Source organism: Arachis ipaensis, chromosome B8, assembly GCF_059453495.1.
Source record: "Arachis ipaensis isolate K30076 ecotype BB chromosome B8, ASM5945349v1, whole genome shotgun sequence".
Lineage (NCBI taxonomy): Eukaryota > Viridiplantae > Streptophyta > Magnoliopsida > Fabales > Fabaceae > Arachis > Arachis ipaensis.
Genome location: NC_142443.1, coordinates 51,555,415 through 51,627,503, shown reverse-complemented (window position 1 = coordinate 51,627,503; position 72,089 = coordinate 51,555,415). Strand labels below are relative to the sequence as shown.

Genomic DNA, 72,089 nt, shown 5'->3' with positions numbered 1-72,089 from the left:
TGTCTCATTCACCAGATCACAGAAATTAAATTGCATGAACCCTTGTGCTAAGAATATGATGGAATTGACTAACACACACATGTGGGGGAGGGACCATCATTGAATCATTTGCACTTCATCATTTTTGTGGAAACAGAGATCTTCCATGTGTGCACATGGTTGAGAACATGCTTAACACTTAATCTTCTTTTATATGTTCATCTCTAATCATAGTCATATGGAACATGAACAGTGATTGGAGGGAAAAAAATTATTAAGGGGGGAGATTTGATCATTGTTAATTGAATATAGAGCATAATTTTATTTGTTGCTTAATCAGTAAAAAGAATTGGTATATTTAATTTACTTAAACAATGTTTTAGTTTAAGTTATGTAGATTCAAATGATGAATAAAATTAATTAAATTATTTTGTTAGTCTTTATAATTTTTTAATTGAATTCTTATACCAATTTTAAATTTGTAATTAGATCTTTTTTAATCGTAAATATTATAAAAATATTTTTATCATTAATTAAATCTTCATTTTAAGATTTGAAAATAAAATTTTTAAAAAATAAAATCTATAATTTTCCTTCATAAAATATTTAAAATGTGAAACAAAATAAAAATGGCATGGGATGTTAATAATTAATTTAAAAGACGAGAATTATTTGTTTCTTTTAAATAAAAAAGTTAAATACAACCTTAACTTTCAATATATGGTTGATGTCTTATAGTATATATTAATGATTTATGACGATTTAGCTTGATGAAATAATTCAACAATATATATATATATATGATTATTTATTCTTCATGGCTAATTTTTTGTGCTATTTTCGGGTAATACTTTATATATTTTGCCTGCACCAAATTCATTCATATAAAATATGCTTAATTATCAAGTAATTAAACATGGCTAGGGAAGGACCTAACAATGAATTTGAATTATGATCGCGATTAGGGTTTGATTCACATGTACATGGATCAAGGCAATTCTAGCAATTTTGAGCACTTATGATAATTACCGGAAAAAGTAAAAGGTACTAGTTAACCTTCAATTTAGGTATACTAATTAAACTAGACCTATTTTCAAATGCACTTTTTTTTTTTTAAGTTCTTCTTACTATGCAGATATTTCAGGACTCATGGTTTTCTTTTCTTTTCTTTTTCTCCGCCTTTCTAGAAAAAACACATCACTTTCAATCCCCTTTTTTAAATAATAAAAATTATAACAACGCATCCCGCACTTGATTATCCTCAAAAATTTAGTTCAACAAAAGTTTCCTTTAATTGGGTGCGGCTAAGCATAGTTTAATCCAAAAGCAAGAAGTAGTTTAGTTCCCTCCAATAAATATTTTTATAATTTCTCCAATCACATATTTTAAAGATGGTCTTTTTAACTTTATTTATGTCAAAAGATTCATCATTTCACTCTTTTTCTCCTCTTGAGAATCTTAAAAAAAAAAAAAAAAACACAAAAAAATATTAACGACATACGAATTAGTTGTCTCTACCAACTAAATGATAATGATCATGTTTCGGACACAATAATAAAGAGGTTAGTACAAATTTTTTTACTAATTTAAAAAATTTTATATTAGATTAAAAATATTAGTAATAGTCGTGATTTAAAATTATTGATTAAAGTTAAATTTAAAATAATTTAAAACATGTCGAGATATTATTGTTACGGATCCGGCCCACGGATCTCACATCCAGAACGGTCTCCGAACTCGGTTACCAGGGTCCGACCTCTTTCGCCCTTTCAGAAGGCCCGGAACCAGCCCACTAGAGCTCCTAACCAACTTTCGAATTCAAACGTCTCTCTTATCTTAGCCAAATAAGATAAGATAAGATAAGATAATTCAAACGTCTCCCTTATCTTAGCCAAATAAGATAAGATAAGATATTCACCATCACCTATAAATAGAGGACCCAGGTCCCTCCAAGTATTCATTCATTCCTCACACCTTCTACCTCTTAGATCCATTCTGACTTGAGCTTCGGAGTGTCTTTGCAGGTACTACCCCCCATTGCTCCAGGCAAGTGATCCGGCATCTGCCTCAACCCGCAAGTTCTCGATCCATCTCTCAACCCGTACCAGAGACATCTTGTACATTGGCGCCGTCTGTGGGGACTTTGCAACGTTGTGGCGGCATGGTGAATAACCCAGAAGAGCAATCATCAAACTCAGATTTCTTGCGTGTAACTGAGAGCAAAAAGGAATAATGTTTCCTTAACTTGCATCACCTTTGCATGTTTATGCATCCTTTCGCCCTACTCCAACGGCGAAATCCCAAAGGAATAATGTTTCCTTAACTTGCATCACTTTGCATGTTTATGCATCCTTTCGCCCTACTCCAACGGCGAAATCCCAAAGGAATAATGTTTCCTTAACTTGCATCACCTTTGCAGGTTTATGCACCCTTTCGCCCTACTCCAACGGCGAAATCCCAAAGGAATAATGTTTCCTTAACTTGCATCACCTTTGCAGGGATAACACACCTTCGCCCTACTCCAACGGCGAAATCCCAAAGGAATAATGTTTCCTTAACTTGCATCACCTTTGCATGTTTACGCACCCTTTTGCCCTACTCCAACGGCGAAATCCCAAAGGAATAATGTTTCCTTAACTTACATCATCTTTGCAGCGATAACACACCTTCGCCCTATTCCAACGGCGAAATCCCAAAGGAACAATGTTACTTGCAATTACCTTCTTAGTGATAACACTCTTTATGCACCCTCGCCCTACTCCAACGGTGAAATTCCAAATCCTCTGAGCCCAAAGTCTCGCCTCCCTTTAGTGGGACACCTCCACCTCTTGGACCCTCTCATTCACCACTCCCTCATCCGTCTCTCCAAGCGCCATGGCCCCATCTTCTCCCTCTACTTCGGCTCCATGCCCACCGAGGTTGCTTCTTCTTTTGAACTCTTCAAGCTCTTCCTCCAAACCCACGAGGTCACCTCTTTCAACACTAGGTTCCAAACCTCTGTCATCCGCCGCCTCACCTGTGACAACCCTGTCGCCATGACATCATGAACGACCTCCTTAAATGCTACCACCGTGGCCAAGCTCAGACCTCTCAGGAGCCAATAGATCAAGAAAGTTCTCAAGGTTCTTGCACAGATACGGGGGACAGCCAAATCGTGGCGGCATGACGGAGAACCTCGAGGAGCAATCCTCCACCCGACACCCCAACTCAAACCCACAAAGCCCAACTCCCGAACTCCAAGATAACACTCCTCCCATCCATGGGAGGATAATAAACGCGGCACATCGCCAACCAACCCCAACCCAGCAACAACCAAGAGAGGACAATCGTTCTTCCACTGAAGCCCGGCCACCCGATGGCCTGGGAGAGAAGGCGGTCCAGATAATCCAAGAGTTGTGCCTCAGGGTGCAAAACCTCAAAGGCCGAGTCACACCCAAAGAACGGTACCACCCGGAGCATACAAGCCAAGCGACCTCCAGGACCTAATCTCATCGCGATACCAGGAACACCAGGCCCCCTGAGCAACAACACTGCAAACAGCACGATCGCAGCGTTTTCCTAGACCCGAAACACCAACGCGGAGAAGACGACCGACGGCACCATCGGGAGGCCAAACGAGCAGGAAACATGCACGTGATAATGGAAGCCATCCCATTCACAGAAAAATCCTTGAGAGCCAAACTCCTGAAGGACTTCAACAAGCCCACTAACATGAAATAGGACGGGACCAACGATCCCTGGGAACACTTAACGGCCTTCGAGGCCAGGATGAACTTGGAAGGAGCCGCCAACATGATCCGGTGTAAGGCCTTCTCGATAACCTTAGCTGGCCCTGCGATCAAATGGTTCAATGCCCTCCCCAACGGATCCATAACTGGCTTCCACGATATCTCACGGAAGTTCATGGCCCAATTCACCACCAGAATCACCAAAGCTAAACACCCCATCAGCTTATTAGGGGTCACACAGAAACAAGACGAATCCACATGAAAATACCTGAACCGCTTCAATGATGAATGCCTAACGATTGATGGACTCACGGATTCCGTCGTAAGCCTCTGTTTAACCAACGGGCTCATGAACGAAGACTTCCGCAAACACCTCACCACCAAGCCAGTATGGACCATGCATGAGATCCAAAACGTCGCCAGAGACTACATAAACGAGGAGGAGGTCAGCCAGGTCGTCGCCGCCAATAAACGGCAACACGGCAACACCCCACACGGCAACCCGAATCCCCGCCATAATCCGATGCCCAGAGAAAGTCAAAGAGACCAACCCAAACAAACCAACACAAACCGACCACCCAAGATCGGGAAATTCTCGAACTACACCCCCTGACAGCCTCGATTACCAAGATATACCACCAGATAGCGGATCGGGGTATTATCCCGAAAGCCCGACAACTCAGAGAAAGAACGGGCGGCAACAAGACCCTTTACTGCGACTACCACTGAGGTTACAGGCACAGGACACAAGACTGTCTCGACCTTAAAGACGCCCTCAAACAAGCTATAAGAGACGGCAAACTCCCAGAGTTCGCCAAAATCATCAGAGAACCAAAACGCGCGAAAAAAGACAGGTCACCTGAGAGGAAAGGACGCAACCTGAGAACACAAAAATAACCTCCCAGGGAAAGTCCAGAAGATGACCCGGCCATAGTAGTAAATGTCATCACGGGCAAGGATGTGTCAAGCAAGTCAAGATCAACACTAAAAAAGGACCTCAAAGTCTTGGCCGTCAGAGATCAAGCCCCAGCTACCACAGCCGACAAAACGATAACTTTCTTGCCCGAGGATTGCCAGCACAGCACCTCGGCCGAAGACGCACCTTTCGTCATCTCGGCGAAAATCGGAACAGGACTAGTTCAGAGAATACTGGTGGACACCGGCGCAGACTCCAACATCCTCTTCCGAGGTGCCTTCGACAAGCTCGGGCTCCGCAACGAAAATCTCCAAACACACCGCAACGGTGTCACGGGACTCGGAGACAACTTCCTCAAGCCAGACGGTTCCATCATTCTTCCCCTTACCAAAGGGACGGAAAGCCAGAGGAAGACAATCCTATCCGAGTTCGTGGTCCTCAAGAACTCCACCGCTTATAACGTCATCCTCGGAAGGAAAACAAGCAACGACCTCTCCGCCGTCATCTTTACCAAATACCTTCTAATGAAGTTCACGGCAGAAGATGGCTCCGTCGGAACCATCCACGGAGACCGGAAAACCGCGGTAGAATACGACAACATCAGCCTAGCCCTACGCAAGAGATTCCGAGACGCAGTAGTAATCTTCCTTTCCGATCTCGATGCACACCAAAATCCACGCAGAACCATGGGAGAAAACGACAAAGAAGCAAAGTAGGGCCTTGCAGACAAGGTCAGGAGTATAGCACACCTACGTGAGCTAGTCTTAAAATAGAGAATAAGCCTAAGGTACAATGGCAGCACGGTACGACGAGACTTCGGACCAGGAGACCTCATCTTATGACAAACAACATCGGTCTACCCACTCCCAATAAAACGGATATCCAATAATAAAACTGATATCCAAATAAGTAAACGGCTACCCGGGAATCGATCAGCCCGAAGCCAATAAAACGGATATCCAAATAACAAAACGGGTATCCAAATAACAAAAATAGCGGCCCGGGGATCGATCATTCCGAGGCCAATAAAACGGATATCCAAATAATAAAACGGATATCCAAATAAGTAAACGGCTACCCGGGAATCGATCACCCCGAGGCCAACAAAATGGATATCCAAATAATAAAACGGATATCCAAATAAGTAAACGGCTACCCGGGAATCGATCACCCCGAGGCCAACAAAATGGATATCCAAATAATAAAACGGATATCCAAATAAGTAAACGGCTACCCGGGAATCGATCACCTCGAGGCCAACAAAACGGATATCCAAATAATAAACCGGATATCCAAATAAGCAAACGGCTACCCGGAAATCGATCACCCCGAAGCCAATAAAATGGATATCCAAATAATAAAACGGATATCCAAATAAGTAAACGGCTACCCGGGAATCGATCACCCCGAGGCCAACAAAATGGATATCCAAATAATAAAACGGATATCCAAATAAGTAAACGACTACCCGGGAATCGATCACCTCGAGGCCAACAAAACGGATATCCAAATAAGTAAACGACTACCCGGAAATCGATCACCCCGAAGCCAATAAAATGGATATCCAAATAATAAAACGGATATCCAAATAAGTAAATGGCTACCCGGGAATCGATCACCTCGAGGCCAACAAAACGGATATCCAAATAAGTAAACGACTACCCGGAAATCGATCACGCCGAAGCCAATAAAATGGATATCCAAATAATAAAACAGATATCCAAATAAGTAAATGGCTACCCGGGAATCGATCACCCCGAGGCCAAAAAAACGGATATCCAAATAATAAACCGGATATCCAAATAAGCAAACGGCTACCCGGGAATCGATCACCCCGAAGCCAATAAAATGGATATCCAAATAATAAAACGGATATCCAAATAAGTAAACGGCTACCCGGGAATCGATCACCCCGAGGCCAACAAAACGGATATCCAAATAATAAACCGGATATCCAAATAAGCAAACGGCTACCCGGGAATCGATCACCCCGAAGCCAATAAAACGGATATCCAAATAATAAAATGGATATCCAAATAAGTAAATGGCTACCCGGGAATCGATCACCTGAGGCCAATAAAACGGATATCCAAATAACAAAACGGATATCCAAATAACAAAAATAGTGACTCGTGAATCGATCACCCGCAAAGCCAACAAAACGGGAATCCAAATAAGCTAAATAAACAAAGTCTTGAAATCGGCCCACCAAGAGGCCTAAAATAAGTTCACAATAACGGCCCAAAAAAGGCCACACAAAACAAGCATGAGCTGACGGTCTTCCAATTCGCGGAAATCCATATTGACCAACATCCTACCAATTGGTACATGATGACGTCACGCCTTTTTCAGGCCCCTCACAGTCTCCCGAACTACAGAGAATCAGACTCTCCAATGACTTAGCATTGAGACCAAGAAAGTATACTCTCATGCTCCGTGGGCAACTGTTCCAGACCCGATCTCCGGGCCCTTTTTCGGAACGGTCATCAAACCCGGCATGTGATGAGACGCCCAAACAACGCGCTCCTGGCCTAACCATGAAACGGCTAGGAACTCCCCAAATCCTCGACCGCGATCGGGAAAACCAAAAAACGATCTCCTTGCCAAACCACAATGGTGAGGAAAATGTTTCTCCAGCGATGAGACCGAGCACCCTCACTCTCTCGCTCCGGGGGCAACTGTTACGGATCCGGCCCACGGATCCTACACCCAGAACGGTCCCCGAAATCGGTTACCAGGGTCCGACCCCCTTCGCCCTTCCAGAAGGCCCGGAACCAGCCCATTAGAGCTCCTAACCAACTTTCGAATTCAAACGTCTCTCTTATCTTAGCCAAATAAGATAAGATAAGATAATTCAAACGTCTCCCTTATCTTAGCCAAATAAGATAAGATAAGATATTCACCATCACCTATAAATAGAGGACCCAGGTCCCTCCAAGTATTCATTCATTCCTCACACCTTCTACCTCTTAGATCCATTCTGACTTGAGCGTCGGAGTGTCTTTGCAGGTACCACCCCCCATTGCTCCAGGCAAGTGATCCGACATCTGCCTCAACCCGCAAGTTCTCGATCCATCTCTCAACCCGTACCAGAGACATCTTGTACAATTATTATTTTCTCAAAATTTAGTGACGCATTTATACTTATGGAAAAGTATAGGGTACCAACATATTATCTGCCAACTTCTGCCAACTTTTATTTATAATTGTGTTTCATGGAAGTGTGTTCGTGGATGTGTCTAATAATTAATATATTTTAAATACATATATAAAAAAACATATCTAGAAAAATATATCTATAAAGACACTTCTATTAAACACAGTTATAAAAAAGACATTTTTATTAGACACATCTACTAACACACTTCCATGAAACACAATTATAAATAAGAGTTGGCAGAAGTTGGCAGATATATTGTTGGTAACGTAGCGGAACCATATACTTATATATCCCTTGTGATGATTAGGTGCATAACCTAAGAATATTGCCATTTCAAATTAATAATAATTGAACTTATTTGCATTTGAAGGTTGCGTGGAAGAAAAATATGCACAACTAAAAATTCTAAAAAAAGTAAAATTAGGGATATGATTATGGAGCAATTGAAAAGAAATCTTATTAGAAATAGTTAAAGAAATGAAGACTATTAATCAAATAAGTTACTAATAAAAATGCATCATCCTAATGATTAATGGAATTGAAGAACAAGCAAGCATAGCCAAACCTACTTCAACAATGTGTTTATGCTTGTGTTTTGTCCTTTCATTTTATTGATGAATATATGGACAAGAAATTCTATGTAAAATGTCGTTGTTAGTTAAATAATATAATTGGTAAAACATTGAGATATCTCTCTCGATGCTTGTTTCTGTCTAGCATGTTTCTGCCGATCGTCCGAAATCTCTTGTCATCATTGTTGATTACGCTAAGCATCAATTTCATATCATTCTAGATATCAACCTATATTCTCCTCCTCACATTTGTTCCTTCACTGTCCAGTTATGGCATGTCCAAGCTTCTGCTCCAACTTCGGCAGCCAGACACCAGCATCAGTGCTTCAGCAACCAGATCCTACATTAGTGTCGACGTTAGCAACTCAGCGTCTTCCTACAACATTAACGTTTTTTTAAATTCCCTGCATCTGCTCTGGCGTCCTTCAATGACTTCAATTTTGTTCAGATTTAGTGTTCTTTAACTCTGTTATACTTTAAAATTTGTTAATTTTTTATTTAAATTTCTATTTATCTTTTAAAATATTCTGTCAAAGATTTCTAATATGTATAAAATATGTTCTGGTATAAACTTGTGATTGTGAATTCTGATCTTTCTTTTGCCATATGTTGTAATTTTGAAAAAAATATAATCTGATAGTGGAAGAAATTTGAAGGTGAATGTATAATTTGAGCCATGGATTGAGACTAAGATCTTGATACCATGAAAAATATTTATGCTACTAAGAAAAGAAAATGAATTGAGAATGTAGGGAGAATAGAAGTGTAATTAGTTATGCATAGAATTGTGCTAATGCAACAAGATGAGATACAAAAAGTGTGAATGTTAATATATATAGCATAGGACACTAACTACCTAATGCTATATTAGGCAAGTGGCAACGGTTTCTTAACAGAATCCGTTGGAGTAACTAAATCAGTTATTTTTTTACCACTTTTGCATAATTGGATCATTTTGTATCTAGAAGCTACTAAGTTATACCACCTTGTCAGGTTCAACAATTACTGGTTTAAACTTGATAAGTCTCTTATTAGCCACTTTACTGAGAGGACATGCATGTATGTATGTATGCAATTTCGAGTTAAGATACAACGAATTACATAAATTATATTTAAAGCAAGATGTACATATATCACTGCAATATTTTGGGTCTATGGCCATGATTTTTTTTTGTCATAGCAAAAAACTGTGACCATAGACTCTTGGTTTATAGTCACGATTTTTTATCGTAACAAAAAAATTTATGGTCACGGTTTTTTAAAAAAAGGTGACTATAGAGTACCTATGGTCACAATTTTATAAAAAATATGACCTAAAAAGGTCCATGGTCATAGTTTTGGGGGTGACCTAAAGGGGTCTATGGTCACAATTTTGGGGGATGACCTAAAGGGGTCTATGGTCACGATTTTGAAGAGTGACCTAAAAGGGTCTACGATCACGGTTTTGAAAAATGACCTAAAGGTATCTATGGTCACGGTTTTGGGAGTGACCTAAAAGGGTGACCTAAAAAGGGTCAATAGTGCACCAAATGATACTGGTGCACGAAAGTGACTCCGCCAATATTCGCACAGATAGACCGGCAAGTGCACCGGGTCGTCCAAGTAATACCTCAGATGAGTGAGGGTCGATCCCACGGAGATTGTTGGTTTGAACAAGCAATGGCTACCTTGTAGATCTTAGTCAGGCAGAGAGAAAATATAGTTGTTGTGAAAAATGCATAAAAAAGAATAAAAATAGAATTACTTAATTGGTGTGAAATCAATGATAAGAGAACGGTTGAGGCTTCGGAGATGCTTCCTCATTCTGGATCCACTTTTCTCACTGTCTACAACTTCTGATGATTCATTCCATGGCAGGCTGTACGTGATTAACACCAGGTTAGTGGTCATTAATCTCCTCTGCTTCAGATCAAACGCTAGGTCAGTGGTCATCCAATCTGAATGGGGGTGAAGCTCCAGCAGTCCATTCCCTTGGTGATCCTACTCAAAGCACCACAGACAAGGTCGGATCTTCCGGATCAGAGAATGCTACTTCCTGATTCTAGCCTATACCACGAAGGCCCTAATTGTCCCGTACCTCAGCTGAACTGATGTCTCCAAGTCCCCAACGAAGTCATGGACTAGCTGTCTAAGAGATGTATAGTCAAGCTTGTGGTTCAGTACTATCCCGTCAAGGACTCGTAAGAACCCATATAGAATAGGGATGACGGTCAAGTTACACTCTCAATTCATTAGGATGAAGAACGAAGATACATCTTAGAATAGAATCAAGCATATATTGAAATAGAACAATGATATTATTAATCCATAAAAGTCAGCAGAGCTCCTAACCTTAACCTAGGAGGTTAGTGACTCATACTTTACAGAAAAAGTAATGAAAGGTTCGAATGAGCAAAGATCAAAAGTCCTGAATAAGGGTGATCCTTGTTCTATATATACTAATCTGATAAGAATTACAGAAAATAAGATAAACTAGTCTTGTAGTGCGAAAATTTACTTTCCGAGCCCACTTGGTGAGTGTTTGGGCTGAGCTTGAGTGAAGCCACGAGTTGGTACTCCCTCTAGGGCGTTGGACACCAGCTTTGGACTCCTTTTTGGGCGTTGGATGCCTGCTGCTCCCTTTTGGGCGTCCAATGCTAGGAATGGAATAGGTAGTTGGCGTTGAACACCGGTTTTGGGCCTTCATTTCCAGAGCAAAGTATAGAATATTATATATTTCTGGAAAGCCCTGAATGTTAGCTTTTCAAAGCCATTGAGAGCGCACCATTTGGACTTCTATAGCTCCAGAAATGCTCCTTCGAGTGCATGGAGGTTAGAATCTGATAGCATCTGTAGTCCTTTTTCTGTCTTTGAATCAGACTTTTCCAAAGCTCCTCAATTTCAGTTAGAAAATACCTGAAATCATCATAAAACACACAAACTCAAAGTAGAATCCAAAAATATGAATTTTTCACTAAAACCTATGAAAATATAATAAAACTTAAACAAAACATAACAAAAATTATATAAAAATGATGTCAAAAAGCGTATAAAATATCCGCTCATCAGATGCGCAGCAAAATATTCCTCCTTCATTTGGATCAAGTCATATACTAAAAGATTTGGAAGTAAGTATTGTACAAATTAATAGTTAAATTAATAGTGGCTGATTGTTGTTGATTTATTGGCCTTAATCTAACCTACTATAGAATCTAGTTTGTTAGAAGAAGCTTGCTTGTTCTTGTTGTACTTAGTATGTACTAGACTACTATAGTAGTTAATTATAGAAGTTTGATGTTGGCATGTCTTCTTCAAATAAGAAACTCATTAATGATGGTATGCTTAGAGCGTTGGTTCTGGAGTTCAAATAGAGTGAGACACAGGTGCATTAGTTGATTTATTAAACTTTTTTACCCCTTCATTGTCATTAGAATTTTTTTACGGGCACCTTTCTATTGTTGATTGACTTGTTAATATAGTCCCCTCTAATGTTGATTGACTTATTAAACCTGTGTCACATATTCATTACTCAACTGTACTGTGCCATCGAAAGCATTTCTTCTCCGTTCTAATATGTTTATTTCTTTTGCTAGCAGGAGGGCATGATGTGAAGAAAATATTATTTTTCATATAAATATGAGATGGAATGGGTCTCATATATACTTTAGTCATCTAAATATAATATGTTCATGTCTTTTGTACTTTTTTTGAGAGACTTTACCCGATATTACATGTAATAGATAAATTAGTAAATTACACCCTATTTTGATTTGTGTTGTTTGGACTAAAAATACATCTAACTTATAATGTAAATTTTAGGATTTAGATTTCTTGAATTTTTCCTTTTTAGACTGATTTTGTGATTATCATAATTTTAGTATGTGATTATGCTTTTAAAAAAAATAAATCTCAAAAAATAGAGTAAGTTATGGTCATGCTAAAACCGTGACCATACATAAGGCTATGGTCGTGGTTTTTCAAAAGGGTGACCATAGAGTAAGCTATAGTCACAGTTTTAAAATAGGGTGACCATAGATAAGCTATGGTCACGCTAAAAATCATGACCATGTTTTTCGAAAGGGTGATGATGCATGGGCATCTTTAGTAGTTTTTCTTGTTAATTATCCTAATTAAGTTAGTGGTTTCTCTCTAAATCCCTTGTGTTTTAGTCAATATACTTTGTGTGCTTTGTGTTCTATGTTTTGTAGGAAATTACTGAAAGAACACTAACAAGAATAGAGAGGAAGGAAGAAAAGCAGAGGAGGCCATGGCAACACTCACTCCATACATGGCGTGCCACGCTATTCTCATGTGTCATGCCAATCAAGAGATCAACTTCCAGGGAGCAAGGGCATACCACGCCCAACACTCAAAGTGGCATGCCTTCGTGTCCACCAAGCACCCAGCCAAGGGCGTGCCACGCCCATCCTCCCCCTTCCACATGCCTTTGATGGAGCAAGAGAGGTGGCGTGCCACACCAATCTTTGGCATGGCACGCTGGGCCAAGTCCCAGGAGCAAGCAAGGAAGATCAAGAAGCAGGCCTGTGATGGTGCCCCAAGAGTGTATTGGTAAAGATTTCCTTTAATAAAATCGCGTTGCAAGTATAGCTCTACCAACAACAATCCTCGGGTATCAAATTTAGAAGAGGGATTTGGTTGTCACAAGTTCAACCCCAATAGAAATAACCGAAGTATTCAAACCTCGGGTCATCTCACAAGGAATCGGCAAACATATGCTTCAACATTGGTTAGAAATCCGGGGTTGTGAGTTATGAGCATGAAAATAAACGGAAATCTTAACAAGCAAGTAATCTTAAACTGCAAGAAACTAATTCAATTAACTAGGCAAGATATGAGCAATTTCAATGAACAAGTAACATCCCACTTAATTCTATTCTAAACCAAACAAGTAACTATAACTAAGACAAATAATTGAGAAATTTGGTTTTCAAATATGAATAATAAAGGCAACTCTTGGCTAGGCATGGGAATTGGGGTCACCATCCTTGTCTAATAACCATATTTTGACAATTATGAGGAACCAAGCTCATTAAGTCTACTTCCAAAAGTCTTAAGTACGTAATATCTACTCCTAGACTTGAAGTACGTCAAATGGCTTTGATCACATCAACCCATAAGTCTCAACCTACCTACTAATTAGATTAATAGTGGGTTGGCGTCAATGAGTATCAAATTGATCACCAAGGGTTCTCAAATCACCAATTCATTAAGACCCAATGACTAAAGTTTACCCAATTCCCTTGGCCTAGGCCAAGAGTGGAGAAGACTACTCCATAATCAAAGTAAACAATTCATCGAATACATGGTAAGCATTAACAAAAGACACGTTCAAAATAGCAATTAAATTGAAATCTACAAGTACCCACTAACAATTATCAACATACAATCATCCAAACAACAAAATTAAACATAGAAATCATCAATGCAACATCAACAAGTCAAGATTCACAACATTCATGAAATGGGTATAAAATGACAATTAACAAGGATTCATAAAACTATCACTAGATATAAGCAAAATTGTAACAAGGAATTCAAATTGAACAATTAAAACTAGTAATTAACAAGATCCAATTCACAATCCAACAAGGGAAGATCAAATTAAAACTAGATCTAGAGAGGAACAATGGTTTCTCTCTCTAGAATCACCAAAGAACCAAAACTAGCTAAAATTGAGTCTTAGTGTAAAATGATTGATCCCCCCTTTTCCCCTAGCATCCTTGGGTCTTTTCCATGCAGAAACAGCTTGAAATTGGGCCTGATGAGCCTCAGAAATCGCCAGGCACGATTTCCTTTAATGAGGTCACGTGCAGCTCCCCACACGTGCGCGCCAATTGCTTTTGCGATCCACGCGTGCACGCCAAGTGCGCATGCGCGTCGATAGGAATCTTCTGATCCGCGCGAATGCGTCCATTCTTGCGCGCCGCTTCCAGCCACCTCATCCACGCGTGCGCATGGAGTGTTTGGGCGCGCCACTGCTGCTCCTCCCAAGATTTCAATTCTTCATGTTCCTCCCTTTTTGTACATACTTTCTTCCTTTATTCTAGGTCATTCCTACCTTATAATTCCTGAAATTACTCAACAAATACATCACGGCATCGAATGGTAACAGAAGAGGATTAAAATATGGCAATTTTAAGGAAAAATAAGCATGTTTTCCATCATGGAGCAATGTTGGGAAGTGAACACAAAACTATGCATTTCTTGCGAATAAGTGTGAGAAATATTGATAAAACCCCCAAAATAAGCACAAGATAAACCACAAAATCGGGGTTTATCAGCCTGCCACACCCTCCCAATGGCGTGCCATGCCAAGACCAAGCAACTTCCAGGGACCAATCCAAGCAGTGGCGTGCCACGTCCTCCCTAAGTGGCATGCCTTCGACCCCTCCTCCATCAATGGGTGTCCAACGCCATCCACCAAGTGGCACGCCTTTGACATCCTCTAAACTAGGGCGTGCCATGCCACACCATGAAGTACCATGCTAGGCCAAAATCTAATGAACCTCCATGGAAGCCACCATAAAGGCATGTAACGCCATTCCCAGCAAGTGCCACACCAAGTCCAACAAGGCTTCCAAGTGCCACACCCATGCCTCAGTTCTTTTGGCCAAGCTCCAATGACCACCAAAGCACCTTGGTGTGCCACTCTACTCCCACCAAGTGGTACGCCAACTCTCCAAGCCCAAGACCAATTGCAAGGCCCATGATTTCAACTCCAAGCAAGTAGCTGCCAAGTCTTGAATTTCAATAACAAAGAGAAGATCACTTGAGAGATTAATTGGGAAAGATTTTATTTGATTCTATTTTTGAATTTGAAAAGTAGGTTTAGTGTAGAATATAAATAAGTCCAAAGAGTTTTTCACCGAACACTTTAGGTTTTCTCTGATTTTGAATCCTTATTTTTGTTTCTGCACAAGGAGTCATTAATCTCCTCTGTTAAGGTTAGGAGCTCTATTGATTCTGAAGGACTAATGTTATTATTTTTCTACTTTTGATTAATGCATTGTTGTTTTTCTTAAGAAGTAAGTTTTGTTCTTCATCTTAATGGTTGGAATGTACTGAAAAATAATTCTAATATGATTTGAATTCTGTTATTACCTTGGAAAAGTTGATTACTGGAATTAAGCTTGAACTTCTTCTCATAATTTTTAAAATTTTTAAAACTAGTTTTGATAAGTGACATAAAATTAACTAGGATTAATCTTTAAGAATTGTGTGGCATTAAATAAAAAATTGTTCTTGACCTCTTATCATAACAAATTGATCATGGAATTGACAGTTTACTATATTAAGAGAAATTGAATCACCAAGGGACTGGAGTTTGATTAACTATGATTTGTCAAAGATACATCTGTGCATGATCAAAGTGGATAGCAAGAAGTGTTTTTCCTGAAGCTTAAACATCTCCAAAGCCTTAACGTTTTTATTCATACCACTTTTCTTAATCATTCATAACTGCTTTCTTTTAAATTCTTTGTTTTTGACATTCAATATCTCTCAAACAAGTTTTCAATCAGTCTAATTAGAATAGTTAATTAACCATTGCTTGCTCAGTCTATTAATTCTCATGGGAACAATATTCACTCACTGTGGTATTACTTGATACAATTCGGTGCATGTGTCGAGTAGTTTTACGACCATCATATTTTTGGCACCGTTGCCGTAGATTAATTGAGATTGACAACAAACTAGTTAATTGATTCTCTAAATTAGACTTTTTTTTCTTTTTTCTTCTCACCTCACTTGGAATTTTCTTCTCTGTGACGTTAGAAATTTCAATTTTTGTTGTTGTCTGTGTGTTTATGCAAAGCAATAAGGACAAGGAACCTCTCCAGTTAGATCCTAAAATAGAACTAACCCTCTGGCGATTGAGAAAGCAATTTAGAAACCAGAAGGAAGTATAAGAAGAGGAAAATAAAAGAAAAATCATTTGATTATCTCTAATTTCTACTGAATTAGTATTTATTTGAAAATAAATTTACAAGTTGATAATAGAATGGTATTATAAAGATAATTATTTTGTATTTAATTTAGTTTTAAATTGTTATTTTATCTTTTTATTTTTTTAAAAAATATTACTACAGTACGTTAACCCTAAAATTCCTAATTTCATTACACAATAAAAACTCTAATTTAAAAACAACTCACACTAATCCTAACCCCTTCACCTAGCCACCACCCCTCACCCTAACATAACACAAACACACTCCACCCACACACACGTCCGGACCAGCAGAGAAGAGAAGAGAGGAAATGGAGACAGTGTCGGTGAAAAGGGACGCCGCTGTCCTTATCGAACCATCACAGAGGGAGAGAGATGCACATGAGAGAGACGAGCTCGCGAAGAGAGAGAGATCGACGGAAGAAGGCGCTCCAAAGAAGAAGTTGCGTCCTGCGTTGCCGTGCTCGTCACTGAAGATCCATCGCCGCAAAGTTGTTGCCATCATCGAGCCTAAGACGGAGAAGAGAAAGCGCGAGTGAGAGGAGGAGTTGTTCATCATCGCGTCTGCTGATGCGAGCTCGTGATTGGGACCACTACTATCACTGCTGCTGAAGCTCTGTTGGCATCGCCGCATCCACGTCGTCTCCGGATGGGGTCGCTGCTGCCTGAAGAGAGATAGGATGAGCAAAATGAAAACTGAGAGGAGAGGCACTTTCTAGAGGAGGAGAAAATCCCGCCGTCATGCCTGGCTGCTAAAACACAACCAGAGCTACTGCCGCTCTGTTGTCTTATTTCTCTTTGGCCGCAGTAAGTCGTTCTTGCCTTGTAACCCTCATTGCTAGTGTAAAAGTGTTCTGTTATGAGTTTGTTTGAGATTCTGAATTTTTGGTAACGTAGGGTCGAGTTTCCGTTATTGCATGTCGCGATTAAAGTTGTTGTTGTTGCTGTGAAAGTAGTATGGAGCTGTGATTACAGCTGCTGCTTTTGTGGGCCAGGAGAAAAATAGTTTTGACACATTTTATAACTTATGGGTTTTGACTATTTGAGGTAGGGGTTTTTTATAAAACATAATTTTATGTTACGGAATTATTATAAATCGATATTGATGTAAAAAATATATATTTGGTGATTATGTGAGTCTTATGGATTGACTGGTTTCTTTTGGTTGAATATGTCTGTTTACTTGATTGATTGAGTTGGCGTGTGGTGGTTAATGAAAGCTTATTTGAATGTATATATTGAAAAGTGGTTTTCTGTTGAAAATCGGATTTGTATATCGATATTGAGAAAAAATAGTTTTTATTGAAATTTTGATTATATGTCATATTGAGAAATGGTTTGGTTTTGAAACTGTTGAAAAGAGTCAAGAAATGTGGTTTGGTAGAACCCTTGAAAGGTGGTAAAGTCTGGCTTTTAGTAGAGGTGCTGCTAAAATTTTTATAGGTGATTAAGTGACGTTTAATAATAAGAATTAACTTATTTTGGGTTTGATTAATTATGAAAAAAATTATGTTTTATGGGAGCTTTAAGCGAAAAATGAAGTAATCAAAATGGGTATTTGAGAATAAACGATTTTTGAGTCTTTGAGAAAAAGTTTTGAGCTTGAGAAGAAGTTAGAGTTGGTTAATTTGATTAAAGCATTCTATTTTGAGGTTTTAGAGGAGTTAAAGTATTTGAACATGATTTGGTAAAAATGAAATGGATTTCAAGACTTTTGAAAAATGTCTTAAACTTAAAAGTGAAGCTGGAAATTGTTTTGGAAAATTTTGTAAGTTTGGTTAAAAATGAGATTGGTTGTCGTTCCTCTAAAGTCTTGAGACGTTGCCATGGAGTTTAATTACTAAATTAAAATTTAAATTAATTAAGTGATTGATTGAGAATAAATGATTTTCGAGTGTTATGAAAGAGGGGTTTAAACTTGAAACATTTTTGAAGTTAATTTAGGACTTTTGATTTGACGAAAATAAGTTTTATGGGAGAGACTTGAGATTTGAAATACCTGATTAAGATGCAAGGGTTGTGGCTTAGTCTCACTTGCTTTGAGTTGAAATTTTAAAGGAGTGTGGTTCTCACTTGCTTAGTCTCACATTATTAGAATTTGATTTGATTTGCTCCGAACAAGGACGATAGTTAATCCCGCTTGTTCACGATTCTAAGCAGGGATAGCAGTTAATCACGCTTGTTTAAGATCTCGGGTAAGGATGGTGGTTAATCCTACTTACTCTCGTGGTTCTCTCTGGTTACAAGGTGGTAGGGCACTAATCCCCCGATCTGTATGGCACGGCCTCACCAGGGGAAGGTGGTAGGGCACTCATCCCCTGATTATATGCCTGCTGATGTCTGCCTCCAAGAGAAGGTGGTAGGGCACTAATCACTCGATTATATGCCTCCTGAAGATGCATAACAGAGAGATGATATCCGGGTTAGCTACCGGATTTGTCAAGTTCGGCCGTTTAACCGACACGTGAGCTCATGGCCAGTAGGACAAGTGTAAAACCCGGTCAAACTATAATTAATTAAATAGGAGCGAATATGGTTAAAAAAACTTAGCAATCAGAATTCGATAATTTAAATATGATATTTAGACTCAGTGGATTTTTCTATGTCGGAAAACATAATTTTCTGCGTAAAAATGCGCACTGGAAATTTGACCGGCAATACCAGCTGAGATCTATCCGGTACTGCAGCTGAATAAATTAATTATAAGTGAATAAGGTTAGGAAATGAGAAATTATAATTTGGGAAGCTAGAAATATTTAAAATACGATTTAAAACTCTAATTTTAAAGGTTTTGGCCTAAAGTTAGGCTAACGGACTAAACCAAGTGAACTGGGCACATGTGGGCCCAAGACCCAACATATATAAACATTAGTTATGAGCATTTCAGCTCATTTACCCTAGGAAATAAGAGAGAGGCGCAACTATGGAGAAGAGAGGAAGAAGAGAGAAAATCCTAATTCCATCAAACTTCAAATCACCATAACTTTTGATCCAGAACTGTGATTTTGGTTATTTAGGGGTGCTCTAGTATGAGCCATTGGTAATATTCATCATAAATTACAGTAGGTTAAGGTAAAAAAACCCTTCAACCCTTGTGATTTATCATTTTTATGAACCCTAGGTTGATTGTAAGTGTGAAATTGGTTATGTTAGAGTATTGGTTGATTTTGGTGCACAATTGGGAGGTTGGTTTTACTTGGGGAGCTTTGGTGAGGCTTGGAGCTAAGGTTGGTGGAGACTTCCAAAGAAGAGGCTCAATTGGTTTCGCTCCAAGAGGTACGGTTTAAGTTTCATTTACGTACCGTGTGGTGTGATGAGAATTCCTAGGCTAGATGCCCCTAGGATTAAGTTTGGATTGTGTAAATGGTTGGAACTAATATGTATAGTTGATATGTAATGTAAATTAATGATTGGGTTGAGAATTGTGTGAATTTGTATGTTTGGTGTGTTGAGAATTTGATGAATTGGATAATGAATATTGGTTTGTGGAATATGCATTTAAATTGTGAATTTGGACCGGAGGCCGTGAATTTTGGGCCGGAGGCTGGAAAGAGGTAAGGAAGCTAAGTGATATGTGTATTGTGTGATGCCATATGAGATTGAATGGATATTGAATATTGAGTGTGTGAATAAATGGGAGGAATGTGGAATAATAAAAAATTAGGAATTTAGGAGTGGAAGGTGACGAAATTGAATTGGATCGTGTAGATGAGGTAGGTTTGGTTTTGGCTGAGTGTAATTATGTGAATGTGGTTGGGTTGTGGTCATTTGGATGAGTGAAAATGAATTTGGCTTGTGAAAATTGGAAAAAATTGGTGATTTCTATTTTTGGATAAAAAATTAATTTTTGACCAACTTCGGCGGTCCGTAACTCGATCCTCAGAGTTAGGAATTATTCAAAATTAGATTTTTATGAAAGTTCATTCAACGATCTTTTCAACGGTTCAGAAATGATTGAAAAAGGAATTTTGTAGAAGAAGTTATGTATAACAGAAGTTTGAGGTTTGAAAATGAAATTCTGCAGCTTTTTCAGACTTAGATAAAAATTTTGAGAAAACGTACGCCCACGCGAATGCATGGCCAACGCACACGCATAACCATATAATTTATCCCCCCATGCATGTGCATGGCCGACGCGTACGCGTCGCTGTGTTGATGCTACTGCGTGATAGAAAAACCAGAGAGTTATGATGGTATTGTGCTGGATTTGTGCGCGGAGTACAAAATGCCTCCACGCGTACGCGTGACGGACACGCACGCGTCACTCCCCCTCTCTGATTTCCACACGTACGCATGAGCGATGCTCACACGTCACTCCCTTTTTCCTCTTTCCACGCATGACCCTGTTTTCAGCAAAAATGAGTTTTTTTTTGTGTTTTAAAACTGAATTTCAGACCTCTAAGCCTCTATTTCCACCCTTTAAGTTTTAAATCGTTGTAGTATGCATAGTAACGAGAAGAAGTTAAAGGAGAGGAGGTATCTTGCTGGGAAGTAAGGTTGGTAAGGGTTGACTTCCGTATGGAAGATGTGAATATATGAAGTATATGTAATGCCATAGTGATGATGCATGGTTGATAATGAATAAGTTAGCTTTGAGAATGAATATGACTTTGAGGTGAGATTAATGATGAGAGTGATAATGATTATGGAAATGATACTGAATATTGAGATATACCTTCCTGGCTAGATGCAATAGAGTGATTCCATTTGCTCTGGGATGAGGTGAGATGGCGGGTAGATGCAGTGGAGTGATTCCACTTGCTCCGGGATATGGTGAGATACACCCGCCTGAGTAGATGCAGTGGAGTGATTTCACTTGCTCCAGAATGTGGTGAGATACACCCTCTTGGGTAGATGTAGTGGAGTGATTCCACTTGCTCCAGAACGTGGTGAGATACACCTGCCTAGGTAGATGCAGTGGTATTGATCCACTTGCTCCGGGACGTGGTGAGATATACCTGTCTGGGTAGATGTAGTGGCTTTGATTCCACTTGCTCCGGGTTTGGTTTGCAACTCCTGGTGTAGATGCAGTGGTTAGCCCCCACTTGCTCCTAGTCGAGGTTGGTTTGCAACTCCTGGTGTAGATGCAGTGGGCCGGTGATGAACGGATAATTTATACGCTTTTTGGCATTATTTTTAGTATGTTTTTAGTATATTTTAGTTAGTTTTTATTATATTTTTATTAGTTTTTAAATAAAAATCATATTTCTGGACTTTACTATGAGTTTGTGTATTTTTCTGTGATTTCAGGTATTTTCTGGCTGAAATTGAGGGACCTAAGCAAAAATCTGATTCAGAGGCTGAAAAAGGATTGCAGATGCTTTTGGATTCTGACCTCCCTGCACTTGAAGTGAATTTTCGGGAGCTACAGAAGTTCAATTGGCGCGCTCTTAATTGCGTTGGAAAGTAGACATCCTAAGCTTTCCAGCAATATATAATAGTCCATACTTTGCCTGAGATTTGATGGCCCAAACTGGCGTTCCAAGTCAGCATAGAAATTCTGGCGTCAAAACGCCAGAACTGGCATAAAAGCTGGAGTTAAACGCCTAAACTGGCACAAAAGCTGGCGTTTAACTCCAAGAAAAGCCTCTACACATGAAAGCTTCAACGCTCAGTCTAAGCACACACCAAGTGGGCCCTGAAGTGGATTCTGTATCATTTACTCATTTCTGTAAACCCTAGGTTAATAGTTTTCTACAAATAGGACCTTTTCCTATTGTATTTTACACACTTGATCATACTTTTGATCTTGGTTCTTCTGGTTCTCTCTCTGGGGCCGAAGCCAATGATCACCATTATCACTTTTGTATTTTCAACGGTGGAGTTTCTACACACCATAGATTAAGGTGTGGAGCTCTGCTGTTCCTCATGAATTAATGCAAAGTACTATTGTTTTTCTATTCAACTCAACCCTATTTCTGTTCTAAGATATCCATTCGTTTTTCAACATGATGAATGTGATGATCTGTGACACTCATCACCATTCTCACCTATGAACGCGTGCCTGACAACCACTTCCGTTCTACATGCAAACAAGCTTGAATGTTTATCTCTTGGGTTTCTAATCTAAGATTAGAACCTTCGTGGTATAGGCTAGAATCAATTGGCGGCCATTCCTGAGATCCGAAAAGTCTAAACCTTGTCTGTGGTATTCCGAGTAGGATCAGGGAAGGGATGACTGTGACGAGCTTCAAACTCGCGAGTGTTGGGCGTAGTGACAGACGCAAAAGGATCAATGAATCATATTCCAACATTATCGAGAACCAACAGTTGATTAGCCGTGCGGTGACAGCGCATTTGGAACATTTTCACTGAGAGGACGGGAGGTAGCCATTGACAACGGTGAAACCCAACATACAGCTTGCCATGGAAAGGAGTATGAAGGATTGGAAGAAGGCAATAGGAAAGCAGAGGTTCAGAAGGAACAAAGCATCTTCATACGCTTATCTGAAATTCTCACCAATGAATTGCATAAGTATCTGTATCCTATTTTATGTTTTATTCATATTTTAATTATCAATTCTCCATAACCATGTGAATCCGCCTGACTGAGATTTACAAGATGACCATAGCTTACTTCAAGCCGACAATCTCCGTGGGATCGACCCTTACTCACATAAGGTTTATTACTTGGACGACCCAGTGCACTTGCTGGTTAGTTGTGCGGAGTTGTGACAAAGAGTTAAGATTACAATTGTGCGTACCATGATGTGGGCGCCATTGATGATCACAATTTCGTGCACCAAGTTTTTGTCGCCGTTGCCGGGGATTGTTCGAGTTTGGACAACTGACGGTTCATCTTGTTGCTCAGATTAGGTAATTTTATTTTATGTTTAAGCTTTTTACCTTGTAATTTTCGAAAAATTTCAAAAAAAATGTATTTCTATTTTGTTCCTCAGAGTTTTTAAGAATGAATTCTAGAGTTTCATGATGATTTGTTGATGTCTGGCTGGCTGAGAAGCCATGTCTAATCTTTTGGACCGAGGTTTCAACTTATCATCACAAGAGCTTGTTGATTTCTATCAATCTTGCTGTTGTATGTAATGATCTGCTAAAGCTTGGCTGGCCATTGGCCATGTCTAGTGTTTTGGACCGAAGCTTTCACTGAAAGCTTGGCTGGCTAGTAAGCCATGTCTAATTCCTGGACCGGAATTTTAGGCTAACATTGCATGATTCCTGGAATTCTCATTAAGAATTTTGAATTCCTTATTTTCTCTTTCTCCAATTAATTTTTGAAAAATTACAAAAAAAATAATTATAAAGCCATAAAATCAAAAATAATTTGTGTTTCTTGTTTGAGTCTAGTGTCTAATTTTAAGTTTGGTGTCAATTGCATTCTTCTTGCATTTTTCGAAAATTACATGCATTATGTTCTTCATTAATCTTGAAGATGTTCTTGATGATTTCCTTGCTCTGATCTTTAAATTCTCTTGCTTTGTGTGTTTAGTTGTTTTTCATATGCATTCTCAATTTGTTAGTGTCTCTAATATAAAAATTTCAAATTTTGGTATCCTGCATGCATTGTTTGTTTGATCTTAGTTTTCCATGATTAGTTGCATTTTGATTGTTTCTCATCATTAAAAATTCAAAAAAAAAATTTTCAAAACTATGCCTTTTCAAGTCAATAATATAGAGAGTTGAAGATTCAGAACATACAGCAGAGGAATTACACAGAAAAAGCTAGGCGTTCAAAACGCCCAAAAGGGTAGTATTTTGGGCGTTAAACGCCAGAATTGATACCATTCTGGCCGTTTAACGCCAGGAGGACACTAGAGGGAAGATTTTGTTTTTAATTCAAATCTTTTTCAAATCATATCTCTTCAATCATATCTTTTCAAAATCAATTTCTATCCATTTTTTAAATTATTATTATTTTCAAAAATCCTTGCTACAATTAATGATTTAATTTGTTACTTGCCTATTAAGAAAGGATCAAATTTTAATTCTAGAATCATATCTTTTAATTTCCTGTTAGTCAAGTAATCAACTTTAATTTTAAAAATTTCTCCTTTTAATTTGATTCTCAATCATATCTTCTCAATTATATCTTTTCAATCACATCTTTTTCAAAATTAATTTTCAATCATATCTTTTTGGTTTCCAATTTCAAAATCTTTTCCTAAAATCACTTAATTTCTTTCCCAATCTTAGTTTTCGAAAATCATTTACCAAATTTTCAAAATTTCTTTTAATTATTTCAAAATCTTTTTACTTTAATTTCGAAAATTCTTCCCCTCTTCTCAAATCCTTCTATTTAAAGGACTAACACTTCTCCATTATCAGCAATTCGAACTCTGTCCCTCTTGATAAGTTCGAATTCTCTCTTCTCTACCTCATCCTTCTATTTTTGTTTTCCTCTGACACCTCAAGGAATCTCTATACTGTGACATAGAGGATTTCATATTTTCTTCTATGGGTTTGTGTATTTTTCTATTATTTCAGGTAATTTCTGGCTGAAATTGAGGGACTTGAGCAAAAATTTGATTCAGGCTGAAAAAGGATTGCTGATGCTGTTGGATTCTGACCTCTCTGCACTCGGAATGGATTTTCTAGAGCTACAGAACTCCAAATGGCACGCTCTCATTCGCGTTGGAAAGTAGACATCCAGGGCTTTCCAGCAATATATAATAGTCCATACTTTGAATAAGGATAGACGACGTAAACTGGCGTTCAACGCCAGTTCCTTGCTGCATTCTGGAGTCAAACGCCAGAAACAGGTTGCAAAGTGGAGTTCAACGCCAGAAACAGGCTACAAACTGGCGTTCAACTCCAAGAGAAGCCTCTACACGTGTAAAGCTCAATGCTCAGTCCAAGCACACACCAAGTGGGCCCCAGAAGTAGATTTCTGCATTATTTACTCAATTCTGGAAACCCTAGTAACTAGTTTAGTATAAATAGGACTTTTTACTATTATGTTTATATCTTTTGGATCATCTTTGATTAGTTTTAGGATATCTTAGACTTTTGTGAGGGCTGGCCATTCGGCCATGCCTGAACATTTATCACTTGTGTATTTTCAATGGTAGAGTTTCTACACACCATAGATTAAGGTGTGGAGCTCTGCTGTTCCTCAAAGATTAATGCAAAGTACTACTGTTTTTCTATTCAATTCAACTTATTCCACTTCTAAGATATTCATTCGCACTTCAATATGATGGATGTGATGATGGTGACAGTCATCATCATTCTCAACTTATGAACGCATGCCTGACAACCACTTCCGTTCTACCTTAGATTGAATGGATATCTCTTGGATATCTAATACAGGGGACCGAGTCCGAGTTATTAGTGTCTTCGTGGTATAAGTTAGAACCCATGGACGACCAATCTTGAAAATCCGGAAAGTCTAAACCTTGTCTGTGGTATTCCGAGTAGGATTCAAGGATTGAATGACTGTGACGAGCTTCAAACTCGCGAGTGCTGGGCGTAGTGACAGACGCAAAAGGATCAATGGATCCTATTCCAGTATGATCTAGAACCGACAGATGATTAGCCATGCAATGACAGCGCATTGAACCATTTTTACTGAGAGGACAGGTGGCCATTGACAATGGTGATGCCTAACATACAGCTTGCCATGGAAAGGAGTAGGAAGGATTGGATGAAGACAGCAGGAAAGCAGAGGTTCAGAGGGATGAAAGCATCTCTATACGCTTATCTGAAATTCTCACCAATGAATTACATAAGTACAACTATCCTATTTTATATTTTATTTATCTTTTACTTATAAATTCATAAAAATCCGTTGAATCCGCCTGACTGAGATTTACAAGGTGACCATAGCTTGCTTCAAGCTGACAATCTCCGTGGGATCGACCCTTACTCACGTAAGGTTTATTTCTTGGACGACCCAGTGCACTTGCTAGTTAGTTGTACGAAGTTGTGAAACAAAATTAAGAACATGAACGTGCGTATTGAGTTTTTAGCGCCGTTACTAAGGAAGGAATGATCACGATTTCGCACACCAAGTTTTTGGCGCCGTTGCCGGGGATTGTTCGAGTTTGGACAACTGAAGGTTTATCTTGTTGCTCAGATTAGGTAACTTTATTTTAATTTTAACCTTTTTGTTTTTATTATTCTTATTTTCAAAAAAAATAAAAAAATATATTTTTTATTCAAAATTTTTAAGAATGAATTCTAGAGTTTCATGAAGCACGTTGAAGCCTGGCTGGCTGTAAAGCCATGTCTAATTCATTTAGACCGAGGCTTCCACTTATCAGCATATGAAGTTGGATGAAGTATCAGCTGTTGTATGTCTGATTTGTATCTGCTGAAGCTTGGCTGGCCATTGGCCATGTCTAGTGTTTTGGACCGGAGCTTTCACTGAATGCTTGGCTGGCTAGTGAGCCATGTCTAATTCCTGGACCGAAACTTTAGACTAACATTGCAGATTCCTGGAATTCTTATAAAAAATTTTTTGAAATCCTTATTTTTCTTTTTCAAATTAATTTTCGAAAAATCCAAAAAAAAAATAATAAAATCATAAAAACAAAAAAAATTTTATATTTCTTGTTTGAGTCTAGTGTCAATTTTTAAGTTTGGTGTCAAATTGCATGTTGTTATTTTTCTTGCATTTTCGAAAATTCATGCATTGCATTCTTCATGATCTTCAAGTTGTTCTTAGTAAGTCTTCTTGTTTGATCTTTAAAATTTCTTGTTTTGTGTCTTTTCTTGTTTTTCATATATATTTTTAATTTGTTAGTGTCAAAAAATTAAAAATCTTTAAGTTTGGTGTCTTGCATGTTTTTCTCTTCTTCAAAATTTTCAAAAATAAGTTCTTGGTGTTCATCTTGACATTGAAAGTGTTCTTGGTGTTCATCTTGACATTCATAGCGTTCTTGCATGCATCATGTGTTTTGATCCAAAATTTTCATGCATTGAGTCTTTTTGATATTTTTCTCTTTCATCATTAAAAATTTAAAAAAAAAATCTTTCCCTTTTTCTTCTCATCAAATTCGAAAATTTGAGTTGACTTTTTCAAAAATTTTTAAAATCTTGTTATTTCTTATGAGTCAAATCAAATTTTCTATTTAAAAATTCTATCTTTTTCAAATCTTTTTCAAAAATCAAATCTTTTTAATTTTTCTTTTAATGTTTTCGAAAATATTCAAATTAATTTTCAAAATCTTTTTCTTATTTTATTTTATAATTTTCGAAATTACTACTAGCATTTAATGTTTTGATTCAAAAATTTTTCAAGTTGTTACTTGCCTATTAAGAAAGGTTCAATCTTTAAATTTTAAAATCATATCTTTTAGTTTCTTATTAGTCAAGTAATCAACTTTAACTTCGAAAAATCAAATCTGTTTAATTTTCTTTTCAAATCTTTTTCAATTTAAATTTTTTAATCATATCTTTCAATCATATCTTTTTCAAAATCAATTTCAAAATCTTTTCTAACATTTTATCTTTTTAAATTGATTTTCAAATCTTTTTTCAATCAATCCTATCTTTTTGTTTCAATCATATCTTTTTGAAAACTACCTAACTAATTCTCTCTAATTTTTGAAAATCACCTTCCTCTTTTTCAAAATTCCTTTTTAATTAACTAATTATTTTAATTTTTAATTTTAATTTTATTTCTTTTCTAATTTTCGAATTTTATTTTAATTTCAAATTTAAAAAAAATATACTTTTATTCTATCTAATTTTCGAAAATTCTTCTCCCTCACTTTCTTCTATTTATTTATTTATTTACTAACACTCCTCTTCATCTAAGAATTCGAACCTAATCCTCACCCTTGTGTTTGGATTCTCCATCTTCTATTCCTATCTTCTTCTACTCACATAAAGGAATCTCTATACTGTGACATAGAGGATTTCATATTTTCTTTGTTATTTCCTTCTTTTTCATATGAGCAGGAACAAGGATAAGAACATTCTTGTTGAAGCTAATCCTGAACCTGAAAGGACTCTGAAGAGGAAGCTAAGGGAAGCTAAAGCACAACTCTCTGGAGAAAATCTGACAGAAATTTTCGAAAAAGAAGAAGATATGGCCGAAAATAGTAACAATGCAAGGAGGATGCTTGGTGACTTCACTGCACCTAATTCCAATTTATATGGAAGAAACATCTCAATCCCTGCCATTGGAGCAAACAATTTTGAGCTGAAACCTCAACTAATTTCTCTGATGCAACAGAATTGCAAGTTTTATGGACTTCCATCCGAAGATCCCTTTCAATTCTTAACTGAATTCTTGCAGATCTGTGATACTGTTAAGACCAATGGGGTTGATCCCGAGGTCTATAGGCTTATGCTCTTCCCATTTGCTGTAAGATACAGAGCTAGAATATGGTTGGACTCTCAACCTAAAGACAGCCTGAACTCTTGGGATAAACTGGCCATGGCTTTCTTAGCCAAGTTCTTTCCTCCTCAAAAGCTTAGCAAGCTTAGAGTGGATGTTCAAACCTTCATACCAAAGGAAGGTGAATCCCTCTATGAAGCTTGGGAGAGATACAAGGAACTAACCAAAAAGTGTCCTTCTGACATGCTTTCAGAATGGACCATCCTGGATATATTCTATGATGGTCTGTCTGAATTATCAAAGATTTCACTGGACCATTCTGCAGGTGGATCCATTCACCTAAAGAAAACGCATGCAGAAGCTCAAGAACTCATTGACATGGTTGCAAATAACCAGTTCATGTACACTTCTGAAAGGAATCCTGTGAATAATGGGACGCCTATGAAGAAGGGAGTTCTTGAAATTGATACTCTAAATGCCATATTGGCTCAGAATAAAATATTGACTCAGCAAGTCAATATGATTTCTCAGAGTCTGAATGGATTGAAGGAATCATCCAACAGTACTAAAGAGGCCTCTTCTGAAGAAGAAGCTTATGATCCTGAGAACCCTGCAATAGCAGAGGTAAATTACATGGGTGAACCCTATAGAAACACCTATAATCCCTCATGGAAAAATTATCCAAATTTCTCATGGAAGGATCAACAAAAGTCTCAACAAGGCTTTAATAATGGTGGAAGAAACAGGTTTAGCAATAGCAAACCTTTTCCATCATCCACTCAGCAACAGACAAAGAATTCTGAGTAGAATCTATCTAGCTTAGCAAATATAGTCTCTGATCTATCTAAGGCCACTTTAAATTTCATGAATGAAACAAGGTCTTCCATTATAAATTTGGAGGCACAAGTGGGCCAGCTGAGTAAAAGATTCACTGAAACTCCTCCTAGTACTGTCCCAAGCAATACAGAAGAAAATCCAAAGAGAGAGTGCAAAGCCATTGATTTAATCATCATGGCCGAACCTACAAGGGAGGAGGAGGATGTGAATCCTAGTGAGGAAGACCTCCTGGGACGTCCAGTGACCATTAAGGAGTTTTCCTTTGAGGAACCAAAGGAATCTGAGGCTCATCTAGAGACCATAGATATTCCATTGAACCTCCTTCTGCCCTTCATGAGCTCTGATGAGTATTCTTCCTCTGAAGAGGATGAAGAAATTACTGAAGAGCAAGTTGCTAAATACCTTGGAGCAATCATGAAGCTGAATGCCAAATTATTTGGTAATGAGACTTGGGAAGATGAACCTCCCTTGCTCACCAATGAACTGAGTGATCTGGATCAACTGAAATTGCCTCAGAAGAAACAGGATCCTAGAAAGTTCTTAATTCCTTGTACCATAGGCACCATGACCTTTGAGAAGGCTCTATGTGACCTGGGGTCAGGGATAAACCTCATGCCACTCTCTGTAATGGAGAAACTTTGAATTTTTGAGGTGCAAGCTGCCAGAATCTCATTAGAGATGGCAGACAACTCAAGAAAACAGGCTTATGGACAAGTAGAAGACGTGTTAGTAAAGGTTGAAGGCCTTTACATCCCTGCTGATTTCATAAACCTAGACACTGAGAAGGAAGAGGATGAATCCATCATCCTTGGAAGACCCTTCCTAGCCACAGGAAGAGCTGTGATTGATGTGGACAGAGGAGAGTTAGTCCTTCAACTGAATGAGGACAACCTTGTGTTTCAAACTCAAGGATCTCCTTCTGTAACCATGGAGAGGAAGCATGAAAAGCTTCTCTCACTGCAGAGTCAACCAAAGCCCCCACAGTCAAACTCTAAGTTTGGTGTTGGGAGGCCACAACCAAACTCTAAGTTTGGTGTTGAACCCCCACAACCAAACTCTAAGTTTGGTGTTGGGAGGTCCCAACCTTGCTCTGATTATCTGTGAGGCTCCATGAGAGCTCACTGTCAAGCTATTGACATTAAAGAAGCGCTTGTTGGGAGGCAACCCAATGTTATTTAATTATTTTTATTTTATTTTCTCTTTGTTATTTCATGTTTTATTAGGTTGATGATCATGTGGAGTCACAAAAACTACTGAAAAATCGAAAACAGAATGAAAAACAGCATTGAAAACAGCACACCCTGGAGGAAGGGCTTACTGGCGTTTAAATGCCAGTAAGGAGCATCTAGCTGGCGTTTAACGCCAGAACAGAGCATGAAGCTGGCGTTAAATGCCAGAAACAAGCAGCAGTCTGGCGTTTAAACGCCAGGATTGCACCCAGAGGAAAGCTGGCGTTAAACGCCAGAAACGTGCACCACACTGGCGTTCAACGCCAGAAACATGCTATAGACTGGCGTTGAACGCCCAAAACAAGCATGGAAGTGGCGTTTAACGCCAGAAACATGCTGTAGTCTGGCGTTAAATGCCAGGATTGCCTACAAAGGGCGTTTACATGCCTAATAGGTGCAGGGATGAGAAATCCTCAAACACCTCAGGATCTGTGAACCCCACAGGATCCCCACCTACTTCTTCTCTCCTCTTCACACCTTTTCATAACTTTCTTTCCCAAATACCCCTCACTAATCAACTCAATCACTCTTCCCCATCACCTCTTCACCAATCACATCCATCCTCTCTTCCCCAAAAACCCCACCTACCTTTAAATTCAAAATAATTTCCCTCCCAAACCCAACCCTAAATGGCCGAACCCTAAACCCCTCCCCACTCCTATATAAATCCCCCATTCCCTCTTCATTTTCACACAACAAAACCTTCTCTTCTTCCCCTTAGCCAAACCATCTCTCTCTCCCTCTCCCTCATTTTTCTTCTTCTTCTACTTCTTTCTTTCTTCTTTTGCTCGGGGACGAGCAACCATTTTAAGTTTGGTGTGGTAAAAGCATAGTTTTTTGTTTTTCCATAACCATTCATGGCACCTAAGGCCAGAGAAACCTCTAGAAAGAGGAAAGGGAAGGCAATTGCTTCCACCTCTGAGTCATGGAAGATGGAGAGATTCATCTCTAAGGTCCATCAAGACCACTTCTATGAAGTTGGGGCCAAGAAGAAAGTGATTCATGAGGTTCCTTTCAAACTCAAAAAGAATGAGTATCCGGAGATCCGTCTTGAAATCCAAAGAAGAGGTTGGGAAGTTCTCACCAACCCCATTCAACAAGTCGGGATCTTAATAGTTCAAGAGTTCTATGCAAATACATGGATCACTAGGAACCATGATCAAAGTGTGAACCCGAATCGAAAGAATTGGCTCACCATGGTTCGGGAGAAATACTTAGATTTCAGTCCGGAAAATGTAAGGTTGGCGTTCAACTTGCCAATGATGGAAGAAAATGCACGCCCCTACACTAGAAGAGTCAGCTTTGATCAAAGGTTGGACCCAGTTCTCATGGACATATGTGTGGAAGGAGCTCAATGGAAAATTGACTCAAAGGGCAAGCCGGTTCAACTAAGAAGGCTTGACCTCAAACCAGTAGCTAGAGGATGGTTGGAGTTCATTCAACGCTCAATCATTTCTACTAGAAACTGGTCTGAAGTTACTGTAGACCGGGCCATCATGATCCAGAGCATCATGATTGGGGAGGAAGTGGAAGTTCATGAGATTATACCTCAAGAACTTTACAAGGTTAGCCTTTCCTTACCTCATATGCCACCTCTGCAATTCGGCTGGAATTGACATAGAGGGAGACATCCTCATTGAAGAGGATAAGCCCATCACTAAGAAAAGGATGGAGCAAACAAGAGAGCATAGACCTCAACATGAGCATGAGGAGATTCCTCACCATGAAATCCCTGAGATGCCTCAAGGGATGCACTTCCCTCCACAAAACTACTGGGAACAAATCAACACTTCCCTAGGTGAATTAAGTTCCAACATGGGACAACTAAGGATGGAGCACCAAGAGCATTCCATCATCCTCCATGAAATTAGAGAAGATCAAAGAGCTATGAGGGAGGAACAACAAAGACAAGGAAGAGACACAGAGGAGCTCAAAAGCACCATTGGTTCTTCAAGAAGAGGAAGACGCCACCCTCACTAAGGTGGACTCATTCCTTAATCTCCTTGTTTATTTATTTTCATGTTTTTCGGTTTTTGAGCCTTATATTTTATTTATGTTTGTGTCTCTATTACATGATCATTAGTATTTAAGTGTCTATGCCTTAAAGTTATGAATGTCCTATGAATCCATCACCTCTCTTGAATGAAAAATGTTTTAATTACAAAAGAACAAGAAGTACATGGTTTCGAATTCATCCTTGAAACTAGTTTAATTATTTTGATGTGGTGACAATACTTTTTATTTTCTGAATGAATGCTTGAACAATGCATATGTCTTTTGAAATTGTTGTTTATGAATGTTAAATATGTTGGCTCTTGAAAGAATGATGAACAGGAGAAATGTTATTTGATATTCTAAAAAATCATAAAAATGATTCTTGAAGCAAGAAAAAGCAGTGAATACAAAAGCTTGCAGAAAAAAAAGAGAAGAAAAGAAAAATGGCGAAAAAAAAAGAGAAAGAAAAAGAAAAGGCAAGCAGAAAAAGCCAAAAGCTCTTTAAACCAAAAGGTAAGAGAAAAAAGCCAATAGCCCTTAAAACCAAAAGGCAAGGGTAATAAAAAGGATCCAAGGCTTTGAGCATCAGTGGATAGGAGGGCCTAAAGGAATAAAATCCTGGCCTAAGCGGCTAAACCAAGCTGTCCCTAACCATGTGCTTGTGGCGTGAAGGTGTCAAGTGAAAACTTGAGACTGAGTGGTTAAAGTCGAGGTCCAAAGCAAAAGAAGAGTGTGCTTAAGAACCCTGAACACCTCTAATTAGGGACTTTAGCAAAGCTGAGTCACAATCTGAAAAGGTTCACCCAGTTATGTGTCTGTGGCATTTATGTATCCGGTGGTAATACTGGAAAACAAAGTGCTTAGGGCCACGGCCAAGACTCATAAAGTAGCTGTGCTCAAGAATCAACATACTGAACTAGGAGAATCAATAAAACTATCTGAACTCTGAGTTCCTATAGATGCCAATCATTCTGAACTTCAATGGATAAAGTGAGATGCCAAAACTATTCAAGAGGCAAAAAGCTACAAATCCCGCTCATCTGATTGGAGCTAAGTTTCATTGATATAGTATATTCTCTTCTTTTTATCCTATTTGATTTTCAGTTGCTTGGGGACAAGCAACAATTTAAGTTTGGTGTTGTGATGAGCGGATAATTTATACGCTTTTTGGCATTGTTTTTAGTATTTTTTAGTATGATTTAATTAACTTTCATTGTATTTTTATTAGTTTTTAATTAAAAATCACATTTCTGGACTTTACTATGAGTTTGTGTGTTTTTCTATGATTTCAGGTAATTTCTGGCTGAAATTGAGGGACTGGAGCAAAAATCTGATTCAGGCTGAAAAAAGACTGCTGATGTTGTTGGATTCTGACCTCTCTGCACTCGGAATGGATTTTCTGGAGCTAAAGAACTCCAAATGGTGCGCTCTCATTTGCGTTGGAAAGTAGACATCCAGGGCTTTCCAGCAATATATAATAGTCCATACTTTAAATAAGGATAGATGACGTAAACTGGCGTTCAACGCCAGTTCCATGCTGCATTCTGGAGTCAAACGCCAGAAACAGGTTGCAAAGTGGAGTTCAACGCCAGAAACAGGCTACAAACTGGCGTTCAAATCCAAAAGAAGCCTCTACACATGTAAAGCTCAATGCTCAGTCCAAGCACACACCAAGTGGGCCCCAGAAGTAGATTTCTGCATTATTTACTCAATTCTGCAAACCCTAGTAACTAGTTTAGTATAAATAGGACTTTTTACTATTATGTTTATATCTTTTGGATCATCTTTGATTAGTTTTAGGATATCTTAGACTTTTGTGAGGGCTGGCCATTCGGCCATGCCTGAACATTTATCACTTGTGTATTTTCAACGGTAGAGTTTCTACACACCATAGATTAAGGTGTGGAGCTCTGCTGTTCCTCAAAGATTAATGCAAAGTACTACTGTTTTTCTATTCAATTCAACTTATTCCACTTCTAAGATATTCATTCGCACTTCAATATGATGTATGTGATGATCATAACAGTCATCATCATTCTCAACTTATGAACGCGTGCCTGACAACCACTTCCATTCTACTTTAGATTGAATGGATATCTCTTGGATATCTAATACAGGGGACCAAGTCCGAGTTATTAGTGTCTTCGTGGTATAAGTTAGAACCCATGGACGGCCAATCTTGAAAATTCGGAAAGTCTAAACCTTGTCTGTGGTATTCCGAGTAGGATTCAGGGATTGAATGACTGTGACGAGCTTCAAACTTGCGAGTGCTGGGGGTAGTGACAGCCGCAAAAGGATCAATGGATCCTATTCCAGTATGATCTAGAACCGAAAGATGATTAGCCATGCAGTGACAGCGCATTGGACCATTTTTACTGAGAGGACATGTGGCCATTGATAACGGTGATGCCTAACATACAGCTTGCCATGGAAAGGAGTAGGAAGGATTGGATGAAGACAGCAGGAAAGCAGAGGTTCAGAGGGATGAAAGCATCTCTATACACTTATCTGAAATTCTCACCAATGAATTACATAAGTACCACTATCCTATTTTATATTTTATTTATCTTTTACTTATAAATTCATAAAATCAGTTGAATCCGCCTGACTGAGATTTACAAGGTGACCATAGCTTGCTTCAAGCCGACAATCTCCGTGGGATCAACCCTTACTCACGTAAGGTTTATTACTTGGACGACCCAGTGCACTTGCTGGTTAGTTGTACGAAGTTGTTAAACAGAATTAAGAACATGAACGTGCGTATTGAGTTTTTAGCGCCGTTACCAAGGAAGGAATGATCACGATTTTGCACACCAACTGTCAAAACTAATGGGGTTGATCCCGAGGTCTACAAGCTTATGCTCTTTCCCTTTGCTGTAAGAGACAGAGCTAGAACATGGTTGGATTCACAACCTAAATAAAGCCTAAACTCTTGGGAAAAGCTAGTCAATGCCTTCTAGACAAAGTTCTTTCCACCTCAAAAATTGAGCAAGCTTAGAGTGGAAGTCCAAACCTTCAGACAGAAGGAAGGTGAATCCCTCTATGAAGCTTAGGAAAGATACAAGCAATTGATCAGAAGGTGTCCTTCTGACATGCTTTCAGAATGGAGCATCATAGGTATCTTCTCTGATGGTCTGTCTGAACTGTCCAATATGTCATTGGATAGCTCTGCTGGAGGATCTCTTCATCTGAAGAAGACGCCTACAGAAGCTCAGGAACTCATTGAAATGGTTGCAAATAACCAATTCATATACACCTCTGAAAGGAATCTTGTGAATAATTGGACAAGTCAGAAGAAAAGAGTTCTTGAAATTGATACTCTGAATGCCATATTAGCTCAGAACAAAATATTGACTCAGCAAGTCAATATGATTTTTTAGAGTCTGTCTAGAATGCAAGCAGCAACAGTCAGTACCAAAGAAGCTTCATCTGAAGAAGAAGCTTATGATCCTGAAAACCCAGCAATGGAAGAGGTGAATTACATGGGAGAATCCTATGGAAACACCTATAATCCTTCATGGAGAAATCATCCAAATCTCTCATGGAAGGATCAACAGAGGCCTGAACAAGGCTTCAACAACAATAATGGTGGAAGAAATAGGTTTAGCAATGGCAAACCTTTTCCATCATCTTCTCAGCAACAAATAGAGAATTCTAAGCAGAACCACTCTGAATTAGCAACTGTAGTCTCTGATTTAATTAAAACCACTCAAAGTTTCATGACTGAAACATGGTCTTCCATTAGAAATTTGGAGGCACAAGTGGATCAGCTGAGTAAGAAAGTTACTGAACTCCCTCCTAGTACTCTTCCAAGCAATACAGAAGAGATTAAAAAAGGAGAGTGCAAGGCCATCAACATAACCCACACAGCCGAACCTGGAGAGGAGGAAGAGGCAGTGATCTCCATTGAGGAAGACCTCAATGGACATCCACTGGCCTCCAAGGAGTTCCCTAATGAGGAACCATGGGAATCTGAGGCTCACACTGAGACTATAGAGATTCCATTGAATTTACTTTTTCCATTCATGAGCTCTGATGAGTATTCTTCTTCTGAAGAGGATGAAGATGTTATTGAAGAACAAGTTGCTAAGTACCTTGGAGCAATCATGAAGCTAAATGCCAAGCTATTTGGTAATGAGACTTGGGAGGATGAACCCCCCTTGCTCACCAAAGAACTGGATGACTTGACTAGGCAGAAATTACCTCTGAAGAGACAAGATCCTGGAAAGTTCTCAATACCTTGCACCATAGGTACTATGACCTTTTAGAAGGCTCTGTGTGACCTAGGGTCAAGCTTAAACCTCATGCCTCTCTCTGTAATGGAGAAGCTAGGGATCCTTGAGGTACGAGCTGCAAGAATCTCACTAGAGATGGCAGACAATTCAAGGAAACAGGCTTATGGACTTGTAGAGGATGTCTTAGTAAAGGTTGAAGACCACTACATCCCTGCTGATTTCATAATCCTAGATACTGGGAAGTGTATGGATGAATCCATCATCCTTGGCAGACCCTTCCTAGCCACAGCAAAAGCTGTGATTGATGTTGACAGAGGAGAATTGGTCCTTCAAGTGAATGAGGACTCTCTTGTGTTTAAAGCTCAAGAATCTCCCTCTGTAACCATGGAGAAGAAGCATGAAAAGCTTCTCTCAATACAGAGTCAAACAAAACCCCCACATTCAAACTCTAAGTTTGGTGTTGGAAGGCCACAATCAAACTCTAAGTTTGGTGTTAAGAGGCCATCATCATGCTCTGAGTATCTGTGAGGCTCCATGAGAGCCCACTGTCAAGCTACTGACATTAAAGAAGCGCTTGTTGGGAGGCAACCCAATTTTACTTATCTATGTTAAATTTCTATTTTCCATTGTTATTTTATGTTTTCTGTAGGTTGATGATCATGTGAAGTCATAAAAACAATTGAAAAAGCAAAAATAAACTGAAAAATAGAATAAAAAACAGCACACCCTGAAAGAGAAGCCTACTGGTGTTTAAACGCCAGTAAGGGCAGCAGAATGGGCATTAAACGCCCAGTCTGGCACCATTCTGGGTGTTTAACGCCAGAAATGGGCACCAGACTGGCGTTTAATGCCAGAAAAGGGCAAGAAGCTGGCGTTAAATGCCAGAAATAGGCAGCAACCTGGCGTTTAACGCCAGGATTGGCACCAAAGGGCGTTTTGCAAGCCTAATTGGTGCAGGGATGAGAAATCTTTGGCACCTCAGGATCTGTGGACCCCACAGGATCCCCACCAACCTCAACTCACTCTCTCTCTTCTTCTCACCGTTTCATAATACTCTTTCCCAAATACCCTTCACCAATCACCTCAATACCTCTTCCCCAAAAATCCCTCACCTATCAAATCCTACCCTCTTCTCCATAAACCCTTCACTAATCCACATCCATCCATCATAAACCCCACCTACCTCACCATTCAAATTCAAACCACTTTCCCTCCCAAACCCACCCATACATGGCCGAACCTTACCCTCTCCCCGCTCCTATATAAACGCATCTTCACCCCTTCATTTTCACACATCTTAAACACTACTTCTCCCCCTTGGCCGAAACACTAACCCCCTCTATCTCTTCTATTTCTTCTTCCTCTACTCTCTTCCTTCTTCTTTTGCTCGAGGACGAGTAAACCTTCTAAGTTTGGTGTGGTAAAAGCGATGCTTTTTGTTTTTCCATAACCCTTTATGGCACCTAAGGCCGGAGAAACCTCTAGAAAGAGGAAAGGGAAGGCAAAAGCTTCCACCTCTGAGTCATGGGAGATGGAGAGATTCATCTCAAGGGTGTATCAAGACCACTTCTATGAAGTTGTGACCAAGAAGAAGGTGATCCCCGAGGTCCCTTTCAAGCTCAAAAAGGGTGAATACCCGGAGATCCGACATGATATTCGTAGAAGAGGTTGGGAAGTTCTCACCAACCCCATTCAACAAGTTGGAATCTTAATGGTTCAAGAGTTCTATGCCAATGCATGGATCACCAAGAACCATGATCAAAGTGTGAACCCGGACCCAAAGAATTGGCTTACAATGGTTCGGGGGAAATACTTAGATTTCAGTCCGGAAAATGTAAGGTTGGCATTCAACTTGCCCAGGATGCAAGGAGATGCACGCCCCTACACTAGAAGGGTCAACTTTGATCAAAGGTTGGACCAAGTCCTCATAGACATTTGTGAAGAGGGCGCTCAATGGAAGAAAGATTCAAGAGGAAAGCCGGTTCAACTAAGAAGGCATGACCTCAAGCCCGTGGCTAGGGGATGGTTGGAGTTCATCCAACGCTCAATCATTCCCACTAGCAACTGGTCTGAAGTTACTATAGACTGGGCTATCATGATCCATAGCATCATGATTGGAGAGGAAGTAGAAGTTCATGAGGTTATATCCCTAGAACTCTACAAGGTGGCAGACAAGTCCTCTACTTTGTCAAGGTTAGCCTTCCCTCATCTCATTTGTCACCTTTACAATTCAGCTGGAATTGACATAGAGGAAGACATCCTCATTGATAAGGACAAGCCCATCACTAAGAAAAGGATGGAGCAAACAAGAGATCCCACTCATGGACAAGAGCATGAGGAAATTCCTCATCATGAAATCCCTGAGATGCCTCAAGGGATGCATTTTCCTCCACAAAATTATTGGGAGCAAATTAACACCTCCCTAGGAGAATTAAGTTCCAATATGGGACAACTAAGGGTGGAACACCAAGAGCATTCTATCCTCCTTCATAAAATTAGAGAAGATCAAAGAATCATGAGAGAGGAGCAACAAAGGCAAGGAAGAGACATTGATGTGCTCAAGCACTCCATAAGATCTTCAAGAGGAAGAACTAGCTGCCATCACTAAGGTGGACCCGTTCTTTAGTTTCCTTGATTCTTTATTTTCTATTTTTTGAATTTTTATGCTTTATGTTTATCTATGTTTGTGTCTTTATTACATGATCACTAGTGTCTTAGTGTCTATGTCTTAAAGCTATGAATGTCCTATAAATCCATCACCTTTCTTAAAAGAAAAATGTTTTAATCACAAAAGAACAAGAAGTACATGATTTCGAATTCATCCTTGAAACTAGTTTAATTATTTTGATGTGGTGACAATACTTTTTGTTTTCTGAATGAATGCTTGAACAGTGCATATTTTTGAATTTGTTGTTTATGAATGTTAAAATTGTTGGCTCTTGAAAGAATAATGAAAAAGGAGAAATGTTATTGATAATCTGAAAAATCATAAAATTGATTCTTAAAGCAAGAAAAAGCAGTGAAAAGCTTGCAGAAAAAAAAGCAAGCAGAAAAAGCCAATAGCCCTTTAAACCAAAAGGCAAGGGTAAAATAAAAAGGATCCAAGGCTTTGAGCATCAGTGGATAGGAGGGCCTAAAGGAATAAAATCTTGGCCTAAGCGGCTAAACCAAGCTGTCCCTAACCATGTGCTTGTGGCGTGAAGGTGTCAAGTAAAAACTTGAGACTGAGCGGTTAAAGTCGTGGTCCAAAGCAAAAAGAGTGTGCTTAAGAGCTCTGGACACCTCTAATTGGGGACTCTAGCAAAGCTGAGTCACAATCTGAAAAGGTTCACCCAGTTATGTGTCTGTGGCATTTATGTATCCAGTGGTAATACTGGAAAACAAAATGCTTAGGGTCACGGCCAAGACTCATAAAGTAGCTGTGTTCAAGAGCCAACATACTAAACTAGGAGAATCAATAACACTATCTGAATTTTGAGTTCCTATAGATGCCAATCATTCTGAACTTCAAGGGATAAAGTGAGATGCCAAAACTGTTCAGAGGCAAAAAGTTACTAGTCCCGCTCATCTAATTGGAGCTAAGTTTCATTGATATTTTGGAATTTATAGTATATTCTCTTCTTTTTATCCTATTTGATTTTCAGTTGCTTGGGGACAAGCAACAATTTAAGTTTGGTGTTGTGATGAGCGGATAATTTATACGCTTTTTGGCATTATTTTTAGTATATTTTAGTTAGTTTTTATTATGTTTTTATTAGTTTTTAAATAAAAATCACATTTCTGGACTTTACTATGAGTTTGTGTGTTTTTCTGTGATTTCAGGTATTTTCTGGCTGAAATTGAGGGACTTGAGCAAAAATCTGATTCAGAGGCTGAAAAAGGACTGCAGATGCTGTTGGATTCTGACCTCCCTGCAATCGAAGTAGATTTTCTGGAGCTACAGAAGCTCAATTAGCGCGCTCTCAATTTCGTTGGAATGTAGACATCCTGGGCTTTCTAGCAATATATAATAGTCCATACTTTGCCTGAGATTTGATGGCTCAAACCGGCGTTCCAAGTCAGCATAGAAATTCTGGCGTCAAAACGCCAGAACTGGCATAAAAGTTGGAGTTAAACGCCCAAACTGGCACAAAAGCTGGCGTTTAACTCCAAGAAAAGCCTCTACACGTGAAAGCTTCAACGTTCAGCCCAAGCACACACCAAGTGGGCCCTGAAGTGGATTCTGCATCATTTACTCATTTCTGTAAACCCTAGATTAATAGTTTTCTACAAATAGGACCTTTTGCTATTGTATTTTACACACTTGATCATACTTTTGATCTTGGTTCTTCTGGTTCCCTCTCTAGGGCCGAAGCCAATGATCACCATTATCACTTTTGTATTTTCAACGGTGGAGTTTCTACACACCATAGATTAAGGTGTGGAGCTCTGCTGTTCCTCATGAATTAATGCAAAGTACTATTGTTTTTCTATTCAACTCAACCCTATTTCTGTTCTAAGATATCCATTCGTTCTTCAACATGATGAATGTGATGATCCGTGACACTCATCACCATTCTCACCTATGAACACGTGCCTGACAACCACTTCTGTTCTACATGCAAACAAGCTTGAATGTGTATCTCTTGGGTTTCTAATCTAAGATTAGAACCTTCGTGGTATAGGCTAGAATCAATTGGTGGCCATTCCTGAGATCCAGAAAGTCTAAACCTTGTCTGTGGTATTCCGAGTAGGATCAGGAAAGGGATGACTGTGACGAGCTTCAAAATCGCGAGTGTTGGGCGTAGTGACAGACGCAAAAGGATCAATGGATCCTATTCCAACATGATCGAGAACCAACAGCTGATTAGCCGTGCGGTGACAGCACATTTGGAACATTTTCACTGAAAGGACGGGAGGTAGCCATTGACAACGGTGAAACCCAACATACAGCTTGCCATGGAAAGGAGTATGAATGATTGGAAAAAGGCAATAGAAAAGTAGAGGTTCAGAAGGAACAAAGCATCTTCATACGCTTATCTGAAATTCTCACCAATGAATTGCATAAGTATCTCTATCCTATTTTATGTTTTATTCATATTATAATTATCAATTCTCCATAACCATGTGAATCCGCTTGACCGAGATTTACAAGATAACCATAGCTTGCTTCAAGCCGACAATCTCCGTGGGATCGACCCTTACTCACGTAAGGTTTATTACTTGGACGACCTAGTGCACTTGCTGGTTAGTTGTGCGGAGTTGTGACAAAGAGTTGAGATTACAATTGTGCGTACCATGATGTGGGCGCCATTGATGATCACAATTTCGTGCACCAGCCGGCTCCACTTGCTCCTAGTTGAGATATGAGATTCTGTTGACCCTGCGTCGTAAGATGTGGCCGAACACTTATACCTTTCCGAATGAGCTCTTCCCCATGGATATTTCATTTTGATTTTTGAGCTTGGGGATGTGAGCTCGCAGGGACTGTCTAGTGGTTAGCTACTAGGACATGTTGGGTTGGCTATGTAACCGACAGATGATATCATCAGCCATAGGGCAGGCATTAATCATTTGCATATGTTTGACTTATTTGGATTTGCCTATTTGTTTTGGATTGCCAAATTGTACATATATGCTGCGCTACCTGATTAAATGCTACTTGCTTTACTTGTACTTTAATTGTGTGTTACTTGTCTGTACTGCTTGTGTTTGTACAACTGAGAAGTCCCTCATGCTGGTGTCGATTGACGTTGAGGGCTGTGCTTGTTGAGATGGAGAATGATATGATTAATTTAAAATGATGATTATTGAATGAGGTAATTTGAGTTCCCTGGGTAGATGTAGTGAAGTGATTTCACTGCTCCAGGTAGAAAATGAGGTAATTTGAGTTCCCTGGGTAGACATAGTGAAGTGATTTCACTGCTCCAGGTAGAAAATGAGATAATTTGAGCTCCCTGGGTAGACTCAATGAAGTGATTTCACTTGTTCCAGGTGAGGACATGAAGTATTGATATAGAATTGTTGAGACAGAATAGCTGGTGATGGTTTTGTTTATGATTCTGATTTTGATTCGTTGGAGAGTTAGAAAGTTAGGAAGCATGAGGAAGATGAATTAGATTTAGCATTCCCTTATGACAGTTGCCTATTTATGGGTTAGCGAGAACATAGGATGAATATTTGGTGAAAGGAAGTTTAGGATGCTTAGTGGATTTTTGTTACAATGCATTGTATTTATTTGGCACTTTTACCGTACTGGGAACCTATGGGTCGTGGGTTCTCATCCGTATATATCTCTTGTTTTTCAGATGTAGGTCCAGGTGCTCAGCAGTGAGCTATGGTTTGTTTGAAAGACGGTGAAGACCTCTAAGATCTCTTATTTACTTTTGCTTAGATTCTCTCTGCTTTTGTTTTTAAAGAACTCATGCTATGTATTTAATCCTTTTAAAAACTTGCCTATAGGCCCTTGTGTATCATTTAGGTGAGATTAGGAGATATGGTTGTCAAACTACTTTTATATTATACCCTAGCCAGCCTAAACTTTGCGGGTCATGACTAGTGGCTAATTATTTATGTCATATATCTATATTTTGTTTTATCTTATTCATCTCGACGAAATTATCTTTATATCGTCTCAGTTCACACTTTACCTTCTTTTTGTCGATACGTGAGTGGTGCACGAAATTGTGATTTACACTTTTCACAACTCCACACAACTAATCAGCAAGTGCACTGGGTCATCCAAGTAATACCTTACGTGAGTAAGGGTCGATCCCACGGAGATTGTCGGCTTGAAGCAAGCTATTGTCATCTTGTAAATCTCAGTCAAGCGGATTCAAATGGTTATGAGTTTTTGATAATTAAAATATAAATAAAACATAAAATAAGATAAAGGTACTTATGTAATTCATTGGTGGGAATTTCAGATAAGCGTTTGGAGATGCTTTGTTGCTTCTGAACCTCTACTTTCCTATTGCCTTCTTCCAATGATGCGTGCTCCCTTCCATGGCAAGCTGTAGGATCCTCTCAGTGAAAATGGTCCTCTACGATTTCTGCACGGCTAATCAACTGTCGAATTTCTCGTCTCGGATGAAAAATACCAGGCACAGCTACCGCATGGCTAATCATCTGTCGGTTCCCGCTAGCATCAGAATAGGATCCATTGATCCTTTTGCACACTGTAACTGCACCCAACATTCGCAGGTTTGAAGCTCGTCACAATCATCCCTTCTCGGATCCTACTCGAAATACCACAGACAAGGTTTAGACTTTTCGGATCCCAGGAATGCTGCCAATGATTCTAACCTATACCACGAAAATACTAATCTCACGGACTCGGTCTGTGTATTAAATATCCAAGAGATACGCACTCAAGCTATCGCCCAATGACTACGTTGAGCTCAGATAGAACGGAAGTGGTTGTCAGGCACGCATTCATAGAATTGAGAATAATGATGAGTGTCACGGATCATATCATTCTCCAGATTGAAGTACGAGTGAGTATCTTAGAATAGAATCAAGCGTGATTGAATAGAAAACAGTAGTAATTGCATTAATTTATGAAGAACAGCAGAGCTCCACACCTTAATCTATGGGGTGTAGAAACTCCACCATAGAAAATACATAAGTGAAAATAGTTTAGGCATGGCCGTGTGGCCATCCTCCAAATGTGAAATATGGCATAAGCTCTCTAATACAATAGTAAAAAGTGCTATTTATACTAAACTAGTTACTAGGGTTTACAGAAAATAAGTAACTAAGTACCGATAGTGCAGAAATCCACATCCGGGGCCCAGTTGGTGTGTGCTTGGGCTGAACATTGAGCTTTACATGTGCATAGGCTGTTCTTGGAGTTAAACGCTAGCTTGGGTGCCAGTTTGGGTGTTTTACACCAGTTTTAGTGCCAGTTCTGGCGTTTTACGCCAGAAATATCTGATGGGCGTTTGGACGCCAGTTTGGGCCATCAAATTTCGGGAAAAGTATATATTATTATATATTGCTGGAAAGCCTAGGATGTCTACTTTTGAACGCAATTGAGAGGGCACCAATTGGGCTTCTGTAGCTCCATAAAATCCACTTCGAGTGCAGGAGGGACAGAATCCAACAGCATCTGCAGTCCCTTTTCAGCCTCTGAATCAGATTTTTGCTCAGGTCCCTCAATTTCAGCCAGAAAATACCTGAAATCACAGAAAAACACACAAACTCATAGTAAAGTCCAGAAATATGATTTTTACATAAAAACTAATAAAAATATAATAAAAAATAACTGAAACATACTAAAAACTATGTAAAAATAATGCCAAAAGGGGTATAAATTATCCGCTCATCAGTGAGTGTTACGACCTTCGTGATTTTATTTTTACTCTTTTCAGGCTTCTCAACTAATACTCCCTTCAATTTTACTTATTTTTATGTATTAAAAATTCCCCTTGAGTGTCGTACCACCTTATTATCATTGACTTATGACTCGAGCATAAGGATTTGAATATTAGGGTCTTACAACAAGCATGCATTATGTGCAACTATGTGAAAGATTCAAGAGCAATAGAGTCTCCCCAGAAACCTACTAACTAAGGTAGTTCCTGTTCTCTCTTAGGGACAGGGCCAAGCAATAGCTCTAAACCCAGCTTCTAGAAAGTATATCAATATGGAAAGATTTGGTTAACAAGTTCCAAACCAAATTTTTTCAACCACAGAAGTTGGTAAAGCTGAGACATGACAATCAAACCTTCACATAGAAAGATGGAGATTCCCTCTATGAAGCTTGGGAAAAATACAAGGAGATGCTGAGAAAGTGCCCTCATGACATGTCTTCTAACTGGTTACAACTCCAAGCCTTTTATGACAGAGTAACTCATGCCTCTAGGACTTTACTAGACTCATCAACAGGAGGATCCTTTCACAGGAAGACAACTAAAGAAGCCTTGGAGTTAATTGAAGTAGTGGCCAACAATCAGTACATGTATTCCTCCAAAAGAACAATGGAGAGAGAATTGATGGAGTTGGATGTATTGGATACTCTACTCGCACAAAACAAGGCTATGGCCCAGCAAATCTATGCACTCACTAAGCAAATGGGACACATGCAAATTTTAGCAGTTGGAACACAAGGCATCACCTGTGATTTCTGTGGAGGAGCCCATCAAAGTGAAGGATGTTCATTATTTAAAGATGATCACTCCTTTGCTGAACAAGTGAACTACATGGATAATTCCTCTAGACCACCATACAATAATTCATTCTTCAAAACTTACAACCCTGGATGGAAGAATCACCCTACTTTGGATTGGGAAACCAAGGAGCAAGACAAAAAAACTTTAAAACCCCTTACTAACAAACACCTCATATACAATCCCAAAATACTCAAATGCCCTTCCCTCTTGAGATTGCCATGGATAAACTCTCGCAAATCACATCCACTTTTGTTCTACAAACCTCAAGCTTCTTGCAAAAACTAGAGCCAATTTCAATAACAAAGAGCCTTCCATCAGAAACTTGGAAGTGCAAGTGGTCCAACCTGCCAAGCAATTAGCTGAAAAACCCACGAATGCCTTCTCAAGTGACACCATTCTAAATCCAAGAGAAGAGTACAAAGTCATAAATCTGAGAAGTGATAGAGTGGTGGGTAAAGAAGCCGCAAGCATGGAGAAGCAAATTGAAGAAGCCCTTGTGGAAGACGACAAGCAAGAAGATGAAGCCTCTATACCCTCATCCCAAGCTCTAACATTCAAGGTAAAAACAAAGGCATATGCACCAAAAATTTCATTCCCTCAAAGGCTACAAAAGGAGACCAAGGACAAACAATTTCATAAGTTCTTGGAAGTGTTCAAGAAGCTACAAATTAATATCCTTTTCACTAAAGCTTTGGAATAAATGCCACTCTATGACAAGTTTATGAATGCACTAATATCCAAGAAGAGAACTTGGAAGGAAGATGAGACAATGATCCTCACTAAAGAATGCAATGCTATCATCCAAAAGAATTTACCACAAAAATTGAAAGATCTTGGAAGCTTTCAAATCTTTTGCACAATTAGAGATATCACCATTGAGAAAGCTTTCCGTGACTCAGGGAGCAAGCGTTAACTTAATTCCTTTATATTTGATAAAGAAGATGCAAATTAAAGAGGTGAAGCCTACAAGGATCTCCCTATAATTGGCCGATAGGTTACTCAAGTTTCCACTAGAGTAGTGGAGAACTTGTTGGTCAAGGTGAAAAAGTTTATATTCCCTACAGACTTTGTGATTCTTGATATGAAGGAGGATGTCAATGCTTTTATAATGTTAGAGAGGCCATTCCTTGCTATTGGAAGGGAACTTATTGATGTTCAAAAAAGAGAACTAACCTTGAGGGTGCATGATGAGCAGATGGTTTTCAATGTATTCAAAGCCATGTAACACTCAAATGACACTGAGAATTATATGAAGGAGGATGTCATTGATTTATTGATGTAATAAGTTCTTGAAGAAGAACCCATTTTACAGTGCTCTAGAAAGCTCTGAACTCCTATGCATGGAAGAAGGAGAAGAAGTGACAATAAGAAAGGAGGCTATGCAAGTTCCATTACCTGAGAAGGAGAAAGAGGATGAGCAACCCAAGCTATAATTGAAGCCTCTCCTTCCAACTCTCAAGTATGCATTTCTTGGCCCTAAAGACATCTATCCAGCAATCATTAGTTCATCTTTGAGCAAGTTGGAGGAAGAGGAATTAATTAAGGTGCTGAAAGCTCACAAAATAACCCTTGGATGGACAATCAATGATCTGAAGGGAATTAGCACAACCATGTGTATGTACAAGATCTTGCTTGAAGAGGCATCTAAATCTGTGGTGCAAGCTCAAAGAAGGCTCAATTCCATGATGAAAGAAGTTTTCCAACAGGAGGTAATGAAGCTTTGGGATGCAGGGATTATCTACCCTATTTTTGATAGTCCTTGGGTGTGTCCAGTGCAAGTTGTACCCTAGAAAGAAGGGGTCACAGTGGTTGTTAATGAGAAGAATGATCTCATTCCAATAAGAACCATCACTGGATGGAGGATGTGCATTGATTATAGGAAGCTCAATACTGCCACAAGAAAGGATCACTTCCCCTTGCCATTCATTGACCAAATGCTCGAGAGATTGGCTGGGCATGATTTTTATTGCTTCTTGGATGGATACTCTGGATATAATCAAATTACTATTGATCTAGTGGATCAAGAAAAAACTGCATTCACTTGCCCTTTTAGTATTTTTGCCTATCACAGAATGTACTTTGATTTGTGCAATACTCCTGCCACTTTTCAAAGGTGCATGCTTTCCATTTTCTCTGATATGGTTGAAAAATTTTATTGAAGTATTCATAGATGATTTTTCTGTATTTGGTGACTCTTTTAACACTTGCTTACACCATCTAGCTTTAGTTTTGAGATAGTGCCAAGAAACAAACCTTGTTTTAAATTGAAAAAAGTGTTATTTTATGCAACAAAAGACATTGTTCTTGATCACCTAATCTCCAAAAAAAGCATAGAGGTTGACAAAGTTAAGGTAGAGGTGATTAAAAAATTGCCACCTCCAGTGAATATGAAAGCAATTAGGAGTTTCTTAGGACATGATGGCTTTTATAGAAGATTTATAAAAGATTCTTCAAAAATTGCAAAATCGTTGGGCAATCTTCTAACTACTGATGTTCCATTTGATTTTTACAAAGAATGCTTGCATGGTTTTAAAATCTTAAAACCAAACTTGTTTCTGCACCAATTATTGCTCCACCTAACCGGTCTCTACCTTTTGAATTAATGTGTGATGCAAGTGACTTTGTCATAGTTGCCATTTTAGGGCAAAGACAGGACAAGTTGTTGCATGTTTTTACTGTGGAAGTCATGTCTTGAATGATGCACAAAAGAATTACACGACAACTGAGAATGAGCTTCTAGTTATAGTATTTGCTTTTGATAAATATTGATCTTATCTGATTGGTCAAAAGTTATTGTCTACATTGATCACTCTGCTCTTAAGTATCTTTTGTCCAAACAACATGCGAAGCCAAGATTGATAAGGTAGGTGCTCCTCTTCCAAGAGTTTGATATTGGGATCTAGGATAGGAAGGGCTCAGAGAACCAAGTTGTTGGTCACTTATTAAGGATTGAATATGAGACATTCAAACACCCCTCCTACCAATTAATGAAGGCTTTATGGATGAACAACTCTTTGTTATGCATATGATATCATGGTTTGCTGATATGGCAAATTACAAAGCTGGGAGAATTATTCCCAAGGCGCTTACTTGGCACCATAGGAAGAAATTGATCCATGATGCCCGCTACTTTCTATAGGATGAACCTTACTTGTTCAAGAGATGTTCGGATGGCATCATTAGAAGATGCATCCCCGAAGAGGAGACTCAAGGTGTTTTGTGGTATTGTCATGGCTCTGACTATGCTGGCCACTTCAGTGGAGAAAGGAGAAAGGACAGCAGGCAAAGTCCTCCAAAATGGTTTTTATTGGCCAACACTCTTCAAGGATGCGAGAGCCTTTGTTAAAAGATGTGATCAATGTCAAAGAACTGGGAACCTATCAAGGAGACATGAATACCACAGAATTTCATGGGACCTTTTGCACCTTCTTACTCAAATAATTACATATTAGTGGCTATTGATTATGTATCTAAATGGGTAGAGGCAGTACCACTACTCACCATTAATGCTAAAGTGGTCACTAACTTTCTCAAAAAAATTTTTTTTGTAAGTTTGACATTCCAAGGACACTAATCAGTGATGGAGGAATTCACTTTTGTAACAAATAACTAGACATTCTTCTACAAAAGTATGGAGTTAAGTACAAGGTTGCCACCCCTATCACCCACAGACTAGTAGAAAAATGGAGGTCTCCAACAGAGAATTCAAGAGGATCTTGGAGAAAACAGTGGGTGCTTCAAGGAATGACTAGGCAAAGAAGATGGACTCTTGGCTTATAGAAATGCCTTTAAAACTCCCATTCGCATGTCTCCTTATCAACTTGTCTATGGAAAAGCTTGCCACTTGCCAGTGGAGTTGGAGCACAACAGATATTGTGCCACAAAGTTTCTCAACTTTGATGCCAAAGATGTGGGAGAAAAGTGACTGCTTCAACTCAATGAACTTGATGAATTTAGAGTTACGGCATATGACAATGCTAAGCTACACAAGGAGATGACCAAGAAGTGGTATGCAAAATGATCCTACTAAGAACTTTTGAACCTGATCATAGGATACTTCTATTCAACTTAAGGCTAAAGCTCTTTCCAAGAAAATTGAAATCAAGGTGGTTTGGGCTCTTTATTGTCACCACGTTGTCCCCTTACGGCCACATTGAGATCATGGAAGACAACTCTGAGAGAAAATTTACTCTGAATGGAAAAACCTGAAGCACTACCTTGGGGACAATATTGATCGTCAGAGATCAGTTCAATCCCTTACCTAAAGGAGCTGCATGTTGATGATACGTCATCTTAAATAGTTTTTAAATTTTTTTTCTTATTTATTTTCTAAGGTTTTGATTAAATTTCTTATGTTTTCTAATAAAATCTAATAAATAATCAAATATTTGGAGTTGGGATAGTGTTTTTATGTTGTCAGAAATTTCGGACTAAAAAAGTAGCAAAAACCAAGGCTTTTTCACAAGGAAAGCACAAAGGAAGTAAAAACGTGGCCCAAGAAGCGTGGCCCAAGAAAAACTAAGGCATACACGCAGTGCACAACACATGCACGCCTGGCAGAAGGCATGCATGCCCGATGGACCTGGATCTCACCCGGCGGACCCCAGCACTCTTGAACATACACTCAGCGGCCTAGGCTTCACACCTGGCGGACACACCCTTCCTGGAAGGTGTTCTTGGGCTTTTTGCCCAATTATCTCCAGTCCAGGCTAGCTTAAAGGCAATTACAACTCTTAGGATTTAATAATTAAGGCCTAAACTTAATTATTACATCATTAGAAGCCTTAATCACATTCCAAAGATTGAAGACTCTAGAAGATTAGTTATTGATTTTCTCCAGAAATATAAAAGATTTGGTTGTTAGGATTTGTTTCTAGATTAGATTTAAATTATGGTTTTGATTTGAATTTGAAGTAAGTAGTTATCTTATCTCTCTCCGAAGGATAAGATTAGTTTAGTTTTGAATTTGAATTCTAGAATTTAGGCTATAAATTAGTGAGCATAGCTCACAAAGAAAGGCATCAAGTCCTCGTACCACTTCTCTTCTTCTTGTTTTTCTTACTTCTTCATGGGTAACTATTTCTTTGTCAAAGGGTTAGGAGCTCTGTTTATATTTTCTATGGATAATTAATCTACGTTTATTTTATTTTGAAGTCTTACATTAATTTATTTCATGATTGAGTTATTCGTTCTTCATTCGGATTAGTGGATCGAAAGGTAAGCTAATTCTTCTTGGATTCTTTTATTATAATAAAAAAATTTAATATTTGAATCAAAGCTTGAAAATTCTTTCACATGACTATTTTAATTCAGCTAGGAATAGTGGTTCAATTAGTGTGCGATACATACATGATTTTCAATCACTCTAATTTTGAATAAGTGACATATAATTCAGATTAGAACAACTTTTGAAAATTATGTTTTCTTTTAAGATTTAATTGGATAGGAATAGGTTGAATACGTGACATATAATTCAAATTAAGGACTCTTTTAAATCTATTTGAATCTACAATCAGTTTTTGTGCTTAATCTCTTGATTAATTAATTGACGCCTAATTAATGCTTGAGAAACTGAGGAGCCAAGGAATTGAAAATCAATTACTAAACGTTTTGTCATGAAAGATCTTTGCAAACTTGAAGATAAATAAACAAGATTTGTTTTTCTAAGAGCATAAGCATCTCCAAAGCGCTTGACTCTCATCATCACTATCTTCTCTCAATTCATCATTCAAGCTCACTATCTGTGGCATCCAAGTATTCAGCATTCAAGATTCTCAAGGCTCCCAGCAAGATACTCTCTTGCCCTCTTCGATCATCAATATGGTTTTATTCATCTAATTAGGCTTTTTAATCGGAAATTTTCTTGTTTAATCTTTTAATCCTCGTGGGAACGATATCCACTCACTGTGGTATTACTTGTGCGATCCGGTGCACTTGCCAGTATCCGTGAGCTTCAATTTTCGCTCATCAAGTTTTTGGCGCTATTGCCGAAATTAATTGAGATTGACAACATAATGTCCGGTTAAATCCTAATTTAGATTCTGTTTACGTTTAAGTTCTTTATTTTCTTTTATTCTTCGTTCTTTTTCTATGTTTTTTCTTTTTCCTTTGTTTCCTTTATTTCTTTTTCTTTTTACGTTATTTTTCTTTCCTTACTCCACGTCTTTGTTTTTTGTTTTCGATAAAAATAAAAAATTTAAAATTTAAATTTTAAGTTGTCTTTTAGATTCATTATTTCATGCATTCCTTTTGTTGGTTTAAAATTCCTTTTTCTTTAGTTTTCACATTCTTTTTCTTTTAACATTCTTTTAGTTCCTTATCCTATTTATATTACCACATAAGGGGCGTGCCACGCCTTTAATAGACATCTCCTAAGGGCCACTTTCTTTTAGCCCAGTGATGAGCGGATAATTTATACGCTTTTTGGCATTATTTTTAGTATGTTTTTAGTATATTTTAATTAGTTTTTATTATATTTTTATTAGTTTTTATTTAAAATTCACTTTTCTGGACTTTACTATGAGTTTGTGTATTTTTTTGTGATTTTAGGTATTTTCTGGCTGAAATTGAGGGACCTGAGCAAAAATCTGATTCAGAGGCTGAAAAAGGACTGCAGATGCTGTTGGATTCTGACCTCCTTGCACTCAAAGTAGACTTTCTGGAGCTACAGAAGTCCAATTAATGCGCTCTCAATTGTGTTGGAAAGTAGACATCCTGGGCTTTCCAGAAATATATAATAGTCCATACTTTTCCTGAGATTTGATGGCCCAAACAGGCGTTCCAAGTCAGCTCAAGAATTTTGGCGTTTAACGCCAGAACTGGCATAAAAACTGGAGTTAAACACCCAAACTAGCACAAAAGCTGGCGTTTAACTCCAAGAAAAGTCTCTACAAATGAAGGCTTCAATGCTCAGCCCAAGCACACACCAAGTGGGCCCCGGAAGTGGATTTTTACACTAAACACCTGATGCACGAAAACTTGTCTCTTAACAAATCTCCCTCGGCAAGTATACCGAATTGTCGTCAAGTAATAACTCACAAAAGAGTGAGGTCGAATCCCACAGGGATTGATTGGTCAAGCAACTTTAATTGGAGGAATGTTCTAGTTGAGCTAAGCAGAATTTGGGATGAGAGTTGCAGGAAATTAAATGGCGGGAAAGTAAATAGCAGAAAATTTAAATGCTGGAAATAAAGAACTGAAAATAAATGACGGGAGTAAATTGCAGAATCTTAAATGGGAATGGGGAAGATGATCATAGAAGTAATTGGTAGAAAATAAAGAGAATGGGTAAGATCAGAAATGGGGAGTTCATTGGGCTTAGGAGATGTTGCATCCTTTGGATCAAGTTCATTTTCATCTCTTCCTCAATCAATGCATTCATTGGTCTCCTTGGCAATCTTAAGTGATTGAATTCCAATTCCTTGGTAATTCAATCTCTCAAATCTTGATCAATAGCCAATTCCTTGGTCCAATTTCTCATGAGAAGAGATGAGGTATGGTCACTGATTATACCACATGTATTTCCAAATCAAAGTGTGGTAGGATTATATGTCACTATATCCATCCAAACCCTAATTTGGTCCAACATGAGAAAGCATTTCTAGCATGATCTCTTCATTCCTCTTCCAAGGTTCTGAAGAGATCCAAGTATGAATAGCTTCTTTTCCAAGATAACTACTCAACTGGATGAAGATTGAAAGCTTTATAGTAAAATCAAGAGAAAACAAGGAAGAAGAATAATGAAAACAATTATTGATCCATCAAATTACAACAGAGCTCCCTAACCCAATGAAAGGGGTTTAGTTGTTCATAGCTCTGGAAATAGAAAATAAAGATGGAGAATGCATTATGAAATGTTAAACTAGAAGTTACAGAGAAAGTAAAATACAGAGAGTAATTCTAATAGTGCCCAAAAGGCCTTTTCTAGTTCAAAGTTCTCCCTATTTATACTATTCTTCTGATCTTCTAGTTGCTTCTTCAAGTCTTGGATATGGGCCTTTGGATCTTGAGTTGAAGCAGTTATCATCTTCAGTGGGCTTAGCTTTACTTGCAGAGAGAGAGAGTGTGAAGTAGGCATGGACTTTAGCTTAGGACGTTAGTGGCGTTAACGTTAAGTGAAAGTGTGGGTTCGAGAACGTTAGTGACAATCACCTTTTTTACTAACATTCCTAACCTAAGAATGGTCCACGTTAACTTCAACGTTAGTGGCACCAACGTGACCACTAACGTTGCCTCTTGGTCCTTCGCACACGTTATTGGGGTTTACCTTTTTCAATAACGTTGAGAGCCCCCCTTTCTCATGTTAGAGTTCATGTTAGTATAACTAACGTGGCTCTTAACGTGAGCACACTTTAGCCTCGAGAGCGTTAGTGACACTTACCTTTGTCACTAACGCTCCAAAACGCCCTTTTTCTACGTTAGAGTTCACGTTAATTGCGTTAACGTGGCCTCTAACGTGGTATTGGTAGCCATCCCCAACGTCAGTGACAAAGGTGAGTGTCACTATCGTTGGCTCATTATTCTCTCCTTCACGTTAGCTTCCACGTTAACTGAGTTAACGTGGCAACTAACGTGGCTCAAAGTGGCTCAATGTGGTTTAGTCCAACGTTAGTGACAAAGGTGAGTGTCACTAACATTGGCCATTCCTTGCTTCCCCACGTTAGAGTCCACGTTAACTGAGTTAACGTGGCTCTTAACGTGGCCCTTATGAGCTTGAATCAACGTTAGTGACAAAGGTGAGTGTCACTAACGTTGGCTTCATCTTCTTCTTCCACGTTAGAGTTCACGTTAACTGAGTTAACGTGACTCTTAACGTGGACAATTGCCACTTTAGAGCGTTAGTGGTACTTACTTTTACCACTAATGTTGGAGTTCTACTTCTCTTCCACGTTAGCTTCCACGTTAACAAAGTTAACGTGGCAACTAACGTGGGCTATGATGGCTCACGAAGACGTTAATGGCAATCACTTTTCTCATTAACGTTGCAAGTTAGCCTCCATTCCACGTTAGTGGTCACGTTAGCTAGACTAACGTGGCTACTAACGTGGTTCTTCCTTGCTTCCTTTGTCCTGAAATCAAGCAATAAAGTGCATCAAAGCTCTAATCCAAGTTATGAGACATGCATTATTCAATTTTGTCATTTAATTCATGCATAATCTTCATGAAATCATGTAAAATTCACAATGTTTGCTTGAATCAAGATGTAAGTGATTATTTACCCAAAACTTGCTTATTTCCTAAGAAAATGCATGAAACTATCCTAAAACCATAAAGAAAAGGTCAGTGAAACTGGCCAAAATATCCTGGCATCACAACACCAAACTTAAAGCTTGCTTGTCCCTAAGCAAGTACTAGAACAAGAGAATGATGAATGACAAGATGAATGAATCATTCTTGTGAAGGTCATGCCCTTGGTTTTATGGGGTTTCATGCATAGCAACTTAGGTTCATTCCTTTACTGGCTTTCAGACCTTTATCATGCCTTGGAATACTCACTTGATGGCACCCTTTGAGACTATTATTTATTGATCCCTTTGTCTTTCCAAGGTTTATTACATCCTTAGGTTAAGTGTTCTGTGAGAGGGCGACTCTTTAAGATAAGTTTTCAGCCAACACTCCTGAACTAGTTGGTTCAAGGTGCTAGGTGTTGAAACACCCCTAAGGACTTACTCCCTCAAGTCTCTCTCCCCCATACATGCACACCACAGGCACATGGTTTGTTATTTTCTTTCCTTGAGGTCTTGGTGTCCAGCACCTCTTTGGGTTACTAAATGTTCTGTAGCGAGGTTGCCCTTGATAGTGGATTTTCAGTTGATAATCCCGGGTTAGTTAACCTAAGTTACCAAGTGATGAAGCACTCCTAAGAACTTATTCATCCAAGCAGATCCTTGGTACAAGAGCACCACAGACACATCCCTCAAGGTTCAAGCCCTTGGTGCCTAGCCTTATTCTTTATTATCTTTCTTTCTTTTTCAACTCTTAGTGTTCTTTTCCTTTTTATTACTGGGATCTTAGTGTTTAGCTAGTCTCATGGGGTGTGTTTCAAGTATATGATTCATGACAGATAGTTGCCTTCCCACCTTGTTGGTGAACCAACTTAGCTAAGTGATTACTACCCCACGAATTTAAGGACTTACTCCACAAATTGAATTCCACTCTGGTCTTTCATAACATCTCTTTTTATTTAGTTTAAAAAGGACAAGCATACAAGTAAGCAAGGTGAAAATGCAGCATGTAACTTGGACCAGCACACATATGAAAAAGGTAATGAAAACTTAAAGACAGAATTGAAAATTCCTAAGCTACTATGAAAGCATGTTCTATTTCATACATGATTTTCCTTATTTAAAACTTAAAAAAAAAAGATGGGACAATGAGGGAACTCCACCACCTTTTATTCATGGGATTACTCATGCTCTCCTTCTTGTTTGTCCTCTTTGTGTTTTTCTTGAGTGCTTGAACTCCCACTTCCTTTTCCTTTTCCAATCAACTTTTTCCAGAAGCCAGCATCTTCCATCTTCTCTTTCAATGTTTCCTTCTGCTGCTTCACCTTCCTTTCCTCTTGTTCTGTTAGCTCTTTGTGGACTTCATCATACCTGGGGATTGCAGAGTGCAGATTATGCATATGACCAGACATATAGTTCAACTTGGCTTGAGTGTTTATGTAGAACTCCTCTCTATGTAGTTGCCGTCCTTCATTCAGTACGCTGAACTCATTGAATGCCTTCGTCTGAGTTAGCTGTCATTGATTGAGTTCTTGAAGGCATTTGTCTTGACGCTCTTGCCTTTCAGTCACTTGATTGATGGCTTGAGTGAGCTGGGAGTAGTGTTCCATTTGCTGTTTCTGCCACTCCCCTTGTTGATTCATCCAATTAGAAAGCAGTTCTTCTTGACGATCCATCCTTTGGGCTTGAATGTGCAGTTGTTGTTCTTGTCCCTCCATATAACTCCTTGCTAGCTCCTCAATGGCTCCATGAATGTGATTCAAGTTGATGTTGGTTGGATCATAGTACTCTTCTTGCTGGTATTCTTCTTGATGAGATTCTTCTCGGTGAGGCCCCTCTTGTGCTGCTCTTTTCCCTATTTGAGGTCTTCTTTGTTATTGGGCGGGTGCCACATAAGTTATTCACTGTAGTGTGACTGACCTTCCAGGGTTCACCCAACTTGGATTGCTGTCCTCGAAAACTACCTTGGCTTTTGTGCACAATCTAAGGATGGTGCTGGGGTACCAAAGTCTAGCACCTGGATCATTCTTCTCGGCTGACTCTTAAATCCCCTCAGCTATAATCTCGTGCACATTAATGCCTCTACCCTTTATCAAGCAATGTACCATAGTAGCTCGAGTAGTGTTAACCTCTGAATTGTTTGCAGCTGGGAGGATAGATCTCCTCACAAGCTCAAACCATCCCTTGGCTTCCGGGATGAGGTCTCCTCTCCTGATGAACCGAGGTCTTTTATCCGAATACATTTCCCAGTCAGATCCTATAACACACATATCATTCACAATTTCTTCAAGTTCATTATTGTCGGGGCCATTACTTATTCTTACGTGATAACTGGGCTCATCAAAATGTGGCAATTTCAGCTGAAGAACCCTCGTTATGGCATTGGGGCTGAAGTCCACTTCTGTTCCTCTCACATAACTTTTGAAGGTGGGGGCCTTAGTTTTGTCTTCTCTGACCACATTTGCATAGAATTCTTTGATGAGGTTTGCATTTATCTTTGTTTCTAGGTTCGTGAGCCTTTGCCAACCCCTTTGGTCAATCTTCTCTCGAATCTGTGAGCATTCATCCTCGTTGAACTGGAATGTTAACTCCGGCAATATCTTCTTGAGCTTTATCCGTTCAAATTCAAGTTCATGGAATGCAGTTTTGAATTTCTCTTCATCAAAATGGCTGCCCTCAACTGGTTCCTTTCTCTTTTGCCTCTTGGAGCTCGATGCTGCCATGAGTAAGAGTTGATGTGTGAAAGTGTTGAGGGATTGTGGACAAATGGTGGAATTCGGTTGGGTTTGGATAGGGTGAGATGAAGGGATTTGGGTTCCGAAGGTGTGAAGTATAAAGAATGGGAATTGGAATGTGAAGGGGGTACGGACTAGGAATCACTTATATAGGAAAGTGATGGGTGAATGAAAGGTGTGGATTGATGGGGTGGTTGTGTGATGGACGGATGGGGTTTAGCAATGGATGAGCACAAGGATCATCAACTTTATGATGGGGTTGGTTCAGTTTCCAAGCTTGTTCTTCTTCCCATGTTGCATGGCAACAATTCCCAATGCAATCCCCTTGAAGACACGTGTATAGTCCTCTCTTTTTTGTGGTGGCCGAATCCTCCTTTAATTGTCCCATCAATTCTCCTACAAAATAAAAGAAATATGATTAATAAGATTTTGGAAAGTGGCGGCAAAATTAAAAAAAGAAAAAGAATAACTACTTTTAAATTTTTTTTTTGTTTCTAGTTACTAATTGTGATTCATGAGTGCAAATCAACTAACCAACTAAATGTCTATGTATGCAACATTGGTGACACCAAACTTAGTTTGTGGCACTGTGGTGTAAGAAGATTTGTTCAAGGTGCTAAGAGTGACATGCTATGAGTTGCATTCATGTTCTCTTAGTGTGCCTTGAACACCAAACTTGTTCTTCACTATATGTTGCATTCAAGGATATGTCAAAGTTGATTTGAATTTCATGAACCTTGTTTTATTAACTATTTTAAAAGCGTGTAAAACATGGGTTGCCTCCCATGAAGCGCTTCTTTAGCGTCACTAGCTTGACGTTCTGCCTTTTGTCAGGGTGGTTGGTAGTGCTTCAGATCTTCTCCCCTTGCAGTAAACCTATATCCATTGGCTTCATCAAGGATCTCTACATGTTCTAGGGAGAGAACTTTGTTGATGGTAAAAACCTTGGGTAGCTGAGATGGGATGGTGGAGAGATGAGGTGGGATATCTGGAAAGTAAGCTGAGATCACTTTATCCCCTGGAGAGAAACCTTCTGTAGGGATCTTCTTGTTCCTCCATCTCCTTGGTGACTTTTTCTTTGTTTCTTTTGCTGTTATCCTGCTCTTTGTGGTCTCTTTTTCTAAGGATATTTTGTTGCTGGTCTCATATGATTCTGGTGGTTTTGGCTCCACTTGAGCTTCCTTTAGCTGTGACACCTTCTGGCTGTTTTGTTTATCAACCAAGGAGATTCCCAGGTGTACATTTTATGCTTCAGTGCTTGTTTCTTCTACCAGTGCTTTGTTGTAATTTTCCCTTGGTTCCTCGTGTTCCTGGTATGCTTCTTGTGAGGGTTTGAAGACATTGAATGCGAGTTGTTCATCATGTATCCTCAGTATTAGCTCTCCTCGCTCCACATCTATGAGTGCTCTGACTGTAGCTAGAAACGGTCTTCCCAATATGATTGGGTGGATGGGGCTCTCTTCCATTTCCAATATGACAAAATCTGTGGGGAGGAAATAGTTTTTCACTTTTACCAATACATTTTCAACCACTCCCACTGCTTGTTTTTGAGTTTTGTCAGCCAGCCTGATGACTACATCTGTGGGCATCAGCTCATTGATCTGCAGCTTCTTCATTAGAGATAGAGGTATTAAGTTGATGATTGCTCCCAGGTCACAGAGTCCCTTATCGATCAGTGTTTCTCCTATGGCACAGGGATGTGATAACTCCCTGGGTCCTTTCTTTTTGTAGGCAACTATGTTTGAATGAGAGCACTGCACTCCTTATTCATCACTATTATTTGTCCTCCCTTGAGTGAGCTTTTCCTGGTTAGCAGCTCCTTCATATACTTAATGTATGAGGGCTTTTGTTGGAGGGCCTTGATGAATGGTATGTTTACATGGAGAGATGCAAACATGGTCAAGCAACTTTAATTGGAGGAATGTTCTAGTTGAGCTAAGCAGAATTTGGGTTGAGAGTTGTAGGAAATTAAATGGCGGGAAAGTAAATAGCAGAAAATGTAAATGCTGGAAATAAAGAACTAAAAATAAATGACGGAAGTAAATTGCAGAATCTTAAATGGGAATGGGGAAGATGATCATATAAGTAATTGGCAGATAAAGAGAATGGGTAAGATCAGAAATGGGGAGTTCATTGGGCTTAGGAGATGTTGCATCCTTTGGATCAAGTTCATTTTCATCTCTTCCTCAATCAATGCATTCATTGATCTCCTTGGCAATCTTAAGTGATTGAATTCCAATTCTTTGGTAATTCAATCTCCCAAATCTTGATCAATAGCCAATTCTTTGGTCCAATTGCTCATGAGAAGAGATGAGGTATGGTCACTGATTATACCACATGTATTTCCAAATCAAAGTGTGGTAGGATTATATGTCACTGTATCCATCCAAATCCCAATTTGGTCCAACATGAGAAAGCATTTCTAGCATGATCTCTTCATTCCTCTTCCAAGGTTCCGAAGAGATCCAAGTATGAATAGCTTCTTTTCCAAGATAACTACTCAATTGGATGAAGATTGAAAGCTTTCTAGTAAAATCAAGAGAAAAGAAGGAAGAAGAATAATAAAAACTATTATTGATCCATCAAATTACAACAGAGCTCCCTAACCCAATGAAAAAGGGTTTAGTTGTTCATAGCTCTGGAAATGGAAAATAAAGATGGAGAATGCATTCTGAAATGTTAAACTAGAAGTTACAGAGAAAGTAAAATACAGAGAGTAATTCTAATAGTGCCCAAAAGGCCTTTTCTAGTTCAAAGTTCTCCCTATTTATACTATTCTTCTGATCTTCTAGTTGCTTCTTCAAGTCTTGGATATGAGCCTTTGGATCTTAAGTTGAAGCAGTTATCATCTTCAGTGGGCTTAGCTTTACTTGCAGAGAGAGAGTGTGAAGTAGGCATGGACTTTAGCTTAGGACGTTAGTGGCGTTAACGTTAAGTGAAAGTGTGGGTTCGAGAACGTTAGTGACAATCAACTTTTTCACTAACGTTCCTAACCCAAGAATGGTCCACGTTAACTTCAACGTTAGTGGCACCAATGTGAACACTAACGTTACCTCTTGGTCCTTCGCACACGTTATTGGGGTTTACCTTTTTCAATAACGTTGAGAGCCCCCCTTTCTCACGTTAGAGTTCATGTTAGTATAACTAACGTGGCTCTTAACGTGAGCACACTTTAGCCTCGAGAGCGTTAGTGACACTTACCTTTGTCACTAACGCTCCAAAACGCCTTTTTTCTACGTTAGAGTTCACATTAATTGCGTTAACGTGGCCTCTAACGTGGTATTGGTAGCCATCCCCAACATTAGTGACAAAGGTGAGTGTCACTAACGTTGGCTCATTATTCTCTCCTTCACGTTAGCTTCCACGTTAACTGAGTTAATGTGGCAACTAACGTGGCTCAAAGTGGCTCAAAGTGGCTTAGTCCAACGTTAGTGACAAAGGTGAGTGTCACTAACGTTGGCCATTCCTTGCTTCCCCACGTTAGAGTCCACATTAACTGAGTTAACGTGGCTCTTAACATGGCCCTTATGAGCTTGGTCCAACGTTAATGACAAAGGTGAGTGTCACTAACATTGGCTTCATCTTCTTCTTCCACGTTAGAGTTCACGTTAATTGAGTTAACGTGACTCTTAACGTGGACAATTGCCACTTTGGAGCGTTAGTGGTACTTACTTTTACCACTAACGTTGGAGTTCTACTTCTCTTCTACGTTAGCTTCCACGTTAACATAGTTAACGTGGCAACTAACGTAGGCTATGATGGCTCACGAAGGCGTTAATGGCGATCACTTTTCTCATTAACGTTACAAGTTAGCCTCCATTCAACGTTAGTGGTCACGTTAGCTAGACTAACGTGGCTACTAACGTGGTTCTTCCTTGCTTCCTTTGTCCTGAAATCAAGCAATAAAGTGCATCAAAGCTCTAATCCAAGTTATGAGATATGCATCATTCAATTTTGTCATTTAATTCATGCATAATCTTCATGAAATCATGTAAAATTCACAATGTTTTCTTGAATCAAGTGTAAGTGATTATTTACCCAAAACTTGCTTATTTCCTAAGAAAATGCATGAAACTATCCTAAAACCATAAAGAAAAGGTCAGTGAAACTGGCCAAAATGCCCTGGCATCAACACCCTAGCTTACTCATTTTCTGTAACCCTAGGTCACCAGTTTACTATAAAAACTACTTTTAGTGATTCATCTTGTACCTCATGACACTTTACACGTTTTCTATTGTATTCTCTACGGCATGAGTCTCTAAACCCCATTGTTGGGGGTGAGGAGCTCTGCTGTTCTTCATGAATTAATGCAATTACTACTGTTTTCCATTCTATCACGCTTGCTTCTATTCTAAGATATTCATTCGCACTTCAACCTGATGAATGTGATGATCCGTGACACTCATCATCATTCTCATCTATGAACGCGTGCCTGACAACCACGTCCGTTCTACATTAGACTGAATACGTATCTCTTAGCCTCATGATTCAGATCAGAGTCTTTGTGGTATAAGCTAGAATCATTGGTGGCCATTCCTGAGATCCGGAATGTCTAAACCTTGTCTATGGTATTCTGAGTAGGATCTGGGAAGGGATGACTGTGACGAGCTTCAAACTCGCGAGTGTTGGGCATAGTGACAGACGTAAAAGGATCAATGGATCCTATTCCGACATGATCGAGAACCGACAGATGATTAGCCGTGCGGTGACAGCACATTTGGAACATTTTCACTGAGAGGACGGGAAGTAGCCATTGACAACGGTGATGCCCAACTTAAAGCTTGCCATGGAAGGAGCCTTGCGTGCATGAAGAAGAAGATAATAGGAAAGCAGAGATTCAGAAGACAAAGCATCTCCAAAGCCTCAACCTGTTCGTCATTATTGCATAACAAGTATTTATTTCATGTCCTTTTACTTTTTACAATTAAATCTGAGAATTATTGATATCCTGACTAAGAGTTACAAGATAACCATAGCTTGCTTCAAGCCGACAATCTCCGTGGGATCGACCCTTACTCACGTAAGGTATTACTTGGACGACCCAGTGCACTTGCTGGTTAGTTGTGCGGAGTTGCAAAGTGTGATTGTAATTTCGTGCACCACCCAGCGTGCCACACTAAGTTTGGTGTTGCACGCCACTTGAATTTTGATCACAAGTCATGCCACCTCCATGTATAAACACTAGTATTAGCTTTTATTTCTTTTATTTTGTTGTTTATATGCTCATGCATTCACATGCAACATTTTTTATCTTTATCTACATGCTTTCATGCATTCTCATAGGCAATTTATGATCTTCTCCTTCATGTTTTCACGGATTCACATGTGCACAAATGAATGCATGCATACAAGTGTCATTGTTACTTCTTGCAACCACACATGCATTGGTCACTTTTGTTCACACACATGCACAAGTAATTCTAGCATGCATCAATCATTTTTCATGAAGCACAAACTTACCTGAAGCACCTCTCTTCTTGTCGAATGCATACTCATGCACAAGCTTTCACATGTACACATTTTCTTGTCACATGCATTGGTCACAATCATCTCCACACTTACACATTTTGTCTTATAACTTTTGTTCCCTTCCCCTTCCATGTGTGACGTGAGGGAAATCGTTAGTTCGGAATTTTCAATAATCAACCCTCAATCAAAGTTTAATTTGTTTGTCACTTAAGTTAAACCAATAAAAATCGAGAGTATTTAAACCTCGGGTCGTCTCTCAAAGGAATTGCAGGGAAACGTGCATATTATTTGTTATGAGAAATTTTTGGGGGTTTTGGAGTGATGAACGGGGAAGGTAAATTACAAGAAATTAAAGCTACAACTAAGATAATATAAATGCTAAAAGATACTTCTGGCAAGGATTAAGAGTCAAGGTTTTCTATCTAAATCATTGACAACAACATGGTAATTACAAAGGGTTAATTCCACTTAGTTATCCTCTAACATCGGAGGGTGAAGTCAAGTGAACATAATTGTTCCTAAAACCAACTAACAACCCTATATTACCAATCACACTGGACATCAATGACATCAAGGAACCTAAGTCCTCAATCTCAAGTCAAGAGTGCTAAAATCTACTCTAAAATCAAACCAAGCATTTTATCGAACACTTGAAAGATATAAAAGAAAATCATGGTAAAATTGCAAGAATAATAAAATCTAAACAACCAAATGCAAGATAACAATAACAATCACTAAAAGAAGCAACAATAACATGAAAACATAAATTGCATTAATAGAAATCAAAATTAACAAGAGTTCATAAACATGAAAGTAACAAAATAAAGGAAATTAACAAGAGAACTAAGAGAATTAAGGCAATTTAACAAGGAAAAGTAAATGAAACTAGATCAAAACAAGAATTAAAACCTAAATCTAAGATGGATTTAACCTAAATCTATCTTAATTCTAGATAGAAAAGAGAGCTTCTCTCTCTAGAATATAACCTAAAATATGATTCTAAACTAAACCTAATTGCTCTCCCCTTGTGCCTCCTTGAGAATTGCATGAAATACTTCAGAAATGAGTTGGATTTGGGCTTAAGAGGGTCCAGAAATCACCAGCCACGTTTTCTTTAAGTGAGTCACGTGTCTTGTGTCACGCATACGTGAAGGTCACGCGTACACGCAACACGGTGAAATATCAGGTGACGCGTACGCACAAAGTCATGCATACGCGCAACCGGGCAAATTTCCAAAACTTCATTTCTTCATGAATTCTCCACTTTTACATGCTTTTTCTTCATTTCTTCAATCCAATCTTTGCCTTCTAAGCCTGAAATCACTTAACAAACACATCAAGACATCAAATGGAATTAAAGTCAATTAAATTTGGCAAATTAAGGGTTTAAAAAGTATGTTTTCAATCTTAAGCACAATTTAAGGAGAATTCACAAAACCATACTATTTTAGTGAATAAATGTAGAAAAAGTTGATAAAATCCATCAAATTCGATACAATATAAACCATAAAATTGTGGTTTATCAATCTCCCCACACTTAAACAATAGCATCTCCTCATGCTAAACCCATGAAAGACAAGAAAGGGGTATCAATATTTATTCAAGGTAAACTACCTATGCAATCTATCTAAATGCATGCAACTACTTGGTCAAAGTAAATCAATTTACAAGAATACATATATAAACATAAGGGCTAAAACAATCACAACCAAGTCAAATCCAACAATTGATTAGCATTCTAGAAAAGAATTTACAAACATGCAAGATAAGAAATAATAAAAAGTGAAAACATAAAGTTGACCAATCGAACCCCTCACCGGATGTGAATACACTCTAATCGCTCAAGTGTTTATAGTCGACTCACTCAATTCTCCTCTAATCATGCTTTCTAAGAATTGTTTTTCATCTAACTATCAATAGTTATTCAATACATGCATGCAAGTATCATGAGGACTTTTTCAAGGTTGTAATGGGGCTAGGGTAAAGGTAAGGTTGCATATGGTCAAGTGAGCTTGAAATTTGATTCTTTGACTGACTTAAACTCTCTCTTCTAACACATATAACAACCTATATAATTCAAATGCAAACCTAACTACCCATTATTCACCTTTTCACACACTCATGCATTCTTTTCTATTCACATCCCATATGCATTATTCTTATTACTTTACTTTGGGGTTAACATTTGTCCCTTTCTTATTGCTTTTTTTTTTCTCCTTTTCTTTTTCTTTTCCTTCTTTTTATTTTTTTCTTCTCTTTTCTTTAAATAAAATATATAATAAGTATCAATGCATATGGTTTAAATATTTAATGCATGAGTATGTACCAAATTCCTAAAATTTTCAACAAAAATATAAAAATACACTTTTATCTCAACCAATATTCCCAAACTTTCCCACACTTGAATGATATACACTCTCACTAGCCTATGCTAATCAAAGATCCAAATTAAGAACATTTATTGTTTTTTAGTTAGGGGTTAATATGATGTAACCACATAATTAGGCTCAAAACTCACATGGTTGTGTGTTCTTAGCTCAAAAATTATGTTCCACAATATATAATTCAAGCAAGTTTTATGAAAAATATTTTAACTCAAATCAATTTTAGAATGTCAATACCCTATTAAGAATATTTTTCTTGGAAAATTTTATTATTTTGACTAAGCTTATTATATGTATATGTATATGTATATGTGAAAACAAATGCAATCAACTAAGAAAAAAATGCAATAAGTGAAATGCAATGTGAAAAGCGATTAGGATTAGAAATTTTTTTCACCCAAGATTAGCCGCTCAGTCAAACGACCTCCCCACACTTAAAAGTTTGCACCGTTCTCGATGCATATGAAGTCAAGTGGAGTGGAAGGAGTCGTCATTACCCCACCTTCAGCTGGTGGGTCATCTGGCTGCTACATATTCCTTCTTCTACTTTTCTTGTTTCTAATGATGACTCCTCCTGAAGAATATAAAACAAAATATAGTAAAATGAGTAAACTCAAAGGCAAGGAAGCCCAAATTCTTGGAATGAGGTAAGAATTTCTAAAATGAAGTGAGTGAGTTAATGCGTGACATTAAAGAAAAATAGTGCGCAAATTCTAAGTTTGCGTGTGATTTTGAACTCGCACACTAGCACTTGAAAGCTATATTACAATTACATCAATAAAGTATGCACTTCACTCATTCTAGTGTGCTTGAGATATTTTAAAGAAAACTTGTAAATTAAGACAAACAAACAAGTAACAAAGAAGCATAAAGGCACTCAAGTAAGAATCAAGTAATTGTGAAATGGATAATGAATGGAAATTGGTTGATGTGCAAGAAAACTTAACAGACCAAGAAACATATAGAACTCACATATCAATCAATGACACACTTTGAATTTCTTCTCATATAACCTAATTGACATAAAGTGGGGAGCATGGGCACTATGTAACTTAGGAAAAAAAAGATATAAGATAAAATCAATCACATAGCAAGCATGGTCCATATAGCTTAAAAATTCAAAAAGATGTCCCTAGGTGAGCTTACAATCCAATTTCACAATTCCACAATATCGATGCACAAACTTGGTGATCTAAATAAAATTCAACATAAGTAAGCATCACCTAACAACAAATGCATCAAATAGAAGCAAATTGCCTAATGATAAATAATGAAATCAAATCACATGGTGGCCAAAACATGTGATTCAAAAGTTTTAGAATACGTTGAAGGAAATTTTATAAGTACTTGGTGTGCCAAAAATTAAGCATGAAGGATTCAATACCAAGCAACAAATTATAACTTCAATAAAGGAATCCAACTATGAACATTCACAACAACGATGCAAAAATAGCATCATGTTGGTAATCAGCAGCAATATCTCAGCACAATCAACAAATCAAATTAATAATCCAACACTTATCACCAAAATATAATCTAAACTAACAACCTAATCCACTAAAACAGAAAATTAAACTAACTAACTAACAAATAAAGATAGTGATAGATGGGGAAAGGTGGTGATGGATGATGGTTGAAGGAAGGAAAGAAGAGAAGAGAAGATAAAAGAAGAAAAGAGATGGAGAGGATAGAAGAAAAGAAGAGTATGTGACCAGGGGGTCATGCGTACGCAGAAGGTCACGCGTATGCCTGACTTGTCCAATGCACAGCAGTGGCATGGTACTGGCATAACAAGTTGAACTCTCTGTTCAGGGGTTCACGGGTATACGTAAGGCAAGCGTATGCGTGACCTCTTCTCTCTCTTTTTTTTTACAAGACTTAGACATAAACAAGACTTTCCAATCACTATTTGCATTTAAAACCAACCAAACTCCAAATTAACATAATCTTTAAAGATGCAATACAAAATAAAAAGGCAATTCAAGACAAGATTATTAACTATTCAAATATGCAACTTGAAACACAAATCTCACCAATGGAAACTCAATTTATTCATCAACTATATACAAAAGAAAGAATGGAAAGAGTTTACCATGGTGGGATGTCTCCCACCTAGCACTTTTAGTTAAAGTCCTTAAGTTGGACATTTGGTAAGCTCTTTGTTATGGTGGCTTGTGCTTGTATTCATCCTTGAACTTCCAACAATGCTTAGATTCCAAAATTCTCCAAGATTCTCAATTGATTGCACCAAGCCTTGATAAAGTTCTAAACAAGCCATGAGCTCCCAAAGTTGATCCTCATGTGGTAATCTGGGATCCCAAATCTTGTTTTCACACCCGTCTTCAAGTTGATCATTACAATTCCAATCGGGTGGTAAGTCCTTAGAATTCTCATAAAAACATCCAAACATCCTTCTAAACCCAAGCAATCGAGCTCTACACCAATCCTTGCATTTAGGCCTTGAGCTCTTAACCATAATGAACCTTGAATGTTGTTTCCAACCACTAACCATCTCCCTTTTGCTCTTAGATCCAACCATCCGTCTCAAGCAAATCATATTCAAGGGGATGGTGATGGCTTGGAGAGAGTGATAAACCCCGTTTTTAGGGTTTATCATGTATAGATTTTGAGGGTTTTATCAATGATCTTCCACACTTATTCATATAAAAATGCATGATTTTGTGTCCCTTCCCTAATTTTGCTTCATAGATGAAAACATGCTTCTTTTGCATTAAAATTGATATATCGTAATCCTCCTCTATTACCATTCGATGACGTGACCCGTTTGTTAAGTGGTTTCAAAAGTTATAGGGCAAAAATGGCTAAGAGAGATAAAGGAAGCATGCATGAATGGAAGGAGCATGGAAAAATTAGAGTTTTGGAACTTGGGCATGGGCGCGCACATGCACCATACGCGTACGCGCGGATGTGCACCCTCAGAGCCGGCTAGATGGAGCCGAAATGAGAAGCCGGTGCGCTTATATGGCTGGGCCGGAAATCCTTGGACGCGCATGCGTACTGCATGCCTGCGCGTGGATTGCAAAAAGCCCCAGGGACGCGTACGCGCACTGTGTGCGTACGCGCCGATGGCCGCACGTGATTTTTAAGAAGAAAACGTGACCAGCTATTTCAGGCAGTGGCAGGCCCTGTTTTGGAGCAGAATTCTGGCGGGAAGAGCATAAAAAGACCAAGGATTAGGGAGATGGGGACAATTAGACATTATTCTAGATATTTTGGGTAGTTAGTTACATTTTGGCTTTTAGAGAGAGAAACTCCAACTTCTCTCTAGGATTTTACTCTCTCCATTGCAATTCTTCTTTGATTTCTTGGTGAGATCCATTGCTAATTCACTTCTACTTTGATACAGGTTGTAGATCTACTCTTCTTCTACTCTCAATTAGTGTTCTCTTGATTCATTCACTTGGATCTAGATTTGTCACATTGTTACTTTAAATTGTGATTAATGAATTGAGGAATTTCATTCAATTGCTTGATTGATTGATGATTGCTTGAGTTAGATAGTTTTAATTCAATTTCTTTCTCTCAAATTTGTCATGTCTTCTATGATTTCCTACCAATTGTTTGTGAAAATGACAACCCTAGCTATGGAGTAGATTTCTCTTACTGGGCTTAGGGGTTGAGTTATTGGAGACACTTGAGTAGTGGATATCAATTGTTGATTAGGAATTAAGAATTGCTAATTGACTTGGAGTGCACTAAAGCTAGACTTCCTTAGGGATAGGCTAGGACTTGTGACTCAAGTTAGTTACTTTCACTTGACTTTCCTCCATTATTAGGGGGTTAACTAAGTGAAGCAATAATTAATTCTTATCACAATTGAAGGAAACTATAATGATGGAACGTCCAATACTCACCTTTGGCCAAGGCTTTTATCTCAATTAATTGTTGTTTACTTTTGTTAGTTTGAATTCTTGCACCGACTCTCAAAAACCACAAAAGACTTCCTAATCAATGATGTGCATTCTAAAGCAATTCCTAGGGAGAACGACCCAGGATCAATACTCTCGGTCATAGATTTTAGAATTGTTTGATGCGATATTTGCGTGTCGGTTAGACTATACTCACGATTGAACTCATTGTTAACTTCTACACCGGCATAAGAATTTTCGTTCATCAGAGAGGTGCCTCCAATGGTCTTGATAAAGAAATTTTCACTCCCGTTCGTCTTTTTTGAGGAACTCCAACCACTTGATAAGCTTCTTCAAATTCAATCTCTTCCTCACCAATTTCTTTTAACTCTTCCCCATCACTTAAGTCATAAGCTTGAGGTTGAGCAAAATCTACATCAACATCAAACTCCAAATCAATGGGGGAAAATTCAATAGACTCAAGGAAATCAAGCACTGATGCAAAATCATCATCACTAAGAGAATTTGTTGCTTGCTCTATTTCTTCCATTTCTTCACTCACAATGTGCCTTGGAGGTTGTGCACCATCCTCAACACCAATTTCAAACTCTACAGAAGAAAGCTCTATAACTTTAAATTCTTCTTTGCATTCAACATCTCCTAAGTCTTCAACCACTTCTTCTTCTTTGACAATTTTGGCTTCCTCCACTTGTTCCAATACAAAAATCCACTCATCATTCTCCACTTGAGTTTCTAACCTCTCTTTCATACTATGCTCTTCAATTGATTCTCCACATTTGGCCATGGGAGTACTTTGAGTGCATAAGCGCTATGAGACAAAATTGCTTACTACCTCGGTCAAGGTAGCCATGAATTTTACTTGCTTCCTTTGAGGTTCACATCGCTCTTGAAGAAATGAAATGAGAGTGTCATGCATAAGTTTTTGAGATGGAGAGAGGAGTTCATTGTTTGGGAGAAAGGTTTCATAATTAGAGGGTGGTTCGTATTGGTGAGAGCATTGAGGAGGTGTATATGAAATTTGTGGCCCTTGGGAATATTGTTGTTGGAATGGGGGTGGTTCAACGGGTATTCGTTCATAGTGGTCACAAGAGTGTGGAACATGAGATTGGTGGTATAGCAGATATGGGTTGTAAGAAGCTGTTTGGAAAGATGAGGCTTGTGAGTAAGGTTGTGGGCTATGTTGAGGAGGGGGTTTATAGGCATATGGTGGTTATGGTTGATAACAACAAGAAGGTCCACCATATCCATTAGATTGGAACACATTGCAGGGCAGATCATAACCATAAGAGACCGGAGGAGGTTGTTGTTAAGAAGGTTGTTGGTGCCACCAGATTGTCAGTTAGGAAATCTCTTTCTCCGAAAAGGGAAGAAAGATGGAATTTAACGTTGCATGTAAAGTCCCAACCGACGAAGCGACTCACAACCAAAGTTTAGATTAGAGATGTCACAATTCAAAACCAATTCAATCCGGAAGTAGAATCCCGGGTCGTCTCCCAAGGACTTAGCGATCAATAGTGCACAATTTCGGTTGTAACAATAAAGGGATTTTCAATAAAGAGATGAACAATCAAAGGAATAAAAGAACATTCAAAATTGCAATTAATGAACTAATAAAGGAATTAAAGAACTAGCTATGTAATATGAACAAGTAAAATGTAAAAGTGATTGATGTGTGTGTGTGTGTGTGTGTGTGTGATTCAAAGCATAAATGGCTTCTTGGCTTGGAATGAGCTAGGGGATCCTTTCCTTGTTGTAACCACAACTACGACAATTATGATGTATTAATCTCACTTAGTTAACCCTTAACATCGAAAGATAGGTCAAGTGAGTATAATTGTTCTTAATCCACAAATCCTAACTCACTTACTAATTGCCTTAGCAACAAGTTAGCGTTAGTGGAAATAAGAACAATTCACAATCCAAGAATTATCACTAAATGTTGGACATTCCAACTCTAATAACCCATATGCTCATTTTCTCCAAGCCAAGAGATGGAAATTTACCTCAATCAAAATTGATATTTTCACAAATACTTAGTGGGCATAAACACAAATCATGACAAAATTGAGAAAATGCTTGAAACTATGAGCAACAAATGATCAAAAGCAACAATACTAACTCAACCAAGCATATAATAATCATCAATCATCAAATTCATCAACAAGAAATCAAAATTACAAAAAGTATATATATTAACGATATGTCTTTAACTATAAGAAAGAGTATCAAAATTGTAGCAATAAAAGAGAGCAATTAAGAAATACTTACAATGGAGGCAAGCAAAAATCCAAGATCAAAAAATAGAAATAGCACTTGGAATATAAACCCTAATGAAAACCCTAAGAGAATTGAGAGAAAACATAGAGAAAACTAAACCTAAAACCTCCTAAAACT

General features: G+C 38.6%; 2 non-coding genes across 2 annotated transcripts; both read right to left on the bottom strand.

Annotated features, from left to right (window-relative positions):
- Positions 1 to 28,685: 28,685 nt before the first annotated feature.
- Positions 28,686 to 28,793, bottom strand: LOC148548070 (small nucleolar RNA R71). The gene has a single exon (XR_015897043.1). It is a non-coding gene; the product is annotated as a small nucleolar RNA R71 (small nucleolar RNA).
- A 16,731-nt stretch (positions 28,794 to 45,524) lies between these two features.
- On the bottom strand, positions 45,525 to 45,633 carry LOC148548069 (small nucleolar RNA R71). The gene has a single exon (XR_015897383.1). It is a non-coding gene; the product is annotated as a small nucleolar RNA R71 (small nucleolar RNA).
- Between the last annotated feature and the right edge of the window lie 26,456 nt (positions 45,634 to 72,089).